This window comes from Podarcis muralis, chromosome 12 (assembly GCF_964188315.1).
Source record: "Podarcis muralis chromosome 12, rPodMur119.hap1.1, whole genome shotgun sequence".
NCBI classification, from domain to species: Eukaryota; Metazoa; Chordata; class Lepidosauria; order Squamata; family Lacertidae; genus Podarcis; species Podarcis muralis.
In genome coordinates this window covers 2,504,208-2,575,186 of record NC_135666.1, presented here as the reverse complement: position 1 = coordinate 2,575,186, position 70,979 = coordinate 2,504,208, and the positions used below count along the sequence as shown (strand labels likewise).

At 47.5% G+C, this 70,979-nt stretch overlaps 3 protein-coding genes and 1 pseudogene across 4 annotated transcripts in view; 2 read left to right on the top strand and 2 right to left on the bottom strand.

The window, feature by feature from the left end:
• LOC114607923 (GTPase IMAP family member 9-like) overlaps positions 1-1,854 on the top strand; it is an 8,017-nt gene extending 6,163 nt beyond the window's left edge. For both annotated transcript variants that reach the window (XM_077916671.1, XM_077916670.1), the window contains one exon: positions 644-1,854. In XM_077916671.1, the coding sequence (XP_077772797.1) occupies positions 644-1,305 (662 nt within the window). In that variant the 3' untranslated portion in view covers positions 1,306-1,854. The remainder of the gene's footprint in view (positions 1-643) is intronic.
• A 30,924-nt stretch (positions 1,855-32,778) lies between these two features.
• Positions 32,779-34,247, top strand: LOC114607348 (GTPase IMAP family member 9 pseudogene; annotated as a pseudogene).
• Positions 34,248-36,331: 2,084 nt separating this feature from the next.
• LOC114607617 (GTPase IMAP family member 8-like) lies at positions 36,332-49,816 on the bottom strand. The gene is made up of 6 exons (XM_028750982.2): positions 48,936-49,816; positions 47,590-47,656; positions 46,870-46,924; positions 45,182-45,786; positions 39,108-39,132; positions 36,332-37,531 (listed from the first exon to the last, which is right to left on the bottom strand). The coding sequence occupies exons 2-6, from the start codon at positions 47,614-47,616 to the stop codon at positions 36,702-36,704; spliced, it is 1,542 nt and encodes a 513-aa protein (XP_028606815.2). The 5' UTR covers positions 47,617-47,656; positions 48,936-49,816; the 3' UTR covers positions 36,332-36,701.
• A 2,711-nt stretch (positions 49,817-52,527) lies between these two features.
• Positions 52,528-56,435, bottom strand: LOC114607685 (GTPase IMAP family member 2-like). Its single transcript, XM_077916669.1, has 3 exons — positions 56,277-56,435; positions 54,657-54,681; positions 52,528-53,391 (listed from the first exon to the last, which is right to left on the bottom strand). Exons 2-3 carry the CDS (start codon positions 54,673-54,675, stop codon positions 52,634-52,636), a joined length of 777 nt encoding a protein of 258 aa, XP_077772795.1. The 5' UTR covers positions 54,676-54,681; positions 56,277-56,435; the 3' UTR covers positions 52,528-52,633.
• Between the last annotated feature and the right edge of the window lie 14,544 nt (positions 56,436-70,979).

The window sequence follows — 70,979 nt, the reverse complement described above, 5'->3', positions numbered from 1 at the left end:
GAGGTTCCACTGTAGCCTCAATAGAATCACAGCACTGCAAAGTTGGAAGGGACCCCAAGGGTAATCTAATAATAATACTACTTTAATATTAATTTATTACTTATACTCTGCCCATTTGGCTGGGGGGCCCCAGCCACTCTGGGTGGCTTCCAACAGAACATGAAAAACATGACGAGTTTGTAATTTTTGTTGTAATTTTGCACTGAAAATAAATAAATTATTAAAAATAAATGAATGATAAAACATCAAACTTTAAAAACTTCCCTAAAGAGGGCTGCCTTCAGATGTCTTCTAAAAGTCAGGTAGTTGTTTATTAATCTAGTCCGATCCCCTGCAATGCAGGAATTGCAATACTGCACCCGTGGCAGTATTTAAAAGCTAGCCAACTTCTGCTTAAAAACCTCCACGGAAGGAAAGTCCACCTTCCAGGGACGTCCATTTCACTGTTGAGCAGCTCTTGGCATCAGAAAGTTCTTCTTGACGTTTAGTCAGAATCGCCTTTCTTGTAAAACAAATTAGGTAACTAATAAGTAGCACACCTATGAAATATTTGTAAGCCTGTGTGTGTGTGTGTGTGTGTGTGTGTGTGTGTGTGTTAGTCTCAGGAACTTTGCTGACATGGTATTTTTTATCTCTTATTTAGCCAGAGCAGACGAAGAATTGAGAATTCTGCTCATTGGCAAAACCGGATCCGGGAAGAGCGCAACAGGAAACACCATCCTGGGGGCTGAGAAATTTAAAAGCGCATATGCACTTGCTTCAACAACTCAGATATGTGAATGTAAAAAAGCCCCTGTAGATGGCAGGACAATTGTTGTTGTTGACACACCTGGGTTCTTTGATACAAAAATTAAGGAACGCTTCACGCAAAATGATCTTAAGAAGTGCATTGATATGGTCTATCCTGGACCTCACGCCATCCTCATCGTGATAAAAGCAGGAAAGATCACAAAGGAGGACCAGGAAATATTTCAGGAAGTGAAAAGCCTCTTCAAGGATGAAGGAAAGAAGTATCTGATACTTTTAGTCACCTATAAAGATGACTTAGATAAGAATCATTTAACTATAAATGACTTCATAGTAGGCGCTGAGGGGCACCTGAAGAATCTGATTGAGATGTCCGAAAGACGATTGATTGCTTTTAACAATGTGGCTGATGGAGAAGAAAAGGAGAGTCAGGTGAAGGAGCTCATTGAGATGATTGATGGTTTGGTGGCACTCAATGGCAGAACACCACTGTACACCGAAGAACAATTCAGAAAGGACATGTCTTGGTGGAGTTGGCTTACGTCTTGCTGGAGATAAGGCTTAAGTTATTGTAAGTTTAAGTTAAGTCTGCTGCAACTGGATTTCATATGGACTGTGCCAATCCTGAATGTATTGGATCTGTGACCATGATGCTCATCTGCCTTCAGCAGCACTAAAGCTCTGCTGGATGAAATATTCATTGTCTCTGGTCTGTTTTGGGGGGAATCCTGCAACATGTTTAAGTTTTTGCTCTCCTAACTATACACTGGAGTTCTGCTGTGGAGAAATACTGAGTAGAATTCCATGACAATAACTTCTATTTGTGTTGATACATTATATGATTTATAAAACTACAAGTGAGGAACTCAAACTATATCCTTGTTCTTGCTGTGTGTGGGAATTATTCTGTCCCTGGTGTTTCTTCCTGTCCTCATAAGATGTTATGTCTTTCTTTCCCTGGTTGTTGCTGTTCTCCATCATATCAGATTGTTGTTTCTGAAATTTCTCCATCGCTCCATCCCGTGCTTCGTTGTTTTGCAACTTTTAACAACAGGTGAAAAATCACTCTGTCCCAATAAATGACCTGTTTTCACCATTGTGCATTTATTTGGAATGCAAATGTTTCATTTCTCCTGTTCCGTTTAATTTTCCCATAAATCTTTTCATTAGGCTTTTCAGTATTGATACACTGAAGCAAAAGCAAAACCAAATGGTGGAAATAGTCAAATAAAAATGACCTTAAAAATACTACCCCAGCCACTTCACTTGTGGTTCCTGGGCTTAATAGATTATTTAGTTTAAAGAAGTGATATTAATCTTATTTCTTTTTCTTTTTAAAAATTCTGACAACATAATACAATGTCTTGCAAACACTGAGCAAACATCCCACTCTAGCCCAGAAGGCACAGTTTAGGAAATGCATAAAAAATAACTCCCAAATAACACAGCTGAGTTCCTACCACAGACAATTGTTCGCACAGAAGGCAAGACTCAATTTATGCTAACCCTTGCTGTTTTAAGTCAATGAAGTCTTGCTTTCATTTTTAGCTGTGCAAATGATAAAGTTGTACAGATCGGTTGCAAAGAGTCTTTATGCTCCAAACCTTCTGCCAATTTTATTTTGTTAGCCCCTCCCCCCACAAGTGTGATTTGTCATACTTCATTGTACCACAAAAGCTCACACCTTTCCTTGAGTTTGTATACTGTGCATACTTAAGGCATTCTCCACAAGTGTCCTGGGAAAACTGGGACATCCTGTTTTTTTCTCTGGTGAGGGAACCGCGGCCATTTTGGTTGTTGTGATCTCACACAATTTCACAGCACAATTCCCCTCCCCCAATAAAGTGCTTTTTTCAGGGCAGTGATCCTGTAGCACCCTGCTTGTGGTTAACGCTTAGCTGGAATGAAATATTCAACGCAGCAATAGAGAAATTAAAATAATAATTTATTTGTCAGACAAATAAATGAGAGGCACAGTGGTATATGGTTACCAAGCTCTGGCCTGGCCTCCTGCCATTATGGCCAGCACTTATATTCCCTCAGCCCAGCTCCCTTGCTCCTCCTTTGGCTGCCTCTGTCCAATCAGCCTGGTTGAAATTCCTATTGGCTGCCTGCTATATCCAATCCTAAAAGATACACCCATATCCTCCTGTCCTTATATGGAACACAAAGAGCTATATATTGTTACATCTATAAATGACAAATAAGTAGTAATATATCTTACATGTGTCTCAACAAGGAATCTTAATTACCAGCTCACCTCTTGCCCTCCTTGCCCTATTGCCTTCTAAAACAAATGGTTAATCTTAAATTTTTATCTTAAACATATGTCAAGGATCTTGAGTTCACATCAACATTGAAAGATCTCCTTCATTTGAAGGTTTCTAAACAAATGCCTGACAACTATATATCAGGAGTGCTCGCTGGCGTCTCCTGTCTGGCAGGGGGGCTAGGCTGGTGGCTGACTTAATTTCAGGATAAATACAACTCTTACAACTATATGAAATAAGAATCTAGCATTTCTTAAATCCTTTGCATAATTACATTTAAGCCAATATATTTAATACATAACATAGGTAGCCTTTTAAAAGGAATAAGGCCTTTGTAAAGTAAAAAAGGAACTCAGTAAAAAACAGCTTCAAAAGAAGCCTCTTCAGTTTACACCCCCCCCCTTCAGCCAGCTGCTTTTCCCATTAGCTCTTCCCAACATTTATTGCCCTTTAACTCTCTCAGTTTAAGAAAGAAACAGCTTTAGAAAAGACTTCCCAAAAATGCTCTCTTTCTGCCAGCTAGATGCTTCTCCATTGCTCTTGGCCTTTTTAACCTTAGGAAGAAGATCTGGCTCATTTTACTGGGAGGCACATTGGTATTATTTTACTATTCACTCATTCCTAATTATGTTTATCTCTGCCTTTTTTATCTTCTGTAACATGTAGGGTCAGTGTCCTCGCTCTTAGCCTGTAATTCCCCCTTTTACGACTTTGAGAATTGTTTTCTGCTATAAATCAAGGGGCCCCTTGTCTAGGAGGAAAACATTGCCAAGGTTCTCTAAGCAGCTGGTCTTCTGCCTGGCATGAAACATTTGAAAATCTTTAAGCTCTCTTTAATATACAAGCCCTGATCAAACATTAATAAAATGCAGGCTTATGATTAGATGCCTCATTCCCCCCTTTCAAGCTCAAGGACCTTCATCCCAAGTGTCCTTGATAGCTTGACCTTCATCATATTCCTGAGGTAAAGCTCTGTATAGGGCCATGATATGAGGTAGAGTTTCATTTGAAACCATCTTGCTAATTGTACTTCTAAAACATGAGATGATACATGGCACCATACATAAAACCATTATTACTACCGTCAAGAAAAACAAGCAAGACAATAGTATCCCTTTGAGTCCCGCAACATTAGGTAACCAATTGGTGAGCCATCCCATATCCCATCCTTCCCATGTTTGTACTGGGACATGTGCTATACTCTCCATCTTTGTGGCCAACACACGGATTGCCTCACCATTATCAGAAATGTTAAAGCAACAGGCATTCCCTGTCAAGTTCAAGACTCCACATAGGCCTCCCTGCCTGGCAAGTACATAATCCATTCCCATTTTCAGCTGCAAAATGGCGGCTCTACTTTCATCCAACTGTTGTGCAATAAGTCTCAAACTCTGGGCCGTTGCATTGGTTACCAGTTCCACTACTGCTTGCAATCGAATTATTCTGTTTAGATTATAAATAGGATCCCGTGCCCCTTGTATGAGCTCACCAGGATTCCAGGAGGCAGGATCATAATAGGCTATAATGCGCTCTGGTGGCCAATCATCAGTATCGCTCCAACTTTGGGTACTTCCTCCTGCTATACGAGAAATATCAGCATTTCTTCGTGTTCGCTTGGCCGAACTAGTGGGCATAATCCACATTGGTGGTAATACCCATCCCAGGAAACAAGTCCCACTCCATTTGGAAGGGAGTTTCTTGTATGCCCATTCTCCACATATCCACCACAACCATCGGGTCTGAGGTTTTTGGTACGTGGAGTGCAGAAGGCGAAATATCAAAAGGGGTAGAGAGTTCACAGTGCAGTATGTTAGATTGCCTTTTTCTGTCACAGTTATGTTCCATACCACTTTCCATGCATGAATAAAAGGAGGTGCACAGGGCAAGGTATTCCGAGTTCGATAGGTAGTACCGTTTGCCCAGGTTTGACTATTCTTAATATAATCCCAAGTATAGTGGCAATGAGAAGAGCCTATCATGGTAGAATCAGCTGCATCTGATGATTTATGTACACAGAATTCCCCTTGTACAGGTATAACTCGTAATGGTTTAGTTGAGTTCCATCCGGGGAAATTCTGTACTTCTGTTTGGGGTGGCATTTCGCTTACCATACCAATGGCATTTAATGGTATCGGTAATAAGGGCATACCTCCCTCTGAATCATCTGGCCCAAGAGAGCAAACAAGGCAATTGGTCCTATTTGCAACATTGGCTACCATTTCAGCTAAACCTACCCACATATTGTGGTCATGGCGGAATCCATATTTAGCAAATTTGGTCAGATTCAAGGACCCTTCCCCTTCCCAAGGGATCAGGATTATAAATCCTCCCACAGGCTTTTGGGCTGCCTCTCGGGCTGCTTTGTCAGCAGCATGATTTCCTCTGGTTATTGGATCCCTTCCACGTCCATGACCTTTGCAGTGCATTACAGCAATCTGTTCTGGAGCCCATACTGCTTCCAACAGGATTTCTACTTCAGGTCCATATTTCAATGCCTTCCCGTGGGCTCCGATTAGACCTCTTTCTTTCCATAGAGCTCCATGTGCATGCAGGGTTAAGAAGGCATATTTAGAATCAGTATAGATGTTTGCCTTACATCCGGCTGCCAATTGCAGAGCTCTAGTTAAACCTATAAGTTCAGCTTTTTGTGCTGAGGTGCCAGCAGGCAAAGCTTCAGCTTCCACAACTTCCTCATTGGTGACCACAGCATATCCTGCTCGTCTGGCACCTTCATGCAGGTAACTGCTACCATCAGTATAATATACAACATCTGGATTTTTCAATGGTTCATCTTTCAGATCAGGTCTACTGGAATAAACTTCATCCATTACTTGAAGACAATCATGTGATTCATCATCATCTACCTCTGGTAGGGGCAGCAAAGTTGCTGGATTGAGCATATTCACTACTCGTAGATGAATCCTGGGATTTTCACACAATAGGCCTTGGTACCTAGCCATCCTTGGGTTCGTTAGCCAATAGCTACCCTTATATTCCATGAGTGTCAGAACAGCATGAGGTACATTCACATACATCGTCTGGCCGAAGGTAAATTTATCAGCTTCTTTGACAAGGCTTGCAGTGGCCGCTACTGCCCTTAGGCATGGAGGCCATCCTTTTGCTACTGAGTCCAATTGTTTTGACAAATAAGCTACTGGACGGTTCCAACTTCCTAATCTCTGGGTCAGGACTGCCGCTGCAATCCCATTCTGTTCATGTACATACAGCTGAAAGGGTTTTTCCGAATTAGGCAGTCCAAGGGCTGGGGCCTCCATAAGTCGTTGTTTGATAACTAAAAAGGCTTGTTGCTGCTCAGGTCCCCATACGAATGGGTCCTTTTCTGCACCTCGAGTGCTTTCATGTAAGGGCTTGGCCAGACTGCTGAAATCAGGTATCCATAGTCTACAAAACCCTGCTGTTCCCAGGAATCCTCTGAGTTGTTTCCTTGTGGTAGGTTCCTTAATAAGGCAAATAGCTTCTTTCCTCTCTGGTCTCAATGCTCGTTGTTGGTGTGAGATGTCAAAGCCCAAATATTTGACCTTTTCTAAACACAACTGTGCCTTTTTCTGGGAAACTCGGTAGCCAGCTTCCCAGAGCAAGTGGAGCAGTTCCTCTGTCCCTTCTTTACAGGTATCAAAATCCTTTGCCGCTAATATAAGGTCATCTACATATTGCAGAACCACCTTTTCTCCAGGTATTGAGGGGTAACTTGTTAGATCCTTCGCCAAGGCAGTGCCAAATAAAGTTGGGGAATTTTTAAATCCCTGGGGCAATCTTGTCCAGGTTAGCTGGCCTTTTGTTCCTGTTAAAGGGTCTTCCCACTGGAAGGCAAATATAGGTTGGCTCTGTGGTGCCAGCCGGCAACAGAAGAATGCATCTTTCAAGTCCAATACAGTAAAAAATGTTGCTTCTGGTGGGATCAAACTCAGCAGGGTATATGGGTTTGGTACATTTGGGTGCAAGGTCTCGATAGCCTGGTTTACGAGCCTCAAGTCCTGTACTGGCCTGTATTCATCTGTCCCAGGTTTCCGAACAGGCAAAAGGGGTGTGTTCCATTCTGATTGGCAGGGCTTAAGCAGACCATATTTTAATAGGCGGTCCAAATGTTTCTGGATGCCCTCTGCTGCTCGCCGGGGTAAAGGATATTGCTTTACAGATACAGGGGTAGCCATAGGTTTTAGGGTTACTACAATTGGAGCTATATTCTTGGCCATTCCTGGTGGGCTATTTTCGGCCCATACTCCTGGTGGCACCTGTAGGGTTCGGAGGAGCTTGTTTAATTCTGTATCCAATGTGGGTTGGACTTGCAAGGCTGACATTAGGCGCCATGATTGTTCCTTAGGTACTGAGAGGGTAATTATTCCTGCTGCCTTTGATGGCAGTTTCATTTCTGGACCTCGAGGAGTGAAGGTGATTTGGGCCTGCAATTTGGACAGCATATCTCTACCTAAGAGAGGTATTGGACACTCAGGTATATACAAAAACTGATGGGTTAAACGATGTCCCCCAATCTGGCATTCCAAAGGTTGGAGGAAAGACCTCTTAGCTGACTGACCAGTGGCACTTTTAATGACTACACTTTTGGATGCCTTTTTCTGCAATAGTTCTGGGAGTACTGAGTATTCAGCCCCAGTATCAATCATAAAGTCTATTAAATGGCTCCCTAATTGAATCGTGACCGTGGGCTCCTGGAAGCCTAACTTTATGGAGTCCGGTCGTTCCTAGTCTTGGGTAAAATCCCCCTCTGCCAGTCCAATGAAATTGTCTCTGTCCTTGTCCAGGTCTCTGATATCTTCCATCTCGGATCATTCCCCGTCCCCGTCCCTGGTTTCTTGGGCCGGAGCCTGGGCCTGGGCCTGGGCCTGGGCCTGGGCCTGGGCGTACTTCTTCCAACCTCAGGGGTTCAGGACACTCCCGCTTCCAATGACCCTCCTTCTTGCAATTCGCACATTGATTCCTTCCCAGTGGTGGATTCCTTCCCCGCCCTCTTCCTCCATTTAAGGGGCGGTAGTCTTGCTTCACTGCTGTGGCCAGCATTACCATCTTTTCCTTCTGCCACTTCTTCTTCTCTTGCTTCTCAGCCTCATCCCTATTCCGATAAACTCGGCGTGCAATGGCCATAATTTGGCTCATCAGCATCCCTTCCCATCCTTCTGATTTCTGAATTTTCTTACGAATGTCAGAAGCGCACTGGGCCACAAAAGTAGCAGTAATCATTCTGCTGTTTTCAGGGGCTTCAGGATCGAAAGGAGTCCATATACGATAGGCTTCCTGCAGCCTCTCTAAAAAGTCTCCCGGACTCTCATTTGGTTTCTGTTCTACTTCTGAGACTTTAGACATATTAGTGGACTTCTGGCACGCCCTGCGGATACCTTGCACAAGCGTCTGGCGGTAGGTGGTAAGCCTGGCCAGGTGAATTGCATTGTTTGGATCCCAATTAGGATCTTCCAAGGGAAAGTTGTCTTGGAGATGACGGTCAATATTAAAAATATTTCCCACTCTGGCCTGCTCACGCAAATATATCTGTGCCTTTTCAATTATGTCTCTTCTTTCCTCAGTGGTGAACAGAGTATTCAGAAGCTGGCGACAATCTGTCCAAGTAGGACTATGAGTATTTACTATTGAAGTCACCAAGTCCATCATAGCCTGAGGTTTTTCTGCGAAAGATGGTGTGTGTGTTTTCCAATTCATCAGATCCGTAGTTGTGAATGGAATGTACTGGAGGGTCGAAGTTCGAGGTGGCCTTGGTCCGGGTTGCCCGTTAACCAGCACAGGCTCCTCAAGTGCATCAAATACTCTTCTGAGAGGGGCTACTACGTGACCTTTCTCTTCGCTTTGCTCTAGGGGCCTCAAATCATAGGGGATGGTATTTGTCCCAAGACGTTCTTTTAGCAGCTTTATACGCCTGGCTGTATTGCTTGCTGACCGATCAAGGTCTCCCTGTAGCTTTTGTAATAGTTCTCTAGGACTAGGGTGTACAGGGGTTTGGGGTGGACAATCAGTTGTTCCACTAAAGGAGACTGTAGATGGAGTTCTACTGGGACTCACAGGTGGAATAACCACTTCTGCTTGGGCTTTATTATAAGACTCCAATGCCTCCTGAAGATATTTATCATAATCTATCAAGGAATCAAGCTCTGTGACTCCACCCCCATTATTCGTTCCACTTTCTTGCCTTGGGGTTACAACTGGTGGAGTGTTTGGATTAGGCTCCCTTCGATGTGGAGCATAGGGTGGAGGTGGAAGCACCTCTTCCTCTGGTCCCTCAAAAATGGGTTTGAGTTTATTTGGCAAGATTCCTTTCCTAGCTTCGGCTTTTACAGCCAATAATTTGCATCGTTTGACTTTGCATTCCCTTATCCATGGAGGATTTTTATTTAATGTGCTCAGCCAAGAATCTATATATGAAAATTGTTCTGGGCACCCTCCAGTTTCTTTGGCGATATTAGACCAAAGTTTGCTTACTAAATTTATATCAAAGGTTCCCTGAGATGGCCATTCAGTATTTTGTTTCGGCCACTCTAATTCACATAACGTTCTCAAGTGCTCTGGCGTCATTTTGACTCCATATGCCCCTGAGAAGGCTTTCTTAAAATTATTTAACATACATTCAAGAGGTGTATTTCCCCCCTTTGAACCCCCAACTCCCATTGTATGGCCCTGTGAAGTATCCACTCAGTCACTCACACACACGCTTCGTGAGATTCCTTGCCCGGTGAAGTCGCCTTACCGGGAACCGAAGTACTACCCACTCCACACTCAGGTCAGCTACAAATTGTACTTTCTCACACATACAATGCGCTAGATACTTCACCACACTCTACCTCCCAATCTTCCCTTTTCCCCCACCAGACCACCATCTGATGTACCCAACCACCTAGCGTACTCAGTTCCCCTTTACTGAGACGCAGAAGTTTGATCAAGACTTCTCTTCCTCCCAATTAATTGGAGGGTCAAAACCCCTTAGTGCACTTACCCTTAGCTGGTTCCCTGTTTATTTCTCTGGTTCCCCCCGGTCCGTCGCCGTCGGTGGGCAGGGTATCAGACAGACGAGACTTCTGCGTTCCCCTGGAAAAAATGTTCCATTGCGCGCTGGGTAAGCAGTGAGTGGTCCTCTCTCTTGTACCCTGCCCAGTAAGGCGAAGGGGCTGCGTTCCAGCAGACCACTTATCCGAGTCACAGGAGCACCATAAAATGTAGCACCCTGCTTGTGGTTAACGCTTAGCTGGAATGAAATATTCAACGCAGCAATAGAGAAATTAAAATAATAATTTATTTGTCAGACAAATAAATGAGAGGCACAGTGGTATATGGTTACCAAGCTCTGGCCTGGCCTCCTGCCATTATGGCCAGCACTTATATTCCCTCAGCCCAGCTCCCTTGCTCCTCCTTTGGCTGCCTCTGTCCAATCAGCCTGGTTGAAATTCCTATTGGCTGCCTGCTATATCCAATCCTAAAAGATACACCCATATCCTCCTGTCCTTATATGGAACACAAAGAGCTATATATTGTTACATCTATAAATGACAAATAAGTAGTAATATATCTTACATGTGTCTCAACAAGGAATCTTAATTACCAGCTCACCTCTTGCCCTCCTTGCCCTATTGCCTTCTAAAACAAATGGTTAATCTTAAATTTTTATCTTAAACATATGTCAAGGATCTTGAGTTCACATCAACATTGAAAGATCTCCTTCATTTGAAGGTTTCTAAACAAATGCCTGACAACTATATATCAGGAGTGCTCGCTGGCGTCTCCTGTCTGGCAGGGGGGCTAGGCTGGTGGCTGACTTAATTTCAGGATAAATACAACTCTTACAACTATATGAAATAAGAATCTAGCATTTCTTAAATCCTTTGCATAATTACATTTAAGCCAATATATTTAATACATAACATAGGTAGCCTTTTAAAAGGAATAAGGCCTTTGTAAAGTAAAAAAGGAACTCAGTAAAAAACAGCTTCAAAAGAAGCCTCTTCAGTTTACACCCCCCCCTTCAGCCAGCTGCTTTTCCCATTAGCTCTTCCCAACATTTATTGCCCTTTAACTCTCTCAGTTTAAGAAAGAAACAGCTTTAGAAAAGACTTCCCAAAAATGCTCTCTTTCTGCCAGCTAGATGCTTCTCCATTGCTCTTGGCCTTTTTAACCTTAGGAAGAAGATCTGGCTCATTTTACTGGGAGGCACATTGGTATTATTTTACTATTTACTCATTCCTAATTATGTTTATCTCTGCTTTTTTTATCTTCTGTAACATGTAGGGTCAATGTCCTCGCTCTTAGCCTGTAATTCCCTTTTTACGACTTTGAGAATTGTTTTCTGCTATAAATCAAGGGGCCCCTTGTCTAGGAGGAAAACATTGCCAAGGTTCTCTAAGCAGCTGGTCTTCTGCCTGGCATGAAACATTTGAAAATCTTTAAGCTCTCTCTTTAATATACAAGCCCTGATCAAACATTAATAAAATGCAGGCTTATGATTAGATGCCTCAATCTTGCCTTAAAATGCACATTTTGGGGTGCCGTGCCCCAAAAAGTGCTTTAATGGGGGGGGGCACAGTGTGAAATCACACGAGATCACAGCGACCAAAATAGCCAACATGCTCTCTCGATAAAAAACAGGAAGATGGCGTCCCAGATTTTGGCTTTGAAGTGTTGGAGGGTATCCGTTAAGATATATATGTAAGAGGCTTGTTGTCTGTAATTATATTTTGGGAATAATTCATATTCTTGTGTAGCTGCATTGTTTTATACTTTCTGGGTGTCCCATGATCATATTACAAATCTAGCACAGCTAGTCGTTGCCCCTTTTCCTTTTTCCAAGTATTTCTTTTCTGATCTCGCGGGGGGGGGGGGGGGGACGGACCCCAAGGGCCTCAAAAGACAGCTCTATCGCTTTACGAAACTGCTGAGAAAGCCTTTACTCTCAGCGCAAGAACACAAGTCGCTATACACGCAGGTTCACAGCACACACAATACAAAGCGCAATAGCTGTTGCAGCAAAAAAGTGTTACTCATTTATACTGCACTTTTCAGACAATACTTTTAAAAGATAAGTGGTTAGGGACTTTTTTAATGTCTGATGCTGTATTGTTTTTAATATTCAGTTGGAAGCCAGCCAGATGGGCGTTGTATAAATAACAACAACTTCTTCTTCTTCTTCTTCTTCTTCTTCTTCTTCTTCTTCTTCTTCTTCTTCTTCGAAGGCCACGCAGACACAGTAAATTAAAGCTATGTCAGCAAATGCTTATGCTTGAATCGCAGGCATGCTAAAGTGAAATGTATCTAAATGAGTTTTTGGATAATAACAGCTAGTTTGCTTCCTTGAATGAGGTAATGAGAAATCTTTCTATGCATATGATTGCAGGAAATTTTAATGCTTTGTGTAAGAAACCTATAGGTAACCACCCTACCCCCCCCCCGGTGTTTGGGGGGTGGGGTTCAGTCTTTGTGGAAGTGATCCCGCTGACCCTACAGCTTGGGAAGTAATAAAATCGTTGGACTCTGATCTCCTCCTGGCTCCTGAGCTTTATTGGCAAGACCCAGGAACTGCAGGCTCTTTGCCTGCAACAATGTGAACAATTTTTTCTTCTGAAAGTCTAGCCCAGAGTAAAAAGTTTCAGAACCACTGCAATCAACCTGCTTCTATCTTCCTGACAGTATGTTTCCGAGCACAATTCAAAGTGTTGGTGCTCACCTTGAAAGCCCTAAACAGCCTCAGCCCAGTAGACGTGAAGGAAAATCTCCACCCCCATCGTTCCCCCGAATATAGAATGAGATAAGCATTATAGGGTTGCCATATGTCCTCCTGTCAGGGGCTCAGGGGCTGAGCCAAAGGGGAAAGAGGAGTTGGAGAGCGAAGGGGAGGAATCTGAGGGGAGCTCAGGAGGGTATGACAGTGACCCGAGAGATTCCATGAGTCTCTCCAGCGAACATAGGCGCCGACTCCATGGGGCCTGAGGGGGCCCGAGCCCCCTCAAAAATTTTATTGGGGGGGCTCTGCCCCCCCAATAATTTAAGAAAATTATTCAGCGGCGCCCGGCAGAGCAGCCCTCTCGGCCACGGCAGCCCGGCTCTCCCAGCCCCCGGGGGCTGCCCTCCTCCCTCGCCTTGGCTCCCGCGGCCGGCGAGGGGAGCCCGGGCCACACGCGGCTGCTGCTGCCGCCGCCGCCTCTCCTGGGGGCGCCGCCTCCCGGGCGGGGCCGCTGCAGAAGGGTGAGTGGCGAGGGCGGGATGGGGCCGCGCGCTCCTTTCCTCGGCTGCCCTCGTCGCGCGCCTTGGCTCCCCGCCGCCACCGCCAGCCTTGCGCCCTAGCGCGCCCCCCACCGCCGCTGCGGCTGCGCTCCGCAGACTGGCCGTTTTATTTGGCTTTGAAAGCCCAGCAGCTGCAAATCAGGCGCTCTCCCCCTACCCGCGCCCAGCGCCTCTCCCCTTTCTCTCCCGCTTCTCCCTTTCCCAAGGAATCTGAGAAGACCTGCGTTTAATGAAACGTGAAGTGTGAAAACTTCCTGAGCTGCAGAGGCGACTCCTTAATGATGTTCCCAGATGTGGCGGGGCTGGAGAATGGGGTGAAGGCGCGCAGAGGCGCCTGCCGGAGAGGGAGAATCTCACCTTGCCGCGGGCACCGCTAGGGCCCGGGTAATGGGGGGAAAAGAGCTCTCCAAGCCGCGCGTAATTACGCACCGCAGAGATTCTGCCCTTGTGATGGGCGGCTTCCACCTCGCTCTGGAAAACAACCAGTCCTTGTTATCTTTTTTTATTAATTATTATTTCTTTTCGCGCTGGGGACTTGTTTCATGGGGCTGATGGGAGGGGAAGAGTCCGATCACTTGTTTAGAAAACGAAAAAGCGGGGGGGGGGGGGAGCGGGCTGCCAGCACCTCCGAGCTATTCCGGTGAAATTCAATTTGCACTGAATTCTAAAGATCCTCTCGCCGATTCTCTTCCAGGCTGTTACGCGCCGCAAAGACAGCTTGGAGGAACAGCCCACAAGGCAAAGCTGAAACTCCTTCCCTACCACAAAAATACTTTGCATTGGACTTTGTGGTTGGAAATAATTTCACTGGGTGCCCACCAGATACCTGAGCGGTTGCAGGGAGAATGGGGCTTTGGTAATCCTGGTCCCTAGTTAATTCTGAGAGGGTGTTTTTCGGTTTCCCATGTGAGGGACAGAAAGGATGAAATTTCCACCCTATCTGACACAGCCTCATAGAATCATAGAGTTGGAAGAGACCACAAGGGCCATCGAGTCCAACCCCCTGCCAAGCAGGAAACACCATCAAGCACTCCTGACATATGGTTGTCAAGCCTCTGCTTAAAGACCTCCAAAGAAGGAGACTCCACCACACTCCTTGGCAGCAAATTCCACTGTCAAACGGCTCTTACTGTCAGGAAGTTCTTCCTAATGTTTAGGTGGAATCTTCTTTCTTGTAGTTTGGATCCATTGCTCCGTGTCCGCTTCTCTGCAGCAGCAGAAAACAACCTTTCTCCCTCCTCTATATGACATCCTTTTATATATTTGAACATGGCTATCATATCACCCCTTAACCTCCTCTTCTCCAGGCTAAACATGCCCAGCTCCCTTAGCTGTTCCCAGTGGCGTAGCGTGGGGGGTGCAGGGGGGCCGGCCACACCAGGCATCTAGGGGGGGGGGGCGCTCGCACTCAAGTGCTAAAATCCACGGGTTAGGGGGCGCAAATTACTTGCCTTGCCCCGGGTGCTGACAACCCACGCTACGCCACTGCTCTGCTGCTATAGCTATTCATCAGTATGAATATTTAACTTCAAATCGCTATTAGCATGCCACGTTTTCCATGCAGTCATTTTAGCCTGCGTTTTGGCAGAACAACACGACTTGCAAAAAAACCCATAAGATTCTGGGCATGTTATGTAGATGGCATTTAGTCCTTAGATGGGCCTTATCAGGGTGAGTTTCGTTTCTAAAACCTGCTTTACGATAAAGCTTATTCTCTCAAATATTTAACCCAAAATCCAGAGGGCAATGAGATCATCACTTCTCCATTCTCACCACCTTCATTGCCATCTAAAGAGCTGCATGTTCCAGGTGTTTTGCGTACATTTAGTAAAGTGTAGCTTGTTTTCCTTTTTAAAAAAGCAAGGTGAAAATAATACCCCATGGCATCCCTCGCGCACCCGCAGCGTTCCCGCCCGGGGAGGCGGCGCCCCCAGGAGAGGTGGCGGCGGCAGCAGCAGCCGCGCGCGGCCCGGGCTCCCCTCGCTGGCCGCGGGAGCCAAGGCCCGCGACGAGGGCAGCCGAGGAAAGGAGCGCGCGGCCCCGTCCCGCCCTCGCCACTTACCCTCCTGCAGCGGCCCTGCCCTGCGGGGAACTTAGAAAACTTCCCGGGGCAGGACCCCGGTATGGGCCCCCCCAATATTTTTTATAAGTCAGCGCCCCTGTCAGCGAATCAGAAGATTCTCAGAAAGAGGCGCCCAGGGTCAGGGCAAGGGGGGCCAGCGGTGAGTCCCCAAGCGGCAGCTGGAGATCAGGGCCAGCTTCCCTGCCAGAGCGTAGCGGGGGGGAAGAAACCCACAGATCAGAACCGGCGTCCACTCTAGCAGGGAGAGAGAGAGAGCCAGAGCTGACCACGCCTCAGTCGGAGAGTGGAGGGGCGGAGCAGAGGTCAGTTCAAGCCAGCCCCTCCGAAGCAGGAAGCAGTGACAGGAGCAGTGTAGCCGTTAGGAGGAAAGTGGCTGGCTGGGCGCATGCGCCAAGTTCAAATGTGCAGGCGCGCAGGTCAGCAGAAAATCCGGATTGGGAGCCAGATCCCAAAGCCCGCCGGAGACAGGGGGAGGAGTCAGAGGAATCTGCCTCCGAAGAGTCCAGGAGGGGTGGAACCCCAGGGGGCAGGAGGACCCAGAGGAAAAAAGAGCAGAGGAAGAGGTGGAGCAAAGCCAGGGTGTTAAACTGGTGTAGGGGAGGGGAAGAGTCAGAGGGAGCTTCGACGGTCTAGAGTCACAGACGTAGGGATGCGCGCCACGGATGTAAAACCAACAATGAACTTCAATAAAGACTTCTGTATATAAAGAGACACTGGCGTGGGTCCTTTGTGAGCTGGGACCTGAGGCACCCCTGACAGTAAGCTCCCTCTCACGAAAAGTTTTTTTTTTTTTGCGAGCTCACAAAGATAGGAGGAGATGAATACGGAGGCGCAGGTGGCAGCACTGCAGGAGGCAGTCAGCAAGCTCTACGCCGAAGTAGCAACCTCCAGGAAGAGAGAGGAGGAAGCAGAGGCGCGCTGCAAAGATCTGCAAGCCAGGTGGGAACATTTGTACAAACAGGGACCCAGATCGGAGGGAGTTGGCCTCGGCGAGAGGGGGGCTTGTATAGTCTCGCACTTCAATGGGGACCTGAAACAGTATCCCAACTTCAGAGCAGACATTGTTTTTGCGCTAAGATTGCTTCAAAAAGACTTTAGAGATGAGGAGGAGAAAGTGGGGTTCATCATAACTCACTTGCATGGGGAAGCTAAATCCTGGCTGCGCAACTTATGGCGCGAGGATGATCCCGCCCTTCGGGATTCGGATGCTTTTATAGAGGCTATGGACGCTTGTTTTCAATCAACCATAGATGTAGACGTGGCCAGAAGGGAAATGCACGGCTTGCGGCAGGGCAAGGCAACGGTGAGACAATACCACTCCCGCTTTTTTGCGTTGGTAAATGCACTGCGCTGGGAAAAGGACTCTGCAGCAGTGAGGGATCTGTTCTGGGAGGGGCTAAATGCTTCTGTGAAAGATGAGCTGGCCAGGGGGGACAGACCTAGGACCACAGCGGAAGTTGTCCAGAGAGCGCTCACGATAGGAGTTCGGCTGGAAGAACGCCCTTGGAGCAGGGATGAGGGTCGCTTGGCACGCACACTGGCCAGAGCACCTCCTTTCATGCCCAGGGAGACCGGACGCGCACACTCCACGCCTCCTTTGGGGGAGGAGGCAGAGCCAATGGAGTTGGGTGGCGTTAAGGCTCAGACAACGACCAGAGCCCTAACACCGGGAGCAGCCAAGACGAAAACTCCTAGAGGGAGCAGGAAGTGCTTCATATGCGACAGTGCACAGCACATGGCCAAAGAGTGTCCCCAGAGGATCCAGAGGATCAAACAAGATGAATTTTAACAGGGAGAAATGTAAAGTATTGCACTTGGGCAAAAAAAATGAGAGGCACAAATACAAGATGGGTGACACCTGGCTTGAGAGCAGTACATGTGAAAAGGATGTAGGAGTCTTGGTTGACCACAAACTTGACATGAGCCAACAGTGTGACGCGGCAGCTAAAAAAGCCAATGCAATTCTGGGCCTCATCAATAGGAGTATAGCATCTAGATCAAGGGAAGTAATAGTGCCACTGTATTCTGCTCTGGTCAGACCTCACCTGGAGTACTGTGTCCAGTTCTGGGCACCACAGTTCAAGAAGGACACTGACAAACTGGAACGTGTCCAGAGGAGGGCAACCAAAATGGTCAAAGGCCTGGAAACGATGCCTTATGAGGAACGGCTAAGGGAGCTGGGCATGTTTAGCCTGGAGAAGAGGAGGTTAAGGGGTGATATGATAGCCATGTTCAAATATATAAAAGGATGTCACATAGAGGAGGGAGAAAGGTTGTTTTCTGCTGCTCCAGAGAAGCGGACACGGAGCAATGGATCCAAACTACGAGAAAGAAGATTCCACCTAAACATTAGGAAGAACTTCCTGACAGTAAGAGCTGTTCGACAGTGGAATTTGCTGCCAAGGAGTGTGGTGGAGTCTCCTCCTTTGGAGGTCTTTAAGCAGAGGCTTGACAACCATATGTCAGGAGTGCTCTGATCGTGTTTCCTGCTTGGCAGGGGGTTGGACTCGATGGCCCTTGTGGTCTCTTCCAACTCTATGATTCTATGATTCTATGATTCTATGAGAAGCACACTGCAGCCTCAGCAACAGTAAGAGGAGCTTTTCAGCAGGAGGATGAGCTGCAGGGAAACGACCAAGCCTGGTTGGAATCAGAGGCACTGGGGCCCAGCCAGGCAGGTTTCTGAAGCAGTCCCCAGAGATTCTGCAGCCCACAGACCCCCTCCCGCCCAAACCAGTGGTGCAACTCACTGCATCACTCCAGTTGCCCAATGGATTCACCCTGGACGTCCCCATTACCATTGACTCTGGTAGCAATGCAGACTTTGTGGGGGTGGACTTCATCAAGCAGCACCGCATAGCGCTTCTACCGGCCACGATGCCCCTGAACGTCGTCACAGTCGATGGCAGGAAGCTGCTAGGGGGGCAAGTGGTACAGCAAACACCGCCTATGGTGATGCAAATTGGGAATCATCGCGAAGTCATCAGTTTTAACGTCACTCACCTATCAGACACGCCCATAGTGTTGGGCATGAGTTGGCTGGATAGGCACAGCCCGGGATTGGCTTGGTACCAGCGCCAATTGACCTTCGGCTCCTCCTACTGCGCGGAACACTGCATCCAGCCCAGCCGGGAGGGGGAAGGACAGGAGGATGAACCACAGCTACACCTCAGCATGGTGCAGGCGGTACCAGACAAGTACAAGGAGTTTTTGGAAGTTTTCTGCGAGAAGGAAGCTGACAAGCTGCCGCCCCATCGGCCCTACGACTGTGCGATTGACCTCCTGCCGGGGGCGACGCTGCCGACGGGGAAGCTGTATTCCATGTCTGAGGACGAAAGGCAAGAACTCAGGGAGTTCATAGAGCTCAACTTGAAGCGGGGATTCATCCAAGAGTCCAAAGCAGTGGGGTTCAGTCCCGTGTTCTTCATGAAGAAAAAAGACACGCCCCAAAAGAGGCTTGTAGTTGATTTCAGAATCATAAACTCGAGGACAAAGCCCACGGCATTCCCCATGCCCAAGATCGACGACCTACTAGCGACGGTGAGGAAGGGGAGAATCTTCACCAAGCTGGATCTGCGAGGCGCATACAACCTGATACGCATGCGGGAGGGCAATGAGTGGAAGACGGCCATGTTTACGCCCTTAGGCACCTATGAATACAAAGTTATGCCTTTCGGACTCCAAAATGGCTCTCACACGTTCCAAGCATTTATGAACCACGTGTTAGCGGGACTCCTCTACAAGAAGTGCGTCTGCTTCCTCGACGACATCCTGATCTTCTCGGAATCGCAGGAGGCTCACGAAGGGGACGTCAAGGAGGTCCTGCAGAGACTACGGGAGCACAAGCTTTACGCCAAGCTGGAAAAGTGCCAGTTCGACGTGAAGGAAGTGGATTTCCTGGGTTACAAGCTGTCAGACAAGGGACTCGCCATGGACAGCGCCAAGGTCCGCTCGGTGCTGGACTGGAAGAGCCCACGCAATAGGAAGGAAGTCCAGAAGTTCGTCGGTTTCGCCAACTTCTACCGCAAGTTCATTAAGGGCTTTGCGAAGGAGACGGCAGCTATGACAGACACCCTCAGCTCCAAGAAAAAGAAGTTCATCTGGACGGACCAGGCGGAGCAGTCTTTTCAGAGACTCAAGCGTCTCTTCGCGTCCAAGGAACAGCTGCTTCACGTCAACCCCGGCAGACCGCTGAGGATCGAGACTGACGCATCAGACAAAGCGGTGGGGGCGGTCCTGTTGCAGCAAGATCCGCAAGGGAACTGGAGGCCCTGCGCATTTTACTCCAGGAAGCTCAGCAAGTCGGAGCAGAACTACACAATCTGGGACAGGGAGTTGCTGGCCATTCATGCAGCCTTCAAAGCGTGGCGGCACTTCCTCATCAGAGCCAGACACACAGTGCAGGTCCGCACGGACCATAAAAACCTGGAGTACTGGCGCACGGCGAGGTTCCTGAACCAAAGACACATCCGTTGGGCGGAGTTCTTTGCGGATTTCGACTTCAGGATAGAATACATCCCGGGAGACAACAACGTCATGGCAGATGCACTTTCCAGGAAACCGCAGTATCTGGAGGAAGCGGCGCCGGCGGCAGCTAAACACATTTTCACACCGGCAGTGTGGAAGTGCTCTGCAGCCACCGTTGACCTGGACGCAGTACGTCGCGCGTTACAGACGGATCCCTTCGCGCAATCCAAGATGGAAGAGGTGCGACGGGGCACAGCGAAGGACGCCGAGTTCCAGATCCGTGACCGACTGCTCATCCGCAAAGGGGCTCTCTACATGCCGGGAGACAACCTCCGAGCGAAAGTCCTGCAGCAGTTACACGACGCACCCAGCGCTGGACATTTCGGCCAGGACAAGACAGTGGAATTAGTAGCCAGAGACTTTTGGTGGCCCAAGATGAGGGGTGAAGTTGAGGATTATGTCGCTCGGTGTGACACATGCCAAAGGGCCAAACCAGTACACAGGGCGCTGGCGGGACTGTTGGAACCGCTTCCGACGCCGTTTGAACCGTGGGAGAGAGTGGCCCTGGACTTTGTCACAGATCTACCCAGCTCGAGAGGCAAAACGGCGGTGCTCGTAGTAGTAGACCTGTTCACCAAGATGGCGCATTTCATTCCTTGCACGAAGGTGGCCACGGCGGAACAAACCGCCAAGCTGTTCATAGACCACGTGTTCAGAGTTCATGGCTTGCTGAGATCTATCCTATCCGACCGGGGGCGCCAGTTCATCTCGAGTTTCTGGCAGAAGCTGCTGGGCATCCTGAACGTCAAAATCAACTTAGCGTCGGCACGACACCCGCAGACCAACGGACAAGCAGAGAGGGTCAACGCCATCATGCAGCAGTACTTGAGATGCTACGCGAATCAACAACCCTCGACATGGGTGGACTACCTACCGCTGGCCGAGTTTGCTTACAACAACACGAAGCACGCGTCTACAGGGGTGACGCCGTTCTTCGCCAACAATGGGCGGCATCCCAGAACCTTCCCGGGTTTGGAGACGAAGGGGGAGGGGGAGCCACAGGGGGCAGAGCACTTGGCAGCAGAGTTGCAGGAGGTCCACGAGCAACTCCGAAGGAACTTAGAGCTAGCAAAACAAGCCTACAAAGTGCAGGCAGACAGGCACAGGAGAGTCGGGGAAGACATCCAGGTGGGGGACTGGGTATGGTTAGCGGCCCAGGCAGTGCCAGCCAGAACGTTAGCTAAGAAGAAGCTTGGACACAAGCAGCTAGGGCCTTACCAAGTCGAGGCACAAATCAACCCAGTAGCTTTCCGGTTGACCCTTCCGGAGGGCTCCAGAATGCACCCGGTCTTTCATAGGTCGGTGCTTACACCCTACAAGGCACCACACAGGTTTCAGGCGCCAGGGACCGCACCAGACCCACGCAGAAAATCACCCACAGGGGGGGAGTCACAAAGGGCGACACCAATCAACGAGGTCACGGAGATTTTGGACTCGAGATGGGGGGAAGAGGGAATTGAATATCTCCTCGCCGAGGAAGGTACCCCGGCAAGCGCCAACAGGTGGGTACCGGACTATGCCCTGGAGGAGCGCTATCTCAAAGACGAGTTTCATGCACTCTTCCCACACAGACCTATGCCGGCAGATTATTTCGACGATTGGCTTTTCACACCCACACTTTCAGCCAGCACGTTCCAGGGGTTCTCATCAGCTGAGGAGACGCCACCGGAATGGAGCACCCCAAGGGGATCTTGTTCGGGGGTCGACACCGACCGTTCCTATTGGTGGGACGATCAACCGGAGGTGGGGTGGAGACGGGAACTGCAAGAGGGGCCCGGACACGCAGCACCACCCGAGGTACCGGAGGGTGAGTTGGACATGGACGTGTTGGGAGAGGGTTTTGGGTTTGAGCATGAATGCAAAGAGATGGAAGCGGAGGAGATCGACGTCGACGAGTCCAGTACGGAATGGGCAGATCCAACTGGAGGACTGCACGACAGGGGCACGGAACAGTATCCAGCACTCGCCCCCAAAGCACGGGAGCGCCCGGAACCCACGCCCGGAGAGGGGGAGGGGGGAAGGGGGGGCTTCGAGGGGGGGATGGATGTCAGGGGCTCAGGGGCTGAGCCAAAGGGGAAAGAGGAGTTGGAGAGCGAAGGGGAGGAATCTGAGGGGAGCTTAGGAGGGTATGACAGTGACCCGAGAGATTCCATGAGTCTCTCCAGCGAATCAGAAGATTCTCAGAAAGAGGCGCCCAGGGTCAGGGCAAGGGGGGCCAGCGGTGAGTCCCCAAGCGGCAGCTGGAGATCAGGGCCAGCTTCCCTGCCAGAGCGTAGCGGGGGGGAAGAAACCCACAGATCAGAACCGGCGTCCACTCTAGCAGGGAGAGAGAGAGAGCCAGAGCTGACCACGCCTCAGTCGGAGAGTGGAGGGGCGGAGCAGAGGTCAGTTCAAGCCAGCCCCTCCGAAGCAGGAAGCAGTGACAGGAGCAGTGTAGCCGTTAGGAGGAAAGTGGCCGGCTGGGCGCGCGCGCCAAGTTCAAATGTGCAGGCGCGCGGGTCAGCAGAAAATCCGGATTGGGAGCCAGGTCCCAAAGCCCGCCGGAGACAGGGGGAGGAGTCAGAGGAATCCGCCTCCGAAGAGTCCAGGAGGGATGGAACCCCAGGGGACAGGAGGACCCAGAGGAAAAAAGAGCAGAGGAAGAGGTGAAGCAAAGCCAGGGTGTTAAACTGGTGTAGGGGAGGGGAAGAGTCAGAGGGAGCTTCGACGGTCTAGAGTCACAGACGTAGGGATGCGCGCCACGGATGTAAAACCAACAATGAACTTCAATAAAGACTTCTGTATATAAAGAGACACTGGCGTGGGTCCTTTGTGAGCTGGGACCTGAGGCACCCCTGACACCACCTTTTCCAGGACATGTCCTCTTTTTCATGGGTAGAGTCATAGCAATCCATAGTTAAAAGTAGAAGTTGGCAAATGAGTATTAGTGCTGTCTTTTAAAGCCCTAAACGGCCTCAGCCCTGTATACCTGAAGGAGCGTCTCCACGCCCATCGTTCAGCCTGGACACTGAGGTCCAGCTCCGAGGGCCTTCTGGCGGTTCCCTCACTGTGAGAAGTGAGGTTACAGGGGACCAGGCAGAGGGCCTTCTCGGTGGTGGCACCCGCCCTGTGGAATGCCCTCCCATCAGATGTCAAGGAAATAAGCAACTATCTGACTTTTAGAAGACTTCTGAAGGCAGCCCTGTTTAGGGAAGTTTTAATATTTGATGTGTTAATGTATTTTTAATCTTTTGTTGGAAGTCGCCCAGAGTGGCTGGGGGATGACGACGACGACAACAGTCCTTGCTTGCTCTGGTCCCCTCACCCAAACCTTTAGCAATCTGGGTCTGTCTCAGCTTGACTTGACCAAAGCCTATTGACCATGGTATGTCTGCCCACAGACTGGCTGTGTTTCATTTTGCTTTGGAAAGTGGAAATTTATTATTTCCACCTTTCAATGGAAGTTGGATCAAACGGCCACCAACCTTTCTGGATCAGGGGTACATTTTGAATTTGGAGAGAGTGTGGTGGGAGGTGGGAGTCATAAAACTGCTGGCAGGGGTGTGTGGCAGAGCACAATGTGGCTGCCATGGGGAGGTAAAGGTAAAGGACCCCTGGACAGTTAAGTCCAAAGGCGACTATGGGGTTGCAGCGCTCATCTGACTTTCAGGCCAAGGGAGCCAGTGTTTGTCCACAGACAGTTTTTCCTGAACATGTGACCAGCAGGACTGAACCACTTCTGGCTCAACGGGACACCATGACAGAAACCAGAGTGCACAGAAACACTGTTTACCTTCCCGCCGCAGAGGTACCTATTTATCTACTTGTACTGGTGTGCTTTCAAACTGCTAGGTTGGCAGGAGCTGGGACAGAGCAATGGGAGCTCACTCCGTCACTGGGATTTGAACCGCAGACCTTCCGATCGGCAAGCCCAAGAGGCTCAGTGATTTAGACCACAGCGCCACCCACATCCCATGCCATGGGGAGGGCATGTCATAACACAAAGTTAGAGAGCAGCGTCTAGTCATTGCTGCTTCAGTCTCTCTCCCTCCCCAACCCCCACCTGACTGTGGACAGACAGATTTCAAAGGCTTAATAACCCCGTTTCCCCAAACACCGATCCTAAACCAAAGCCTAGACTGCCATCCTGCACCCACTTCCTGGGAATGAGCCCCAGGAAACCCAAAGAGGCCTGTTTCTAAGCCAGACACATTTACCGCCCTACAGCCAATTAAATGTGCATTGAATTCCTAATGAGTGCCTGGACACCAGGTGCTGCACAGCGAGAGACATGCTTGAACCTCTTCCCAAAGTTCTGAAATTTTACCATTTGGGAAGGGAATTATTTAACACCGGGGTCCCCAAACTAAGACCCGTGGGCCTGATAAGGCCAGAGGGACTTGTTTATCAGGCCCGCAGCAACCCCCACTGCTGCCGCCTGCTCTTACTGGCACTGTGCTGCACGGCTGCCCAATTCCGAGTCAGAGGAGCACCGGAAATAGCTTGTGCGCATGCGCAAGTTTTATTTCCGGTGCACATCCGGGTCGGAGGGCCCTGTGTACATGCACACAAACTATTTCCAGTGCTCCTCCAACCCGGAAGTGCGCCAGAAATAGCGTGTGTGCACGCATATGGGCACACACTCCCCAGTCCTCCGGCCCGCCATGCGATCAGTGCTGGAGACACTGGCCCAAGGCGCAGTAAGTTTGCTGACCCCTGATTTAACACCCATCTCCAGAAAACAACTCTTTTTATTTGCATATTTGAAAACAGGAACAGAGAGCATATTTAACCCCCTCCCCCGTCCCACTTACAACTTCGTACCAAATACTTTTCACTTTTCAATGGAAGCTGGATCAAATCTGTCCTGCATCCCTCATTCCACTTCCTTGTTCCTCAGACCCTTTAATCGCCCATCTGTCTGGTATTTGTAGGGGCAGCCCCATCTGAAATCCTATTGAACTCAGTGGGACTTACTTCTGAGTAAACATGGTTCAGCTTGCAGTGTGAAGCTGCCTAGTCTTCACCCAGTTACCTGGGAGTAAGCACCCTTGAATACCGTGGGATTTACTTATGAGTAGACAGAGCAATTGATGCTTTTGAATTATGGTGCTGGAGGAGACTCTTGAGAGTCCCATGGACTGTAAGAAGATCAGACCTCTCCATTCTGAAGGAAATCAGCCCTGAGTGCTCACTGGAAGGACAGATCCTGAAGCTGAGGCTCAAGACTTTGGTCTCTTCATGAGAAGAGAAGACTCCCTGGAAAAGACCCTGATGTTGGGAAAGATTGAGGGCACAAGAAAAAGGGGACGACAGAGGACGAGATGGTGGGACAGAGTTCTCGAAGCTACCAGCATGAGTCTGACCAAACTGCGGGAGGCAGTGGAAGACAGGAGGGCCTGGCATGCTCTGGTCCAGGGGGCCACCAAGAGGAGGACACGACTAAACGACTCAACAACAACAACAGACAGCTCAAGGCTCCATTTACAGTTAAGGAATAAACACTCCCAGTGTTTCCTGAGAAAGGGTTGGCCACTGAAGCATTGCAATTACAGAATGGAAAGGGGATTGGTGACCTTTTCCTTCAAAATTATAGGAGGGGCTTTGTGAGCCACCATCACCTTTTCCTCCATTTGGTGCAGGAATTTTATTTTCAGGGTAAACAGGAGTCCATTTTTGCTCCTACACACCACTTTTAATTGTTCTCCGGTACTTCGAGGGGAGGAAAAAGGAAAACCGGGGCATTCCAGGATCAAATCAGAAACTGGGATGGCTTATGCAATTCCTGGGCTGTCCCTGGAAAACAGGGGCTCTTTGAGAACATGCCTTCTCCCACCTCATGGTCGGACTATCCCTGATTGAGATTTCAGAAGGCTCTCCCTGCTCAGGAGGCCAAGGAAGGCAGAGAAAGCTGCAGGGAAACTATGGGAGTAAACAGCAAAAGCAAAAGCAAAAGCTGTGAGCTGTGGACCATTTCTGAGAATTTGCACTGTTAGAAATAGCACCCTGCCTAGTGTGCGAAACCCCGATAGGCAGGAAGAGCATCCTGTTTTTCATATCAGTGGTTTCTATTTCCTGCTCCACCTTGAATGCAAAACAAGATAGCAGTTTCTCTCCTCTTTGCACAACACAGCAGCAGAGATCTCGCCGTTTCACCCCACATGTTATGTTTGGTTTATGCTGCACGCAAACCTTATTTCACATGCATATATCTGGAGTGTGTTACAGGAATTTATGTTGTTACTGAAATTACGGGGGGACGGGACATCTTTATAGTTATTAAATGTTACAAATATTATGCCTGAATGTATCCTTTCGACTTGACAGCTCAGGGAAGATACCTAGTGATACGGAAGGAACAAGGGGGGGGGGGTACCCATCCTTCCCCACCGCTCCCTGAAGGGGTCCGAGGCGATGGCCCCTGCAGTGCCCAGCCGGCCTCGAACCCTCAGCCCCCGCACCATTGCATAGGCACCACACTGTACCCCTGCCTTGTAAATAAAAGGCTCTCTTTCCTGTCTTCATGCGGGCGGAATAAGCCCCATCTTTCCTATGCCTTTCTCTCGCCCTATTCCTAACGTGAGTCGACCGTATCATATTGTATCCCCCATTCATAAAACGCGCTGCGCTTTAGCCAATCACAGCCGTGCATTCGTCCTGCAGGAGCTAGCTCAGGGAGCTCTTGCACGCCTCATTTAACCTCCTGACAAGCTACTGACGGCCCCCCACTGTGAGAACAATGGATCCGAAACCCCGGACCTCGTAAAACTGTCAAATTCTGGATACAATGTGTCCATTTTGTTTCCGCTTTGATCACCAATACGGAATAGGTCAGAAAGCATAGAAAACCTTTGGAAATTGATATAAAATCAACCATAACTCCGATTTCCTAGCTCTTGGTGTCATTCAACTCAGCTCCCTTTGGACTCCATGATGCCACCCCGACCTCCATAATCCCTGAAGCGGCAGGGCACATACACAGGAACTTCCTAATCCTGTCAGATCGTTTCGCCTAACCCTTCCTCCGGGCAATACCAGGTGGCAGACGATGCATATCTCTGGCCCTTTGTCTTGCCACCACCGGTACTTGATAAATGCTTATCTATGTGTATCTCTCACTCTACATATTTCCCCCTCCCTTATCTCAAATGTTAATTAGTGTAACCCCACCTTTCTCTGAGATATTCATGACGTGTGTAATATATTCATGATGTAATCCATGAAACCCAACCTTCCCATAATGTATTCATGACACTGTATTCTGGGACTTGGAGGGAACTTTTAAAAGTTTATGTCGCCCCATTCTCGGGGTTCAATCTTGTCTTGAACCTGTTGCGCAATAAACTTGGATCTCCTGCAGTTTGCTCCTGTCCGGCTGAGCTCATTTTCTTCCGCAGGGACCCGCGGACTTACTTAGTCCGACGAGCTGGGTGACAGAATAGCCCTGCACCCAGATTTTTCCGTAACACTAGCGTTATAAATAATATAAAATCAACCCCTTTGCCAATTTCCTCCATTCCAATGCCATTTTGCCCTTGGAAAAAGGACTCCTTTCCCTCCCACCATAATCCCTCAGACACATACACTCCTCCCTTCCCAGGAAATGCCCAGAGCTTATCGTTAGCCAAGGAAAGCTGAATCCCATCACCAATTTGCCCCAGGATCTAGATACCAAGGGAATTATACTTTGGGTGGTGGGCAATTAAGATGTGTTAGCCGATGTTAATCTTGTTCTTGGGGACTTGCCCCAACATGTCTGTTTATGTTAACTGGGTATAACCCTCCCCTTTCTGGTGTTTTAGTGATGTAGCAATGATGTATTGGTGATGGTGTCTGAACTGTATTCTGGGATATGGTGGGAACTCTTAAAAGTCAATGTCGCCCTTTGTTCAGGCTTCACTTGCTGCTGCTGTTGAACCTGTTGCGCAACAATAAAGGCTCTCAGTCTACTGACTGCTGTTTTGCTCCAAATTGCTTGGCTGGAATTTCCTTCTTTTACTGACCGCAGGGACCCACGGGGGACTGGTACCCCGACGAGCTGGGCTGCTGAGTAGTCTCTCAACCCAGAATTTTCTTTAACAGATGGTGCCCCACGTGGGGCTAGTGGTTCTCCTGTGTGGTTTGGCAGGAAATCTTGAATTTTCCAGCGTGCACCAGGCAAGCTTAGCCTGGGGAAATTGTCCTCATCTCAGGCCATACTGCGCAGGCGTAACCACAGAGGTAAGTCCCAGGAAAGGGTGGGCAATTTGCTCTTGGGTCATTTAACAGAAAGGCGAGTAGAAAGCTGATCCATAGAATCGTGGAGTTGGAAGAGACACCCCAAAGGTCATCTAGCCCAACCCCCTGCAATGCAGGAATCTCAACTCAAGCATCCATGACAGATGGCCCTCCAACCTCTGCTTAAAAAACCTCCAGGGAAGGAGAGACCACCACCTCCCGAGGGAGACCGTTCCATGGTCAAACTGCTCTTACTGTCAGAAGGTTCTTCCTGATGTTTAGTCAGAACCTCCTTTCTCATAACCTGAAGCCATTGGTTTGAGTCCTCCCCTCCAGAGAAGGAGAATACAAGCTTGTTCCCCCTCCCATGGGACAGCCCTTCCGATATTTGAAGATGGCTCTCCTATCTCCTCTCAGTCTCCTCTTTTCCAGGCTAAACATCCCCAACCTCATCAACTGTTCCTCCCAAGGCTTGGTCTCCAGACCCTTGATCCTCTTGGTCACCCTCCTCTGCCCACCTTCCAGCTTGTCAACATCCTTCTTAAATTGTATTGCTCAGAATGGGATACAGGATTCCAGGTGCGGTCTGGCATCTTGAATGGAATAGCATTCCGGTAGCAATTGGCTTTCTTCTGTTGTAAGGAGACGGTCAATCAGTTCCTTCCTTAGCAGACCATAAGCTTCAGATGAGCCCACAGTGTGATGCAGCAGCAAAAAAGGCTAAGTCTATTCCACACTGCTTCCACTGAAGTCTAGTGTCCCAATCAAGGGCAGTAATGAGTCTATGGCACATGGTCTGACTCTGTATAAGGCTGCCTTATACATAGTTCCCATGTTACTCTGGTCTGCTTGGCATTCTGAATACCCCAGCTGCTGAGAATCACAAGTGTGGATGAGGCCATTGTGCTTACGTCTTGCTTGTGAGCTCCCTGTCGGGGCACCTGGTTTCCAGGTCTGTCTTTTGCCTGATCCATCAGCCGGGCTCTTTTGACGCTCTTTTGGCCCCCTTTTACAGATGGCTAACTGGATAAATCAAGTGAGAAGAAAACACTTTCACTTTGCACTGCTGAGCATATGTCAAACTTTTGGCTATTACTGTGCACTCAAAACCTGCGTCAGACTCAGAACTCTGAGAGGGACGGGGAGAGTCAGAGGCTGCCAGAAGTTGCAGAGAGAAACAGCCAGACCAGGAACACCTCCAGGCTGAGAAAACTGCCCAGCAGAAGTCCAGGTAGTGAAAACACCCCTCTATTCTGCTGGAATTAAGCAGAGGTAGGGATCCCTCCTGCAGGAGGAAATTGGGAGGGGGATTGGGGGGGGTATTTTGCAAATGCCACAAGGCGCCTTCTGCACTTGGTTTTGTAGAGGCGGTTGGTGGTTGGAGGCAAAGTCTGCCCTCCTGGGTGATGCTCTAAAAGGGAGGGGGAAAGGGGGGCACAATCCATGCCAAGGATTCATCTTTTTCTGTTTTTATATAATTTTTATTAAATTTTCTGTTTTACAATTGAAAATACTCATTTTACATCCTTAAAATAGCAATGACTTCCCTTCTTCTCTTTCCATGGTTCATTTTACATATCATAAATCCCTGCATATTTTACAAAAACTAAACCATTCAGTAGTCCATTCTTGCATCCATCCAGACTTACTTACACTGCTGAATTTATCTTTATGCCACCAGCATTTTCAGCTGTACACAATTATTTCCCATATATTCAATAAACATTTTCCTATCTTCTCTAAACGTATGTTCTTCTTGTTCTCTTACTCTGTACGTTAAGTTTGCAAGTTGTGCATATTCAGTCAACTTAAGTTGCCAGTCTCCTTTGGTGGGACTTCGCTCGTTTTCTATTTGGGGGCTAACAAAACACAGGCCGCAGTAGTAGCATACATAAATAACCTTTCCTGACACCTGGGAATTTCCATCTGAATTATCCCCAACAGAAAGGACTCATCTTTTGTTTCCCAGTCTAATAACAGATTTATACATTTTAAACAAAAGTTTCTCTTTGTTTTGTAGAAGTTCTTTTTTGAATTGTCAGCTTTGGTCTGAAAAACCATTCTTTCTATCTACTTTAAACATTTCATGTGACAGATGTTATTGCAACCAATCCGTAATATGGCTCCTTACATTTTCCATTGATTTCAGCATTCCTTGTTTTGCTAGAGTGGACATGCAAGGGAATGTTTGGTCCAGCGAGTTGAAACTTCCTGTTGCATGTGACTAGTGGGTGGGCGTGACCTTTCCAGACCTGGCAAAAGGCCAAGTCACCTGCCGCCTTTCTCTTTCCTCCCCTTTTTGTCCTGCCAGCTTCCTGCCTCACCTGCCTGGACTGCTGGCTGCCACAGCAGTTCCCCAGGTCATCTCCCATATGGGGTAAACCTGTTTGTACATGTTTGTAACTTTAAGCCTTAAGCCTGCCTTCAGGGATCACACTGTGCTCGGCCAGATCATAAGTAAAACAACTTTTCATTACTTATGAATAAGACTGTGGTGTCTTTATTCTTTTAGGAGGGATTCAAAAGGGTCTTACAGGGAATATTAGAACATATCTCAATCTAGACAAGCCAGATTGAATTGTGTATTGTCTTAAGAAATTCGCATGAGTTTGCAACCAGCTGCGTCAGAAGCAGACTGCACTCTGCTAAGTGAAGAAACTTGCTAGCACAAGTTAGAAAGGATATTAATAAACAATATATTCTCTCCTGCCACCCTGAACATTCCCACAAGACCATCTAGTCCAACCCCCACAACGCAGGAATCACATCTAAAGAATCCATGACAGATGGCCACCCAACCTGTTTAAAAACCTACAAGGAAGGAGATTGCACCACCTTGTGAGGGAGTCTGTTGCACCATCAAAGAGTTCTTGCCTTCAGAAAGTTCCTCCTAAGGCTTAGTCAGAATCTCCTTTTTTGTAAATCAAATCCACTGGTTTGGGTCCTGCCCTCCGGAGAAATAGCAAACAAGCTTGTTCCCTCTTTGGTGTGGCTAGAAGGGTCGTTCTCAGGTGAAGTCATTCGGTTTAGAGTTTGATTTGTAGCCATGTTTACCCAGAACTGAGCTTATCTGCAAACTTTCTTGCCTTGTACAACAAGTGGGAATGGAAGGACCTCTAAGTTTTGGTTCTTCCAGTTTCTACGGTTCCCTTTTGGACTTAGACCCCTCACAAGGAGTTCAATGTTTTTTCACTGGAGCCAAGGTAGAGGGCCAGCAACCTTTAGCTCATTGAATGTTGCTTCCTTAGCTACCAGTCTTAAGTATCAGAGAGGACCAATTTACGGATTCCCCAAACTTTGTTTTTGACTAAGGACTCCAGTAGCAGGAAAGTCCATGCAGAGAAACTGAGTTTCCAACACTGAGAGTCCCCCAGGAGTTCTGCAAATGACTTTTGGTGTTTTTAATGCAGGATTTCTGGACCGCTGTGAACCTTGATGGCAGCTTGTCTTTCTGCAACAGGCAGCATGGCCAAAGGTGAGTCTTTTCCTGATACTGACCATCCTGAGGTAGCACCACAAATGCTGCATGGTTTGCTTATGACTTCAAGGTGGCCACAAACAGGTCTTCTCCTTGGATCATGCTGAGGGTAGAAACTGTGGTCAGGGTGCCCACTGGAAAGAAACACCACAACACATTTTCTGTGCACCCTCAACTGGCAAGAGAAAAAGGGGTAGGAAATTTCCCTTGTACGGTGGAACCTCGGTTTTCGAACGTAATCCGTTCCAGAAGACCGTTTGAGTCTTGAAATGTTTGAAAACTGAAAACTCAATACAGAAGCCTCAACACAATATGGAAACTCAAAATGGAAGCTGCGCAGCATGTTCAACTTCCGAAAAGTGTTTGAAAACCGAAGCATTTCCTTCCGGGTTTACGGCGTCCGAGTTCTGAAATGCTTGTCAACGGAGACGTTCAAAAACAGAGGTTCCACTGTAGCTTCAATAGAATCACAGCACTGCAAAGTTGGAAGGGACCCCAAGGGTCATCTAATAATAATAATAATAATAATAATAATAATAATAATAATAATAATAATATTACTTATACCCTGCCCATTTGGCCGGGGGCCCCCAGCCGCCTTCTAAAAGTCAGGTAAAGGTAAAGGTACTCCTGACCATTAGGTCCAGTCATGGACGACTCTGGAGTTGCATGTATATCTCACTCTATAGGCTGAGGGAGCCAGCGCTTGTCCGCAGACACGCAGACAGCTTCCAGGTCATGTGGCCAGCATGACTAAGCCACTTCTGGTGAACCAGAGCAGCGCACGGAAACGCCCTTTACCTTCCCGCTGGAGCGGTACCTATTTATCTACTTGCACTTTGACGTGCTTTCGAACTGCTAGGTTGGCAGGAGCAGGGACCGAGTGATGGGAGCTCACCCTGTTGCGGGGATTCGAACCGCCGACTTTCTGATTGGCAAGCTCAAGAGGCTCAGTGGTTTTAGACCACAGCACCACCGGCGTCCCTAAAAGTCAGGTAGTTGTTTATTAATCTAGTCTGATCCCCTGCAATGCAGGAATCGCAACTACCGCACGCATGGCACACGGCTAGCCAACCTCTGCCTAAAAACCTCCACGGAAGGAAAGTCTGATGCTCTTGGCATCAGAAAGTTCTTCTTGACGTTTAGTCAGAATTGCCTTTCTTGTAAAACAAATTAGGTAACTAATAAGTAGCACGCCTATGAAACATTTGTAAGACTTTTGTGTGTGTGTGTGTTAGTCTCAGGAACTTTGCTGACATGGTATTTTTTATCTCTTATTTAGCCAGACCAGACAAAGAATTGAGAATTCTGCTCATTGGCAAAACCGGATCCGGGAAGAGCGCAACAGGAAACACCATCCTGGGGGCTGAGAAATTTAAAAGCACATCCAATCTTGATTCAACAACCAAGACCTGCAAAGGAAGAGAAGCCACTGTAGGTGGCAGGACAATTGTTGTTGTTGACACACCTGGGTTCTTTGATACAGCATATAAGAAACGCTTCACACGAGAAGAGCTGAAGAAGTGCGTTGACATGGTCTATCCTGGAGCTCACGCCATCCTCGTCGTGATAAAAGCGGGAAAGATCACAAAGGAGGACCAGGAAACATTTCAGCTCGTGAAAAGGCTCTTCAAAGATGAAGGAAAGAACTATCTGATTCTTTTATTCACCTATAAAGATGAGTTAGATAAGAATCATTTAACTATAAATGAGTTCATACGAGGCGCTGAGGGGAACCTTAAGGATCTGATTGAGATGTCCGAAAGACGAATGATTGCTTTTAACAATGTGGCTGATGAAGAAGAAAAGGAGAGTCAGGTGAAGGAGCTCATTGAGATGATTGATGGCTTGGTGGCACTCAATGGCAGAACACCACTGTACACCGAAGAACAATTCAAAAAGGACAGCTCAAAATGCTGTAACTTTTTGTAATATCGGCAGTGAGGAGTCGGGAATCAAGGATGGAGATATGTTTGCCCACCACCGTTTTCTTTTCTTTTCTTAATAATAATTTTTATTAGTTTTCAATTACTATCCAATAATAGCCTCATTATAACAATACCAATTTATAATACAATTATAATACCAATCGTTCAAATACTGGGTCATACAATTTAGATAGTGGCCCCCACATGCTAGAATTGATGGCTTGATTATTTTCTTTATTTCTGCATTCCAAAATCTTATTACTTTCCATTACTTTCCCTTATACAACAACTGCAATATTAATAACTGTCAGTTTGCATTTTCTTAGTGCAGAAAGATCTTTCCTATTCTATTTAATTCAAGAAGGTTCTGGAAGCTTCTGTGTGTGAAAGAAACAAGCAGAAGGTTCATGATGTTTGGGTTATTCCTTCAGAGAAGCTGAGTCCAGCTGCATTAAACTGGTTCTGTTTTCTTTTCTTTCTATAAAAGTTGAGGCCAGAAGGAGCCTGGGTTTCTCTTTCTCTTTCTTTTCCTTCTAGTGTGCTGTTCTGTACATAGTACGCTTAGTGTGAAGGTTTAGACTTGTTATAGGTTATTGTAAGTTGAAGTCTGCAAGTGGATTCCTTATTGACTGTGCCCATCCTGAATGTGTTGGATTTGTGACCCTGATGCTCATCTGCCTTCAGTAGCAGTAAAGCTCTGCTGGATGAAATATTCATTGTCTCTGGTCTATTTTGGGGGGAATCCTGCAACGTGTTTGAGTTTTATTGGCAAGACCCAGGAACTACAGTGGTACCTCGGGTTAAGTACTTAATTCATTCCAGAGGTCCATTCTTAACCTGAAACTGTTCTTAACCTGAAGCACCACTTTAGCCAATGGAGTCTGTAACCTGAAGCGTATGTAACCCAAGGTACCACTGTACAGCATGTTTGCCTGCAACGATGTGAACAATTTTTTCTTCTGAAAGTCTAGCCCAGAGTAAACAGTTTGAGAACCACTGCAATATACCTGCTTCTATCATCCTGACAGCCCCTGCCCCCTCTGGTCTCCTCGCCCCCCAACCTGTGGCAATCTGGGTCCGTCTCCGCCTGACTTGACCAAAGCCCATTGATCACGGGATGCCTGCCTGCAGGGACTGGCCCAGAAAAACAAAGAATCATGGAATGGCAGAGTTGGAAGGGACCCCAAGGGCCATCTAGTCCAACCCCCTGCAATGAAGGACTCTTCCCCCCAAAGTGGGGCTTGAAGCCACGTCCCTGAGATCTCTACCAACTGAGCTAGCCTAGTAATCCCTCGCCTGGCTCTGTGCTGGACCCAAACTGGGGGAGCAAGATTTATTTATTTTTAATTTTTTTATTCAAAATTAAAACAAAACATATTATCCAGAAACATATCATCCTTAACCCCCCCCCCCATTTTTCCTCCTTCCCCCTACCCTCCCACACAACCCCCACCCCACCCGGCTTCCCTCAGTTCCAGTCTTTGGTTTCTCTAAGAATGCTGTTTTCTGCATGTTACACACTTGTGTAAATCCTCAAACTATTTAGCTGATGGTTATCAATAAAAAGTTTGTGAATGTTTATTCAAAGCCAGCCAAGGAGTCCAGTTCGCTTTGTTGCGTCTTCAAATACTTTGTAAAGGGTTCCCATTCATCTTCAAATCACAGTTATCCTTGTCCCGTAGCTTATATGTCAGTTTTGCCAGTTCTGCATAGCGAGAACTGGAAGCAAGATTTATTGGGGTGTTCATACTGCAAGCCTCTCCACCCTATGCTCAGGTTGCATTTGTGGCTGGGACCACACAGTGGCGTAGCTGGCTGCTTGGGCGCCCGGAGCAGAGCACGCTGCGTGGAGACTCTGCAGAGTCTGCCTGGCAGACGCAAGCCCCACGCTGCCGTTTCGGGCAGTGTGGAGCCTGCAGGTGCTCACGCCACCACGCCACTCCCAGGAGAGACACGTGGCTCAGGGGCGCTGCCGGCCAGGCCCCGCGGTAAGTGCCCCCCCCGCGGTGTGCCATCACCCCTCTCAGTGATGACACCTGGGGCCGTCTGCACCCACCACACCCCCCTTCCTACGCCACTGGAACCACATATCCTAAGAGCAGCAGAGTCTCCAATCGCCTCTGAATGCCACTGTTTGGGAATCACAGGTGAGGAGCGTGTGGCTGTGACAGGATGCAGGACAAGGTGGGTCCCTGGCCAGATCCAAATATTGGGCTCGTCTTACATAGTGGCTCCTAGGTCCTGTTCATCACTTCTAGGAAATCTGACCCCCCTTTTTCCACAGTCTTGAACTCACACACAAGCACACAGGGGTCTTCCTTCCCCCAAGGCCACATTCTACACTCTTCTAGGCTTCTTTGGTTTGGTAAATAGCTTTGTTGCAGAGTCACGTGAATCCGTATCACTGCAAGAGGGAGAAAAACTGAGCACGGCTTTTAAGCCATGTAGGTTGAGACGAACACAGGAAGTTGCTTTTGGGTGAGGCAGGAAGAAACCAGATGTGATTACACATTGCTTTTGGTGCAAAGCCAGCCGCCTTGGGAAATCAACTGGACATGGCCAGAGCATTTTCAAGAAAGGCAGCCAGAGCCTTTCACACAACCCCCCCACCCCACCCCCATTTCCTGGTCACGTTTTTAAATAGTGGGCACTCTTGGTTCTTATTTCAAGCCATTGAAGGCAATTGCTCTAGAGCAGTGGTGGTGAGCCTATGGCACTCAGAGCACCCAGTGAGCTTCATGGCTGAGTGGCAGGGATTCGAACCCAGCTCTCCCAGCTCTGAGCCTGACATTCGAACCACTACTGCCGCTCACTGAACTCTAACCTTCCAAGTTAAGTTATGTTGCTCGTCTTGCCACACAAGAGTTTATTTCTTTATTAATTACATTTATATCCCACCTTTTCCTCCAAGGAGTTCATAATTCTCTCCCTCCCCATTTTACCCTCACAACAACCCTGTGAGGTAGGCTAAGCTGAGAGTGAGTGACTGGCCCCAGGTCACCCAGTGAGATTCATGGCTGAGAGGTGGGGATCTGAACCCTGAGCAGTCAGGGATTTCCTGGTCTGACACTCTATCCCAGGGTTTCCCAAATGCGGGTCTCCAGCTGTTTTTTGGACTACAATTCCCACCATCCCTGACCACCGGTCCTGCTAGCTAGGGGTGATGGGAGTTGTAGGCCAAAAACAGCTGGAGAGGGTATGGAAGACCAATATGAGCTATTTTAGGAGGCAGATGACCCAACTTGAAAGTAAGAAAACACACGCCAAATAATGTAGCCCAGCAAAGCGCACCCAATTGCAATCCCCGTAGCGACCAACAACCAATCTGCCACGAGACGCGGTACATTCTGCCTCCTGCCAGAAACTTGCTCCGCTCTTTGCCTGGCCCATCTGCTTCCTGTCATGTAACTCCTGAGATCTGCACTGGTTATGTCGGGCTCCAAGTACAGCTCGTTGATGTAATAGCCTCCTCCGTTCTCCTGAACCATGTCTTGGATCATGTCCATTAGCTCGGAGACCTGCTCCTCCCTCTCTTCCCCTTCTGCCCTGTTATTGAAAGCGCAGAAGCGGCGGCCACATTTCTCCATCAGCTCCTTGACAGCCTTGTTCTCTGACCACCCCACATAATCCCGCAAGGAGCCTCCACCTAAATCTTCTTTGCGGGTGAACAAGACCACCATGTGCTTGGTGGCCTCCAAGCCAAAGACATCCTGGACTTGCTTCGCTGCTGCCTCATCTTCTGCTGTGAAACGGCCCACCTGAGTCACGAAAACCAGAGCGTGGGGACCAGGCCTGGACAGCTCAATGCAACGGATGATCTGGGCTGCTAATTCTTCATCACTGAAGGCACCTGAGCTCAAAATATCTGCTGTGTCCACCACCAAGACAGTCCTGCCATTCCAGGTCCCCTGGCCTCTTTGGCAGGTCACAGTTGTTGTTCCTGGCCTGAGCGCCGACACGAATTCTTTCCGGCCAAGGATGGTGTTTCCCGTGGCACTTTTCCCGCAGCCTGTTTTACCGACGAGGATTATCCTCCGTTCTCTGTCTTCTCCTGTGAGCAATGGAGGAGATGTTAGAGAACAGGAGATCAGAAACCAAAGGGTTAGAGTCCTCTCCAGGTGAAGCTCAACCCTTTTCTGATATTCAAGGCAACACCTCACTGCCGTCCAGTAAAGCTGAGGGGTGAAAATGGCAGCAGCTCACCTGTTTGTTGTTGGGGATGGAAATCAGGCAGGAGAATAGGATGGGGATTTGCTTCTGCTGCTTGTCTGATACAGTGGTACCTTGGTTTTCGAACGTAATCCGTTCTGGAAGAATGTTTCCAAAACGTTTGAAAACTGAAAACTCAATACAGAAGCCTCAGTACAATAGGGAAACTCAAAAAGGAAGCCGCGTGGTATGTTCGGCTTCCAAAAATCATTTGAAAACTGGAGCAGTTACTTCCGGGTTTTCGCCATTCAAAACCCGAAATGAGGTGTTCAACAACCGAGGTTCCACTGTATTTCCTTCCCATTAAAATTAGTGGCCTTTGTGTTGAAATGAACGGTGTGGTATTGTGTAATTAATCACAACATCCATTATGATCCGTGCTATTTTTGTAGAAAAAAGAGTGTGCTGGAGCTCACCAAAAACTTCTCCCTTGTTCTGTAACACTAACACACCTGAGAGGTACCACAGCTGAGCTCCAGCTGAAAAAATGCCCTGGTTATTATTATTTGTTAAATTTGTATGTCACCCTTCATCCAAAATGTACAGGGCTTTTCACATCATAAAAATACGAAACGAGAAAACAAAATACATAATGAAACAAGGACAAAAACAAACCAATGACCCTGCTCCCACAAACACATTTAAAAGGCCATAGAAAGTTAATCAGCCCAAGGCCTGGCTGAAGAGAAACTTTTTCTCTTGGTACCTAAAGGATCTGCAATGAAGGCACAAGGCAGGCCTCCCAGGGAGAGCATTCAACAAATGGGGAGCCACTGTAGAAAAGGCCCTGCTCTTGTGTTGCCACCCTCCGGACCTCTTGAAGAGGAGACGCACAAAGAAGGATCTCAAGGGATGATTGCAGGAACCGGGCCGGTTCATATGGGGAAATTTAGCATGTTAAATTTGGCCATGGTGGATAGCAAGACGAATCAGGTAGTTTTTGTTGGAAGCTGGACTGCAGTGGAAGGAAAACTGTGCTGATTGTGCCAAGCGCAGCTTAGACCCAGGTTATCTGAAGGACTGTCCTCTCCCATAAGAATTTGCCAGGCTGCAAACAAAGGTGACAATCTGAATTTTTCAGATGGTTTATTCCTGTAGATCATGACATTCGTACAGTTGGTATCGTTCAAAATCCAAGCCGGTTCATATGAGGGAATACAGTCTTTCAGATAGCTTGGCCTGAAGCTGTAAAGGGCTTTAAAGGTCCTTGAATTTTGCCTGGAAAATGATGGGTAGCCAGAGAAGCTGTTGTAACCAGGGAATCGTCTGCTCCCTGTAACCTTCAGGAAGGGGAGAGCTGGGAATACTGGTGCGGTTTCAACTGGAACTATTAAAAATGAAGGGATAAATAATGTTTGTGGGACAGTAGCTAATGTAGATTTCTCCCCCAAAATGTGATGTTTTGCCTTCTTTCTTACCTTCTCCGACGGAATCTTCATCTGCCTGAAATATTTGTGATAGTTTAAGGTTAGTCCAGAGAAGCCTTCGGTTTGCAGACTTGAACACTAATTTGGTGCTAGTTGAGAAATGCTTTTAAATCTTTTATTTATTTATTTATTATTATTATTATTATTATTATTATTATTATTATTATTAAATCACCCACTACTCTTCTTTAAGAACAACACCCCTGAATCTTCTCAGTGCTCTGAGGCCTCACTTTTTGCAAAGTGCACAGACCCTGAGAAACAGAGATGCCGTATTTTTCCATGTATAACACGCCCCCTTGTATAAGATGACCCCTTTTGGGGGGGACTGCGACAAAAAATGGGGGGGGGGATTGCCACAGCCACCAATTGTCTGCACGCTCACTGCCACAAGCCCTCCTGCACACTACACAAAACCACACACAATTGCACGCAAGCATCGCCACTGCCGCTAATCAATCGCCCAATTGCCGCAGCCAATCGTAAGCAGGCCTTGACGCAGACACCAATCACCCCCCCCAACCGCCAATGCCAGTCTGTGGCCGGCCGCCACCACCAACCACCAGTTTTCTCCTGCTCTGGAGGGCGGGACTCGAACCCATGGCTTCAAGTTATGAGAAAGGAGATTCTGACTAAACATCAGGAAAACCTTTCTGACAGTAAGAGCAGTTCAACAGTTGTGGACTCTCCTTCCTGGAGATTTTAAAGCAGAGGCTGGGTGGCCACCTGTCAGTGATTCTTTAGCTGTGTTTCCTGAATTTCAGGAGGTTGGACTAGATGACCCCTGGGCCCCCTTCCAACTCTACAGTTCCAAGATTCTATGAATTACCTTTCTACTCTCCTTTCTGTTAAATGACCCAAGAGCAAATTGCCCACCCTGTCTTGGGGCTTACCTCTGAGGTTTTCAGCAATGGTTCACGTGACATGTTTTCTCCCGTGGCAATTTTCTTGCTTCAAGGTGACAGCCTTCCAGGATTTGTTCCTGCAAACAATGCAAGTTACTCATTTGTCTGAAAGCCAGCCTGCCCCGTGAGCCGAAGGGAGGGCGCGGGTGCAACCTCTATGGTGATACATCAACCCCAGTGCAGGGCTTGCTAAACTCAACAGAATTGCTGAATTGCAATTCCAAGTGCAACCTTCACCAAGTCTGCTCAGGAGCAAGTCCTACTGAATTCAGTGGGGCTTCTTCCCAGGCAAGTGCGGTTAGGATTGCAGCGTTCACTGTCTTATAAATTTAAGTCTTATTTATTTATTTCTAGAATATTTTTTAATGGATTTTCAATTTTTAACATTTTTATAACATCATATCTCCATTTACAGTATATGTTTTTAGCTACAATTTAATTTATATTTAAAGTAGATAATTAAATGAGCAAATTAAATGAATTCTCATATGCAGAAGATATTAAAAAATAAATTTAAGGACCCGCAGAAATAGGGGGAAGGAAGCCAAACTTTGAAATGCTAAAATGATTGTGAAATTAACGAAATGTATAAATTTCAAAAGGATAAATAAAACTGTTTTTGAAAAAGCTCTTAATATTTTTATAATTGCACAGAAGTTGTTGCAGAAGAAGAAACCCGAGAATCTTGAAGTTGTTGGAAGATTCCTTCCTGTTTTTGCTGCAACAGACTCTGGGTCTTTCTTAGGAGAGAGCCTCCTTGAAAAACGTCTCTGGTTTTGACCCTGTTCTCTTCACCCCTTCCCACCTACCTCTTTGGAGATCACAGGTGTGGCTCCTCCAGATCTTTCCTACTTCTGGACTTTCTTGGACGACATTCTTTTCCTGAAGTGCAGACAGGAGGAGCAGAGGAGGCGGCTGCTGTCGGCTCCAAACTGGAAACGAAGGACAGGCTGCAATAAACTACGTTCTCCTCCAGTGAGAAATGGCCCAAACTCCACCCACAGCCTGCCAGGAAAAGCCGTTGGCTTAAAGAAAAAGTTTTTGCCCGCACAAAAGCAATCATGAGGGTTAATGCTGCTAAGTTCTGCTGCAAAGGAAGTTACAGACATTTCAACATTTTTGTTCGTGTGTCTTTGCAGCTATTTTGGTCCCGGTGTTTCCCTCCACGACCTTGACTCTCACTGTCTTTGTGTCCCTTATTCCTGTCCTGATGTTTTATAGGGGTGCAGGCAGCAGCTGCCCAGCAGAGAGGCAAGGCACTCTGCACAAGTTCAGAGACCATTGTGGCCCCATTATCATGGAATCAGAAGATTTGCCTTCAGAGCCTCTTTCTTTTTCCTGGCATTTTGCAGATTGTGTAGCTGCAAGCTCAAGTTCCCGACCCCTGTGCTAGAATGGTGGAATATAATAAACTGCCCCCAACTGGGGAGAATAACCTTACCGTATTATTCTCTGTATAAGACTATATTTCCCCCAATTTTTAAAAAGTTTAAAATTGGGGATCGTCTTATACATGGAACGTTTAAAATATTTATTGCTTAATTTGGGGCTCAAAAAATAGGGGTCGTCTTATACATGGGGGCGTCTTATAGACGGAAAAATACAGCAATTAAAATTAAAGTCCTTCTACAGATTTTGCACACTTTCCCTGCAATTGCACTGTGCATGCTACACTTGCTATAGGAAAATTCCAGGGCTCACTTGGATTGCCAAACAAAGACACCAGCCAAAAAATGAGGAGCAAAACAGCAGCTGGTCGGCTTGATCTTTTATGCAAAAGACTGCTGCAACAGGACTTCCACATGGCAGAAGCCCCGAACAAAGGGATGCTTCCTCTTTCATAAGTTTTCTTTTTGTGGGAATGTTCAGGGATGCAGGAGAGGATATATTGTCTGATTATAGCCTTTCCAACTTGTGTAAACAAGTTCACAATTTAGCAGAGTAACATTCCCCCTTTTAAACTTGCAGCGGATGCGTTTGCTCAGGCTCGCTAAAGCCTCTAAAATAAGTTCCCTTGGTAATTTCCCCTTTAGTCCCTCATAAAAAGATAAGACACGACACAGTCTTCTATAAAAGTATAAAAAGAGTTTACTCACACATCATTCTGTTCACAATAGAATCCCAGAAGGCAGACTTAGCTTAGAAAAGTAACACACACCTGAAAACTCTCTCATAAGAAGACAGTCCCTTTGTCCTCTCTTGGCTGGAAGCCAAGAGAGCATCTTTGGCTACGCAGATGTTGCTTCTTTGATGCATGTAGTCAAAGAGAGAGAGATGGCTGCCCTGCCCTGTGCTTTTGTCATTACCTGCACAGGTGAGGCCACGCCCACCTCTAGTCACATGCAGAGGAAGTCTGTCCCAGCCCGGAAGGAAACAGGAAGTTTACCTGCTGGCTGGACAAACATTCCTCCCCATGTGTAAACATGTTCACTCTAGGAATGTTGTAGTTGTGCTTCACATCCCCCACTTTCCCCCACAAACACCTTTGGTGAAACATCATGCACACATCTTAGATACATCACACATATGTCACAAATGGGGAGGGGTCTCTGGCAGAAACCTGTCCATCGGGTTCTGCCCCCAACCCTCTCTTGCCCTCCACCTTAGCCCCATCGAGTGATACAAAGGAAGTATTGACAAGTTCCTGGGTTTCCAGGTCAGGTAATGAGACCTCTTTGTCCTGACCCGGGAGCACAATCCATTCTTGGATGGTTGGCTATTGCGCATGAGATGACTACCTGCCTGGCACCCATTTGCCAGGATGCCAGGGAGTATCTCTTGTGCAAGACGCTGCTGAGTACGTGACCCCAGGTTTCAGGGATTATGGTTGCCCACATCCCAGACTCCCCCCTTGATAGCTATTCCTTCCCTGAACAGAACAAAGTTGGAATGGCACAAATCCAGACAGGAGAGATTTTATATGCCTTTCTAAGGTTTTCCCAGTGAGCCAGTATGTAGATATGTTTATCAGTGGATTGTTGCATTTGGTGATGTGCAGTGGAGGCCCTTTGAATAGAGAAAGGGGAAAAACTGTGATGAAGGGTTTTGTGGGGACATTTGCAGGAGTGATTGTGTTGAGTTTGGTAGTTGGTGTGTGTGTGTGTGTGTGTGTGTGTGTGTGTGTGTGTGATGTCTCCTGGAGGGCAAACACCCTGCTCGCCCCCAACCTTTACATAAATTCCTGTAACACACTCCAGATATATGCATGTGAAATAAAGTTTTTGTGCGGCATAAACAAAACATAGCATGTGAAATGAAACTGCAAGATCTCTGCTGCGCTGTTGTGCAAAGAGGAGAGAGACTGCTATCTTGTTTTGCATTTAAGGTGGAGCAGAAGATAGAAACTGATATGAAAAATTCCTGCCTATCGGGGTTTCCCACACTAGGCAGGGTGTTATTTCTAACAGTGCAAATTCTCTGAAATGGTCCACAGCACACAGCTTTTGCTTTTGCTTTTGCTGTTTACTCCCATAGTTTCCCTGCAGCTTTCTCTGCTTTGCTTGGCCTCCTGAGCAGGGAGAGCCTTCTGAAATCTCAATCAGGGATAGTCCGACCATGAGGTGGGAGAAGGCATGTTCTCAAAGAGCCCCTGTTTTCCAGGGACAGCCCAGGAATTGCATAAGCCATCCCAGTTTCTGATTTGATCCTGGAATGTCCAGGTTTTCTTTTTCCTCCCCTTGAAGTATCGGAGAACAATTAAAAGTGGTGTGTGTAGGGGCAAAAATGGACTCCTGCTTATGCTGAAAATAAAATTCCTGCACCAAATGGTGGAAATGGTGATGGTGGCGCACAAAGCCCCTCCTATAATTTTGAAGGAAAAGGTCACCAATCCCCTTTCCATTGCGTAATTGCAATGCTTCAGTGGCCAGCCCTTTCTCAGGAAACACTGGGAGTGTTTATTCCTTAATTGAAAATGGAGCCTTGAACTGTCTACTCATAAGTAAATCCCACAGTATTCAATGGTGCTTACTCCCATGTAACTGGGTAAAGACTAGGCAGCTTCACACTGCAAACCAAACCATGTTTACTCAGAAGTAAGTCCCACTGAGTTCAATAGGATTTCCCATGGGGCTGCCCTACAAATACCAGACAGATTAAAGGGTCTGAGGAACAAGGAAGTGGAATGAAGGATGCAGGACAAATTTGATCCAGCTTCCTTTGAAAGGTGAAAATAGTAAATTTCCACTTTCCAAAGCAAAATGAAACAGCCAATATCTAAAATCCTCCCTTTGTGGAATCTTGCAACGAAGTTCTCTAGCTGAAGTTCACAAGAACGCATATAACTGTGAAAATGATATGCAAAGGTGCATTTTATTAGGAACAGTGTCTTGCAAAAGTATGTACGTAATTTACAAAGGTGTTTGTTAGGAGAAATTGACACAAAAATACGGCTAAACTTTCACAATGGTTCAAAAATAAAAATAACGCATTTCCAGAGAGTTTAAGACAGGAAAAATGAGAAACTGAGAAAAGTGAAGTGGACTGATGTATCCACTCCTATGTGGGGTTTAGGAAACTGCAGACAGTTATGTTATTATTTTCATAAAATTCCTTTACCTCTTGATTGTAGAAAACCTCAAAGTGCTTTGCAAAATGAATAAAACAACAGGATTATGATTAATAACAATGAAAACATCCACAAATTAAAACCAGCGACAAACTACAAACTTATCAGTATTCTAAATATGTGAGTAGCCTTGTCTAAACAAAAATGTTTTTTGCAGGCAGCAAAAAAAAGCAAAGTTGCCTGCCTGATGTCGATATGCAGGGAGTGTGGGTGCTGCCACACCGAAAGAACGATTTCTTATCAATGCAGAACAGATATTATGTGGCACCTGTAACTCTGCCCATTCTGCCAATCGAAGCATCCAGAGACCACATGTGGGGTCAGGTGATCTCAGGGCTAAACTGCTCCCAAACTGTTAAGGACTTTATATCCTGAGAGCAACACCTTGAACTTGGCCTGGCAGCAAATTGGGAGCCAGGGCAGGTCTCTGAGCCCAGGCGTCCTAGGCTGACAAACACCTGTCAACAATGGTGGCATCCTGCACTCATTGCAACTTCCAGATTAGGCAGAAGGGAAGCCCCACATATTTGAGAAAGAAATGAAACACTATGAACTAGAGGATATAAGAGCATCCTTCAATTCTTTCCCCTTCCCCCCTCTTTCCCTTTTTCTGTGCAGGGCCTTGATCCGGCCCCATGAAGGATCTGCCAGAGCTTTTCCATCAGCAGCTTGGAGGCCTCCTCCTTCTCTTCTCCAGCTGCCTTGTTATTCAAAGCGAAGCAGCGATTCCCACATTTCTGAACCAGTTTCAGGAGCGCCTTGTTTTCGGATTTCTTCACATATTCCTCCAAGGAATCACCTTTCAAATCCTCTTTGTGGGTGAACAAGACAAGCATGTGCTTCCTGAACTTCTTCCTAAACCTTTTCTTGACTTTTTTAGCAGTTTTCTTGTCTTCTGGAGTGAAACGGCCCACGGTGATGACAAAGACCAGAACGTAAGGACTGGGCTTGCAGAGCTTTTTGATCTCTCGCTTGTGCTGTTTGAGAGATTTTGAACTAGAGACAGCGGGCGTGTCAATCACAGAAAACCTCTGGCCCTTAAATTCCCCACTCTCCTTCTGGACGTTCTGAGTTGTTGGCTTAGCTGAAAAAGCCGAGTGAAATTTCTCCCGTCCGAGGAGGGTGTTCCCTGTGGCACTTTTTCCCACGCCAGCCTTGCCAAGAAGGATGATACACGGTTCCGATTCTTCCTTGTCCCCTGTGAATTAGAAAGATCACGTCAGAGCAGTGCTTTTCAACTTTTTCGAGCCCACGGCTCCCTTGACCAACCACATTCTTGCAGTGGATCCCCTGGGGGATCTGTTACACATAAGGGGGGGAGTCCCCCCTTCCTACCCGTCCCTTTTCTTTTTAAAAAATAATAATTTCTAAATTAATTTTACATTTATAATTTGACATTCAAACGTAGAATACAATAATGAAATATTGAATTCCCTGAATTCTCCGACCTCCCTCCTCCCCTCCGTGGAGTCCACAAACAACATCTTCTTCTGCATCTCATACCATTCCCTATTTATCTATATAACTTAAATTTTAACCATAGTCTTTTTCACATTGCAAGTGTTATTGTAGTCCTGCTAATGTTTTTAATTGTTTACAGTGTTCTTTCAGGTACTGTGGTACCTCAGGATGAGAACAGAAATTGTACTCCCGCGGCGCGGCAGCGGCAGGAGGCCCCATTAGCTAAAGTGGTGCTTCAGCTTAAGAACAGTTTCAGGTTAAGTACGGACCTCCGGAACGAATTAAGTACTTAACCCAAGGCACCACTGTATATGGAATCAACACACACACAAACATATTTTGAGGAGCAAAAAAGAGGACACATTTGCTGACTTCTACTGGAAAAAGATGGGGGAAAGGTGGTGCTGTGGGTTAAACCACTGAGCCTAGGACTTGCCGATCAGAAGGTCGGTGGTTCGAATCCCCGTGATGGGGTGAGCTCCCGTTGCTCGGTCCCTGCTCCTGCCAACCTGGCAGTTCGAAAGCACGTCAAAGTGCAAGAAGATAAATAGGTACCGCTCTGGCAGGAAGGTAAAGGGCGTTTCCATGTGCTGCTCTGGTTCGCCAGAAGCGGCTTAGTCATGCTGGCCACATGACCCGGAAGCTGTACGCTGGCTTCCTCAACCAATAAAGTGAGATGTGCGCCGCAACCCCAGAGTCGTCCGCGACTCGACCTAATGGTCAGGGGTCCCTTTACTGGAAAAAGAGGACACATGGCAGCCCTCTATGATATTCCCTATCCTGTGCAGCAGGATGTTAAACTCAATGGGGGAACACTTACCAGAATCTTGTGCGTTGTCTTCTTTCCGACGCAATCTGAGCCACCACTTCTGCCGCTGGAATGTTTGTTGCAACATAACAGGTTAGCTACTAGCAGCCTTCGGTCAGCAAACCCAACGCCCCGGGACACGGGTCCTCAAAAGTGCAAACTTGGGAGAGGATTATCGTAAATCTGTGGGGCCTGTGTTCCTTGGGGGAGAGGGTAGGTAAAAGGTGTCAGGAACTGGGGTTATTGCCAGGAGTGGGTGATGGGCTCATGTTTCTACATGCCAAACACTCCTACTTTGTGACATATTTGTGATGTATCTGGAAATGTATTATGGGAAGGGGTGGAAGGTCTTAAAAGTTCACGCAACCCCAAGCTCGGGGTTCCTATTCTCTGTGTGTTTGAACCTTGTTGCAGCAAATAAAGATCAGGTCTACTGGCCGCTGTTTTGCTTCTTTCACTTGGCTGGAGTCTCTTCCTCCTGCTGACCAGAGGGATCCCCGGGGAGTGGCACCCCGACGAGCCAGGCAGCGGAGTAAATCCTCACCCCAGGATTTTTCCTTATCGCTGAAGTGACAATTGACAAAAGCTCCTCCTCCATTAGCATCACGAGGACCAAACTGGGACTGCAAAAGCTACTTCCTCTGTCCTGCAAGAGAGCTGGGAGAAGAGCTGGACTCCTTTAGCCGGCCAGGATCCAGATATCTCCTCAATGGCTCCTTTGTTCCCACTTACCTTGGTGGATCCTGACTGCTTTGCCATATCTCGCTGCCACTGACTCACCCGCCCCGGTCTCTTCTCCCTGCAAATGACAGAGTTACGGCTGTACGAACGATTGCAAGCTACTTTCTGTGGCAGACTTTTATTTTTGCAGTCCATACATTTTTATTTTTATTTTAAATCCCAGTAAAATCCCACTTATTTCTTTATTTCCACTGATGTGCAGATTTACAGAAGGAAAGCCACCAGCATGACACACATGAGGAGGAAATGTTTTACAAATTCAAAAGACCACACACCCATTAAAGGGACACCAGTCCAGACATTTCTACAATTGTGCAGTTGGTGTGCCATGACTCTGTCAGACTTCAGGGATATCATTCTCAGGCAAAAAAGGCTTTTAAATGTGTCAAGAGATGGAATCACTTTTCGTGCTTAGTCAGCTGAGGGTAAAACTCGGTGCCATCAGGAATTAGAGCAAAACTGATCCTACCACAAATTCTTCAAATAATTTTTAAATATTTTGGGCATGAATCCACCCCAAATCTTGGGTTTTGTTTCCTTAGTCTATATGCAATTACCGGTACTTAATTTTTTTTTCTGGGCAGAGTTGTGGCACTCAAAACAGGTTCTGAGGCTAAACCCTGCCTCAAATCAGTTCTCTCAGTTTCTCATTTTGACAAATACAGCTCTCTAAATTTGTGCAGCAATCTGCATTAAAAATAAAACAAGCCTCCGGCAAATTCACCAGCATTTACTGCAAATCTCTCCTAAAAAACATTTTTGTATGTACACATTCTTGCAAGCAATTTCCCCCAACATAATGCATGGATTATTTTATTTTGTTTTTAAAGTAATATATGTATTTTATTCCACACTTCCCCCTGCTTTTTGCATTTTCATATACATTGTTTGGCTGCAGAAGTCCATCAGAAAATTCAGAAAAGTCTGAATCACGAAGGTTGGCTGTGTTTCAGTTTCCATTTTATTTCAGAAAGTGCAAATTATGTAGGCTCAATTTTAACTGTGAACTGAATTCCTCCCCTGTCCCTCTCCTCGCATAAAGTCCCCTCAGCGAGGCATCACCAACCCTCATCTTTTCATGGGCAAACATTTCGTGAGCCAGGTTTCATCCTGTCATCATGCAAACGTCCCCTTGGATGGCTACAGCCAGCAGATTCTGAATGCCTATTTCGATTTCTTCATGCAGAAATGCTTTGCCCTTGAGCTGCAGTCCTAACCATCCCATTGGGCTCAGTTCTGAGCCAACATGTACAGAATTGCACCATGAAAACACTAATCAGTTTGGACTCCTTTGCCTGCCCCCCTCCTCACCTGCAGCTTCCGTCTCTTCCCCCTACCTTTTTGGAGATTACAAGAATTCTCTCTTCATCAGTGGAATTTTCCACTGCTCTGTATGCTCCTTCCTCCGCTCTCCCTGAAATCGTTCAGCTTGTGAGATGAAGGTTCGCTCGGAGCTGAAAATGAAAGTTCACGGGGAGGAATAAATTCAGTTTCCTGAAGCAGAGCAGGGGACGCCCCCTGGCTGCCCGAGACAGCAGCAGGTTGGAGGGGAAAAGGCTTTGCAGGCAACTCCGGGGGGAGAGGGAGACTGCAAGAGGCAGAGAGCCCAATCCTGCACATGCATTCTCGAAAGCCAACCCCACAGAGTCCATGGGGCTCAACTCACGGCACGTGGACAGAGAAATGAGACAGAAAAGTTTCCCTCTCTCATTAGAACTTGTGTCCAGGGCCAGATTGAGGTTTGATGAGGCCCTCAGCTCCTGAAGGTAATGGGGCCCTTTAGGTGTCCAGCTGTCCTTTGTCAACAACAAATTGTCACTGGTTTTTTTGTGTTGAATATATGCTATATGGTCATTTATGGACGTCATAGGTATCTCAAGCCATTTGCACATCACAAAATATGCATTATATCAAAGTAATTGTTTTTTATCTTCTATTTTGGAAATGAGAAGGGACACGGGTGGCGCTGTGGTCTAAACCACAGAGCCTAGGACTTGCCAATCAGAAGGTCGCGGTTTGAATCCCCGCGATGGGGTGAGCACCCGTTGGTCAGTCCCTGCTCCTGCCCACCTAGCAGTTCAAAAGCACGTCAAAGTGCAGTAGATAAATAGGTACCACTCTGGCAGGAAGGTAAACGCCATTTCCATGCGCTGCTCTGGTTTGCCAGAAGTGGCTTAGTCCTGCTGGCCACATGACCCGGAAGCTGTACTCCGGCTCCCTCGGCCAGTAAAGCGAGATGAACCCCAGAGTCGGTCACGACTGACCTAATGGTCAGGGGTCCCTTTACCTTTACCCTAATTTTGGAAATGTACCATTTCCCCCCCGTTACATTTTTTAGGGGACCCCAAGAGAATGGGGCCCTAAGCTATAGCTTCTTCAGCTTCTACGTAAATCCAGCACTGCTTGTGGACATTCCCATTTGCAAAATGCTCTCCAAACTGCAGGAGCTGAGCTACTTTCCAGAGAGTAACTGCTTTGCTGCTTCAGAACTGATAAGCCATTTCTTATCTCAAGTCTGGCAAACAGACTTGCAGGAGAGGCTTGTCTCAGGAGAAAGCTGCTCTTTCTTCTCTGTCACTTTAAAAGCAAGGCAGAATGAAATGCTTTTTGTATTTTAAAGGAATATTTCTGTATTTTATGGCTTAAGGTTAGAATCATAGAATTGATCCTGAGATGATCCCAAGGATCATCTAGTTTAACCCTCTGCAATGCAGGAATCTGCAAGTTGCTGTAAGGGTATTGAATTCGTGACTTTGGCGCTATGAGCACCATGTTGGTTTGTCATCAGGAGAATTTAGAGAGGGGAAATTGTGTGCAGGCAAAGGGTTAAACACCGGCTTCTCTGTCTTCTGAATACCCCCTGTGACGTTACCATGTATGAGAGAGTGCTGGAGGGGAAATAGTTAAATAGGTTGCACAGACAGGACCCAGGGGGGTGGAGTCAGTGGGTCTATAAAGGAGTTCTGGGAGGAGTTCGTTGGGAGTTGTGGGTGGGCAGTTGGTGGGTTTTCGTGGGTAGGCTGGTTGGGAAAGGCAGTTGGTCATAGAGAGACAGTTAGGGCAGTTGGTCCGTGAGTGTGGGGAGGCAGCAGAAATAGAGAGAGGAACATAAGACTAAGAAAGTAAAGAGGAACACTCTTTGGAATGCTGTAATAGTTTTGTTTTAAGTCTGGAATAAAATACACTCTTCTTTATGAATTGAAAAGCTGACTGAGACTGAAGTGATTTTTACCAGAGAGCAGTGGCGTAGCGTGGGTTGTCAGCACCCGGGGCAAGGCAAGTAATTTGTGCCCCCTAACCCATGGATTTGTGCCTCCTAACCCGTGGATTTGCGCCCCCTAACCTGTGGATTTGCCCTAACCCCAGATGTTGCGCCCGGTGCGGCCGGCACCCCCTGCACCCCCCACGCTACGCCACTGCCAGAGAGGACCTGGTTGGTGGCAGCGGATTAGTGGTGTACGGGTCAATAGTCCGTGAGACGACCGGGGGCTCCGTACGAACGCCACACCCCCCTCCCCAAACCATTTTTCTTCCTCTTTTCAAAATTTCTTTATGGACACTCATTCCTGCTTGTTTTGGACTTAACTCAGTCAGTGGTCAGCATCACACATTGAAAGAACAGTAAGAGCACATGACTTCCTTCAAGGAATCCTGGGAACTGTAGTTCACCTCTCAGAGAGCAACAATCCCAGACAGCCTTCACAGACTCCAGTTCCCAGAATTCTCTGTGGGGAATCATGCAACTTAAATATACTGTATGCAGTCAGCCCCAGTCACCTATTTGTTAAGTGGGAATAATTATGGTTTGCCACCCAGATCAGAATCCTTCCCATTAACAAGTGGGGATTTTGAGCTGTACTTGCTAGGGCAAGGCAATATCTGGTTTTCATCACTGCAATGCATCACCAGCTAAACAGTGCAATATATTTATTTATCACAATGTCTGAAATAAGGATGGAGCTATAGATGTGAACACATATCTGGTTTTCAACACGGCCATATATCACCAGCTAAACACCATGATATATCGATATATCACAATGTCTAATGTATGGATGGAGCTGTGTAGAGGCACTGACTGGCTTCACGGTTTTCCCCACATTGTGATTTCTGCATAGCACACACACATCATGATTGGCGATATATTGCCTGCCCTAATATTATGAAACCGATATCAAGACACGGACTTCAAACCAGTTTCAGACAATATATCACCCAGCCCTAGTACTGGCTTTGGTAAGGGTCATACATGTGAGGTCGTTTTCCTTGTCTGCGTGTGTGGAACAGTTTCATATGTGCTTCTATTGTTATGTTTGTCCTGTTCAGTTGGTTTGACATGTAATTCAGAAATGGAATGAACTGATGCAATCCATCATCAATCAATCAAATCTTTATTACGGCCATAGACTAGAATAAGTAGGGTGGGGTGCAATCATTTAGAATCTGTAAAACGTTTTGGAAAGCTAAAAAGTATTAAAACAGAAGGGATATCTAAAAGACTATAGGAATCTAAAAGAAACTAAAAGAGGGGTTAGATGTGGAGGAGCATTAAAGGTTAGTATATAAAAGACTGCAACTATCAGTTTAGAGAGCAATATGATGTGAGTGTTCATGAAATCTAGTTTGTGGTGCAGGTCATCATCCGATGGATCTTGAGCGCTGCTGTGCAGAACCTGGCAACGTCGTATGTTGCAGCAGGGTTGGGATCTGACAGCAGCAGGGAGGCATAAAATTGTCCTGTGCACCTTGGGGTACTTATGGTGTAATGGGGAGAGGAGGCTGATACTAATGTCTCTGTAATATAGGAGGTGGAGAAGCACATGCTCTCTTGTTGCTGTTTGTCCAGAGTCACAGGGGCATTGCAACTGATACAGTGGCAAATAAAATACTAAGCAGGTGATTCTTAGGACATTGCACCCAGACAATCCGGTTTGTTCATTAGTTTATTAGGAAATTTGTTTGTTTTTCTCCTGACACCTCATAAGCAGCTGGTGGGCTGGCTTTAAAAATCCCCAGCTTTGCTAAAGGGGAGATATTAAGAGGAACGATTATAAAGAAAAAAGTAAAGCCCTGCACCACACACACATATGACGAGAAATATTTTTATGTAGCTGACACCCTTGCGAGCTTTCCCTTTCCCCTCTCCCTTGGCCCTTTTCCTGCAGATGTAAGATCCAAGCGCTGCCTCCATGATGGGCGTCTCCAGGTATGGCTCTTCATTCCCCTGGACCATCTCCAGGACCATCTCCATCAGCTCAGAGACCTGGTTCTCCCGTTCTCCTAATGCCGCCCTGTTATTAAAGGCGCAGAAGCGCCCCCCGCATTCTTGGACCAGCTTCCGGACAGCCTTGTTATCTGACTGCATCACGTAATCCCGCAAGGAGTTGCCTTCTAAGGCTTCTTTGCGGGTGAACAAGAGGATGGTGTGCTTCATGGCCTCCCTCCCAAACATCTCCCGGACTCGCTGGGCTGCCTCCTCGTCCTCCGCGGTGAAGCGGCCCACCTGGGTGACAAACACGAGCGCATGAGGGCCAGGCTGTGAGAGGTCAAGGCAGCGCTTGGTCTCCTGGTCCAGCCTTTCATCGCAATCTCCGGTCCCCAAAATATCCGCTGTGTCAATCACGGACACAGGATGGCCTCTCCAAGTGCAGGACGCCCTCTGGCAGGACAAGGTGGTTGTCCTGGCCTGAAGTTTCGAATCAAAGAGCTTCTGGCCAAGGATGCTGTTTCCTGTGGCGCTTTTGCCGCCTCCAGTCTTGCCCACAAGGACGATCCTCAGTTCTCCCCTATTTCCTGCGGGTTTTGAAAGACAGCGAAGAGCTGGTCAGCAGAAATATCAGAGCAACCACTTCTGGTGGGATCCCTCTTAATATGTGATTGTTGAGAATTATATTGTTTTCTGATCCTCAGAGAGACTGAATGCATATGTAAAGCGTAAGGTAAAGGTAAAGGGACCCCTGACCATTAGGTCCAGTCGTGGACGACTCTGGGGTTGCAGCGCTCAGGTAAAAAGGTAAAGGTACCCCTGCCCATACGGGCCAGTCTTGACAGACTCTAGGGTTGTGCACCCATCTCACTCTATAGGCCGGGGGCCAGTGCTGTCCGCAGACACTTCCGGGTCACGTGGCCAGCGTGACAAGCTGCATCTGGCGAGCCAGAGCTGCACACGGAAACACCGTTTACCTTCCCGCCAGTAAGCGGTCCCTATTTATCTACTTGCACCCAGGGGTGCTTTCGAACTGCTAGGTTGGCAGTCCTAGGCGCTGAGGCTTTAACCCACAGCGCCACCCACGTCCCAGTTGCCGCGCTCATCTTGCTTTATTGGCCGAGGGAGCCAGCATGACAAAGCCGCTTCTGGCGAACCAGAGCAGCGCACAGAAACGCCGTTTACCTTCCCGCCGGAGCGGTACCTATTTATCTACTTGCACTTTGACATGCTTTCGAACTGCTAGGTTGGCAGGAGCAGGGACCAAGCAACAGGAGCTCACCCCGTCGTGGGGATTCGAACCGCCGATCTTCTGATCAGCAAGTCCTAGGCTCTGTGGTTTAACCCACAGCGCCACCCGCGTCCCTTATGTAAAGTGTACACATGTATAAATAAAAGCAGAAGAAGAACAGATTGGGAAACATTTGTGTACACCTGATAAATTCAACAGTGTAAATAAGTTTTGATGGATGCAATAATGGAATACTGAATGGTTTAGTTTTTTGTAAAATATGCAGGGATTTATGATGTGCATCTTGAATTTGAACAAGCGCTAGTTCCTTTTCCCAGCTCTGGTCAGTGCAGGCAAGAATGAGCCGGGCGAACCAGTGTCCTGATGCAGCCGAGGGCATCTTCCTAGGTTCCTGCAGATGTGCGTCAGGATGGCATTCCACCCAGGCACCTCCCACCTCCCACATCCCAAAATATTACACATTGGTATAACAATATTTTTTCTGCAAATAAATAAAATAAATGTCATTGGGGGTGCCGTGAAAAACTCCTGCGAAATAGATCTGGAATAATCCACCCCAAGCAGTCCATCTGCCTCTGAGTCACTGGAACCCTTCCTTACCTCCTCTGGTCCCGTCCATCTTCCCCTGAAAAAAATGGCAAGATATCAAGATGATCTTCTCAGGCAGCCTTCCATCTGCAAACCCAGCACCCCACCCCTAGTTCAGACATGTGGTACCTCAAATGAGAAACAGCACATCGCAGACATAAAAATGATCAGAATATTTTGCAAGCAATGAGAAAGGAAATGCCCACTGAACTGGGCCCAAACGCTGTGGCTCTTTCCTCAGGTGGCACTTCAACAGAATTCAACTTAAAACGTTATTATTATTAATTTCAAATATTATGTTCATGTATTGCAAGCAGAAGAACACCCCCCTCACCCTGAAGAGAGCGCCTGGCAAACATCAGTCTAAGCATATAAGGCTTTATATGACATTGGATGTTTTATTATGTGTTTAGATCTGTTGGAAGCCGCCCAGAGCAGCTGGGGCAACCCAGTCAGGCGTGTGGGGTGCAAATAATGAAATTTATATTCTGGTGGAGTGTTTGCTTAATTTATTCATTTCATAAAAATATGCACCCCTTGATTGTAAAAAAAGGGGGGAAAGAATCTCAAAGCATTTTGCCAAAAGATAAAATCACCCTTAAGAAGAATTAACAATGACTTTAAAGCTGAGTTAAAAAGTTAAAATGACAAGACCTAAGAACAGATTAAAAGTCTCGCCAGCTTTCTAAGCATCTGAATAGGCTTCTCTAAACAAGATTAACAGGCCTTCCAAGTGTCCCTATGTTCCAGGGACAGTCCCAGATTTACACAAGCCCCTCCGGTTTCAGATGTGATCCCAGAATGTCCCGCTTTTCCTTAGAATCATAGAAATGTAGAGTTGGAAGGGACCCCGAGAGTCATCTAGTCCAGCCCCCTGCAATGCAGGAATATCCAGCTGCCCCATACGGGGATCAAACCTGCAACCTTGGCTCTAACCAACAGAGACATCCAGGCTTAGGATGTCCCTATGATCCTCGGAGAAATGTTGGAGGACCTGGAGTTACGGAACCCAAGAGCCAAGGAGATAAGTAACTAGACAACCTTTAGAGGACATCTGGATGGGGAAGCTGTTTAATGTTTGGTTATGCTTTTATATATACACGTTGGAAGCCTCCCAGAGTGTCTGGGGCCACCTAGTCAGATGGGTACAAATAATAAAATTATTAATATTATTATGGAACAGGAGGTCCCTATTTTCATCGGGAAAACGTTGGGGAGGGTAAGGAATAATTTCAGCAAGCGCCAGAAGGAGGACAGTGTCCCTGACAAACACAACCCTGCAACTCCCCTGCTCCTGTTTGTGGTGGAAGAGAAGCTCCAGTTTGGCGCACTCTTAAGCCACACTCGGTCGATCAGCCTTTAAGGATCCTCCACAGGGATCCTTCCTTGCCTTTTTTTGCAACAGGCTAAACCCAGCTGCTGCCTCCCTCGGAAGCTTGCGGGCAGGGGCCCAGCCTGGTATGTCTGGGCATATTGAAGGTGCGCCCAGGAGCGCGGAGAGGCTGCCCAGGGCTGCCAGCCAGACAAGGGGCGTCTCCCGGGTCCTCTTGCAACAGGGGCTCCCTTTGCAAGGAGATCCTTCTCTCCCCCCTTCTCTCCACCACTCGGCCCTTCCCAGATGGCAGACCTCACCTCCTCAGCTGCTTCGGCAGGTCCTTCCTCGTCCCGCGTCGTCTTCCACGCCGGTCTGAGTTTTCCTGCAGTGAACGGGAGCGAGAGACGAGCTGCTTCTCCAAAGGGAAAATGAAAGTAGCAGCTGAATTAAGTCCCCTTCGGCTTGGAAGGAGCAGGACAAGAATTCCCCCCAGTGGCTGCCTGGAGAACCAGCAGCTGGTTTGGGCGGTGGGTGGCCGCGTGGGGCGCTTTTCAGCTTAGAGAAAAGGCGAGCGCACGAGAGGCTCGCAGAATCAGAGAATTCTAGAGTTGGAAGGGACCCGAGGGTCATCCAGTCCAACCCCCCTGCAATGCAGATATATGCAGCTGCCCCATCGAACTTGCAGCCTTGACATCATCAGCACCGTACTATACTAAGAAGTGCACAGAATGATGCCTGGCAGGGGCCAAGGCATAATTTTCTGAGGGGGACGAGTCTCCTAATATTCAGGGTGTTCTCACAAAGTGCAATGCTGGTGGTCAACAAAAGAGGTTTAAAGACTGTCTCAAGGCAAATCTTTAAAAATGTAGTATAAACACCGACAACTGGGAAACAATGGCCTGCGAGCGCTCCAGTTGGAGAACAGCCTTGACCAAAGGTGTCCTGGGCTTTGAAGACACTCGAACTCAGGACAAAAGGGAGAAACTCACTAAGAGGAAGGCACGCTTGGCAAATCCACACCGTGATCAACTCCAACCCGGAAACCAATGTCCCCACTGTGGAAGGACATGTGGATCCAGAACTGGCCTCCTCAGTCACTGTTAAAACCGTGTTTATGGAAGACAATCTTACTCGGCTACGAGGGATCGCCAAAGAAGACAGAAGATCATAGGCGCCGACTCCATGGGGCTTGAGGGGGCCCGAGCCCCCTCAAAAATTCGTTTGGGGGGGCTCCGCCCCCCCAATAATCTCCGGCGCCCCTCCAGCAGAGCGCCATCGCCGCCCCTCTCCCAGCCCAAAATGCACAGGGAGGGGCGGGCTGCATGCCTCCTGCCCTCCCTCCCGAGCAAAAGCTCCACCCAATTTCCTTTGGAGCTGATTAATAGGCGCAGCACGCTCTCCCCTATTCGCTCACGAGGAGGCGGCGCCACTTTATTTGCATATTCATGAGCTTATTTATTATTCATGAGCTTTCCCGGGCCCCCCCAATATTTTTTATAAGTCCGCGTCCCTGCAGAAGATTCAAGGTGTTGAGCAATGTCGCATGCATGATGTCATGCAGCATCACACAGCATCACACGCATGACGTCATGATGTTGCTCGGCATCGCCCACAGGGCCCCCTCGATCCCCTTAAGGAGATGTTTATGATGCTTACGCGTTTTTAGGATTGTATTTGACTCTTGTAAATGGCTTTGGAGCTTTTCCTAAACCCCATAAGCTAAGTCATGCTGACGCCTCTCCCCCTCCCCACTTTTTAAAAGATGATGAGGATGACAATCTGCAGAGAGAATCGGGGGTGGACTGGGGGCATTGGGGGCTGGACCCTAGGAAAGGAAAGGTCAGTGGGGCCCAAGTCCACACGTCCATCTTTGTCATGGTTCCAATGGCCTGCTGGCGAAAGGTGCCCATTGGGAAAGCCACCGGCTGAAGGTTGAGGTCCTCTCCTCCTTTGCCCGGGAGACGGTCCATGGCTCTGTGCTCCCTTGGGCCAGATGCATCCCTTCCTCACCCTGCTGCCCTCAGCTGCAGCCACCATCTCCCATCCTCAGAGGCAGGAGCGGCCCAAGACATTTTGCTGCCTGGGGCGAAGGAGAAGATGGTGCAATTCCCATTCTCTGCATCAAACCTGACTAGATTGGGAGTTGACTCTCAGGCCAACGCTGGTGATGTTCTGGCACATCGCATGGCACTCATTTATTTTTTATTTTTTAGTCTTCTATTTATATTTTTCAAATTTATACATTTCATTAGCTTTACAAACAATTTAACATTTCCATATTTTGACTTCCTTCCCCCTCTTTCTGCGATTCCTTAAATTATTTTTTTTCAAAAATATATTCTGCATATCCAAATGCATTTAACTTGCTCATTTATTTATCTACTGTAAATATATACTCTTATAAAACTGCAGGTTTTTACAGTAATCATTACAGTAATCCTGCTAATGTTTTTATCTGTAAAAATTCAGTAATCCATTTCCATTCTTTTATAAAAAGTTTGTTCTCCTGATTTCTTATTCTTCCGGTAAGTTTCGCCATTTCTACATATTCCGTGTGTTTTTGCATCCCGTCCTCCTTTGCTGGGACTTCTGCTTCTTTCCATTCTGCATCCTCCACCCCGAGCCCATTAAGGAGGATTCCCTTGGCTCACATCTGGAGACATCTCCCCCAGGGGGCTTCAACCAGCAGCTGCACAAGCCTGCCTAGCTACAGAGCTACAATATTTTGTAAATCCTCTTAAAAGTCCGTAAGAATTTGGTATATGCAGTGGTGTTTTCTTGCAGAAAATACTTTCCAGTTAATCTGTCACCCTTAAATTGCAACCCTAAACCTATTTGCAAGTGAGCTAGCTCTGAATTGTTTCAGATTCCCCCACCCCCTTCACAATCCCAGGCCCACACGCCACCTCTTTGGCAATCACAGCTGCCCTCTCTGCCCTCACTTGGATACAGACCTGGACGGCCTTATGCGCAGCTTCTCTTGTCTGTTTTCCTGAACTTATTAGGAGTCAAGCATTTGATCTGAGTAGAAAGCGAAAGTAATTCTGCCACGGATTGGGTTTCCTCTGGCATGGGCAGACACACCGGCTGCCAATGTCTGTCAGTGCTGGTAAACAAGCTGGTTTACAGGAAAAGCATTGGGAAGAAATTGGGGGGGGGGAGGGGAGAGCAGAGATCTTGTCAATCTTGGGAACCAGGGTGCTTTAGGTGCTTCATTTCAATTCTTCCAGTCATAGGTCAATGGAAGCATTGTTAGAAGAATCATCATCATCATCATCATCAACTACTATTATTATTATATATATTATAATAATAATTACCCTGCCCATCTGGCTGGGTTTCCCCAGCCACTCTGGGAAGCTCTGAACAGAATATTATTATTATTATTAATAATAAAGCGATAAAAGATCAAACATTAAAAACTTCCCTAAACAGGGCTACCTTCAGATGTCTTCTAAAAGTTTATTTCCTTGACATCTGATGGGAGGGCAGGCACCACCACCATTTCTGCAGCACCAGCAAACCTCCTGTCTCTCTTCCCACCCCAAGGCTTTTCCCGTAAACCAGGTGCTGTTATAGTCAGTGGCAGAATGCCTTGGTCCAGCTATTTCTGTGCTGGCAGAAACCTGCTTTCGTTTTCAAGGCAGATCAAATGCTGGTCTCCTAATCCCAGTGCTGGCCTCCTGATCTAAAGCAATCCAGAAATAGCCAAATAACTGAGGAGGAGAAGTCACCGTCAGGTGCTGCTCAGGAAGCTGTTCCAAGTTGCACTCCGTTCCAAGCAGCACTCCGTTCAGATACAGGCCAGGCTCAACTTCCATATTATTTGTGGGTTATGGTATATTTTAAAAAGAGGAACCAGACATTGCTGGTACATAATGTTTAAGCTCTATACTTTTTAATTTATTGTACTTTTTTGTTTGGTTTGTTACTAAACTTTTCACACCACTTCTGGTCTTAGTGACCTATACATTTCCATAAACAAAATAATAGATACTGGGACATTTTTTCAGTGAGAACTCACTGGGACTCAGTTCCAGCACTTCTCAGGTGAGCACCTTTGCTATTCTAAGAGAATGAGGGAGGTATTTATGGGGAGAACTTCTGGCCCCTCTTTTTCTAGAAAAAGAGGACTGACATAAACACATCACACATGGAAGTGCATGAGGCCGATTCTCCTTCAGCCGAAATGGTCAGGAATCCACATGTCCAATTTGGCAGGCACAAGGGCAAGAGGATTCAGAAACAGGAAATTGCTGAAAGAAGTATAATGATATTATAAAGTTGGATGTTCAAAGATATGCAAATCCACTTTTGCCATTTCCTTTCCAAGTGACAAAATGTACATCTCACTTTTTATTTTTCATACCCACCTCTTTGAAATAGTTCAAAATAAGAAAACTGAAAAAATATATTCCGTTAATCTGTTTCTCAAGGTATCACCTTGTGGGACCAGGAGACTCTGCAAAGTCTGAGTCTTTTGAAGACAAAAGCAAATACATCAACTTGGAAACATCACTTAAAGCCAGTTTCATGGGGGGGGGGGAGCTTGTTGAAGTGGGTGGATCTGGCAGCTTCTTGAATGATACCAAGAAATCCATGAATCATGCTCAGCTTACTCTCCAGTAATACTACTACTATAAAATAGTAGTAGTAGTAGTAATAAAATAATTTATTTATACCCCACCCATCTGGCTGGGTTTCCCCAGCCACTCTGGGCGGCTTCCAACAAAAGATTAAAAATACATTAAAATGTCAGACATTAAAATCTTCCCTAAACAGGTACTCAACCACAACTGAGTTTAAGCGTTTGACCATGAAACACCTTGGGAGAAAAAGCATCTCCTATCCAGAAGTATTTGCGCAAGGAACTGCCACTCACGCGGTCACTGCTGTGCTTTATGGGGCCCAGGCTTCCTTTGTCTTTGTGAGGTTTCTGAATCTGAGAGTGTGCAGGGCATACAGAGGCATCTGAAGGGGATTATTAAGAAGGTGTCAAATGTTTCAGTAGAGGCAGAAGGGTCTCTGAAACTGAATAACACTGAGAAAAAAATTGAGGAAAAGCTCAGCTGCATTTTCCATGGTGATTTCTTTCTAGATCAGAATCCAACAACCTTTCAAGATGCGATGAGAATCCATGCCAGCCTCCCCCTGCTACTGGGGGAGAATAGGGAGAAAGCTGTGCCCGTAAAGGTATGGCTCTACCCTCTCACCAAGCTGGACTCAAAAGCAGCTCAGCTGGTGCATGAGAGTAGCTGACCACTGCTCCTTTGCATGGAAGATACTTTGGAGAAGTTGACCGAAATGGATGCAAGGTGCAATGATCTGATTAAGAGTCCCGCAGCCACCAGCTTCCCACAGATGAAGAAGGAAATCAAGACACTCCAATGTCTTTGTCAGCAACAGAGACAGGTTTTCCAGAAACAACTAGTACAAATCTTGCCTTCTTTCCATGGTGGGGATAAGGAAGAAGGGGCCTTGGAGAATTTGCAAAAATGCTTAGACCAGTCGCCTTTTACCATATTTTTCGCTCTTTAAGACACACCAGACCACAAGACACACCTAGTTTTTTGGAGGAGGAAAACAAGAAAAAAAATATTCTGAATCTCAGAAGCCAGAACAGCAAGAGGGATCGCTGCACAGTGAAAGCAGCAATCCCTCTTGCTGCTCTGGCTTCTGCGATAGCTGCACAGCCTGCATTCTCTCCATAAGACGCACACACATTTCCCCCTGCTTTTGTGAAGGGAAGCATTGGGAAGAAAAGGGGGGGGAGCAGAAATCTTGTCCATCTTGGGAACCAGAGTGCTTTAGGTGCTTTATTGCAATTCTTCCAGTCATAGGTCAACAGAAGCAATGCTAGAAGAATCATCATAATCACCAACTATTATTATTTTTGTTTTATTATTTACTACTACTATTATTATATATATTTAATAATAATAGTAATAATTACCCTACCCAACAGAATATTATTATTATTATTAATAAAGTGATAAAACATCAGACATTAAAACTTCCCTAAACAAGGCTGCCTTCAGATGTCTTCTAAAAATCATATAGTTGTTTATTTCCTTGACATCTGATGGGAGGGTGCTACCACCGAGAAGGCCCTCTGCCTGGTTCTCCGTAGCTTCACTTCTCGCAATGAGGGAACCGCCAGAAGGCCCTCGGAGCTGGACCTCAGTGTCCGGGCTGAACGATGGGGGTGGAGACGCTCCTTCAGGAATACTGGCAGCAAACAACCATGCCCAAGCCCCCAAAGAAGGAATTATCAAAATTAAATTAAATTGCTATGTATTTATTTTAAATACTTTTATCATTCACTTTCTCTTGCTCAGTTCAAGGGGTGATAGAATCATGGAAATGTACGGCTGGAAGAAATCTAGTCCACCCCCTAAGGCATCCCAGACAGACGGCGATCAAATCTCTCTTGAAAAACATCCTATTTTTTTAAAAAAATAATCTATATATAACAACAACACTCTTATTGTTTGTACCCCGCCCACCTGCCTGGGCTGCCCCAGCCACTCTGGCTTTCATTTCTGAATACCAGCAGGACAGAAGCCGAAAGCAGGACAGAGCACAATTCCGCCTTCAAAATTTGTTCTTCAGTTATTCTATCTGCTATAGCAGTTCCTATGGCTCCACCAATTAAGCTATGTCACATTCCACAGAGAAAATTAAAAAAATCCCAGAGCTAACCGAATGTCACCGGAACAAGAGCTCCCTGACTTCAAGGGAAGAAACTTGTTTTGCCCCCAAATGAAGTACAACATATCATGGTGCTTCTCAAAGGAAGCTATTTTGATCAGACCATTACTGGTTTTTGTTTAAGATTTGGTCCAGCTCTATTGAACCCCTGCATGTCTGCAGATATGCAAGATGAAGGGGACTCTGCCCTCTGTTCACTCCATGTTAAAACATCAACCCTGCAATGAATTAGGGGCCACCACCTGCCGAAGGAGGGATGCGGGTGGCGCTGTGGGATAAACCACAGAACCTAGGACTTGCCAATCAGAAGGTCGGTGGTTCAAATCCCCGCAATGACGGGGTGAGCTCCCGTTGCTCGGTCCCTGCTCCTGCCAACCTAGCAGTTCGAAAGCATGTCCAAGTGCAAGTAGATAAATAGGTACTGCTCTGGAGGGAAGGTAAACGGCGTTTGCGTGCGCTGCTCTGGTTCGCCAGAAGCGGCTTAGTCCTGCTGGCCACATGACCCGGAAGCTGTACGCCGGCTCCCTCCGCCAATAAAGCGAGATGAGCGCCGCAACCCCAGAGCTGGTCACGACTGGACCTAATGGTCAGGGGTCCCTTTACCTTTTTACCTTTTACCTGCTGAAGGAGTCCAGGAGAGAACTAATGAAACTCACAAAGTAATCAGGGTTGGCACCATCCTGGGCCCTGCCTGGTCTGCGCTCTCTCTCTCTCTTTCTTTCTTTCTTTCTTTCTTTCTTTCTTTCTTTCTTTCTTTCTTTCTTTCTTTCCAGTGGCAAACATCCAGTAGTTTATTGCTTTTATGGGTTTGTAACCTAAAACACAAAATAAATGGTATATGGCTTCAACAGATAATAATAATAATAGCAACAATAATAATATTTTTGGAGAAATAAGGTAAATATGGTCAGATATGAAGTGAGGTGAGTTGAGGGGGCTGGGGCATGGGAGAGGGACCTTGGGGTGCTGATTGGCTGAGGGTGGGGTGTGGCAACCCGAAAGGCCTCAATTCTCTTCTGTCATTGGAGGGTAGAAATTGTGAGCCTTGGCACTATTTCTGCAGCACCAGCAAACCTCCTTTCCCTCTGCCCACCCCAAGGCTTTTCCCGTAAACCAGGTGCTGTTATAGTCAGTGGCAGAATGCCTTGGTCCAGCTATTTCTGTGCTGGCAGAAACCTGCTTTCGTTTTCAAGGCAGATCAAATGCTGGTCTTCTAATCCCAATGCTGGCCTCCTGATCTAAAGCAACCCAGAAATAGGCAAATATCTGAGGAGGTGAAGTCACCGTCAGGTGCTGCTCAGGAAGCTGTTCCAAGTTGTTTCAAGCAACACTCCGTTCAGAAACAGGCCAGGCTCAACTTCCCTATTATTTGTGGGTTCTGGTATATTTTAAAAAGAGGAGCCAGACATAAATTCTATACTTTTTAAATTATTGTAATTTTTGTTTGGTTTGTTACTAAACTTTTCACACCACTTCTGGTCTTAGTGACCTATACATTTCCATAAACAAAATAATAGAAACTGGGACATTTTTTGAGTGAGAACTCACTGGGACTCAGTTCCGGCACCTCTCAGGTGAGCACCTTTGCTATTCTAAGAGAATGAGGGAGGTGTTTTTGGGGAGAACTTCTGGCCCCTCTTTTTCTAGAAAAAGAGGACTGATATAAACACATCACACATGGAAGTGCATGAGGCCGATTCCTTGGAGAAGGTGGAGGCAGCCCAGAAGCTGCACCTGAGAGCCCCTGCGCCACCTGAAGGCAGTCAAGCGCTCCACAGCTGAGTTGCCCAATCCTGCTCCTACTTCCAATGAAGGAGAGTGAAAAGGGCATTTGTTTGTCACCAACAGGAAAAGGGTTCCTGGATTTATTACTTCTCCCTAATACAGAATGAGATGGGCATTGCAGGGTTGCCATATGTCCTCCTTTTCCAGGACACGTCCTCTTTTTCATGGGTAGAGAGCGATCCAGAGTTAAAACTGGAAGTTGGCAGATGTGTCCTCTATTTTGCTCTAGAAAGGTTCTTTTTGGATGGCTAACGGTGCCCTATATCTGGGATGGGGAACCTCAGGCCCAGGAGCTGAAGGAAGATGCCTCAGGACTCTCCCTTGGCCACAACCCTTTGCCTCCTGGGCTCCATTCCTCACTGGCTCAGCTCTGCAGCCTCCTCACATACTTCTCGCAGTGTGGAATGTGCTCGTGGGGTGCAATAATGCTGAGAGAGAAACGGGGGTGGGGGTTGGATGTCCCCCTTTTGGAGCATGAAGGATAATAATACATGAACGACTAATGTTGTGGTTCTTGTTTCAGGTGGGAACTATGAGGAAGATGCTGTGGACCAGGGGTCACCCAACGGTTTGGACCAGTGGGAACACTTCGAATTCTGAGAAGGTGCTGTGGGTGCTGGTCACCAGAGACGCCAGCTTGTGAAAGCGACTGGAGGGGCCAACGTCATGTGTGCGATGGCACGACGTCAGGAGGAGCTGGGGGCAGAGCAGAATGCAGCAGCTGTGTGGCTTCAGTGGCCAGTGGCTCTGCCTCTCCTCCTCCCAGGGCCATTACTGACAGGAGGTGCTTTGAAACTCCTTCCTTTCCACAGCAGGAAAAGGAGGAGCCAGAGCTGGGCCACCCTTGGCTCCACACTCCGCCTCCCTGCTTTTTTAACATTGGCAGGGTGTCCATACCACCCAAAATATGGGGCAGGGGGACAAAAGGTCTCAGCCCCCAGGAGCTGGTGCCTGTGCTGGTCCCGGGGGGAGGTTACCGTGGGGCGAGGTCCAGGACCTGAGTTGAGGGTCGGCAGACAGACCTCCACGGGCGAAGCGGGGTCCACAGCGAGGAGCCGGGCAAGGACAGGAACACTGGAGGGACAGGACTGGATGCTGGCCGAAACATCTCTTCAATGACGATGTTGCTTTCGCAACCTGGGACCAGGCTGACTGCCCTTTATCTCCTCTGAGGCCAGGGGCGGTCCCGGCCCCCAGGAGCACCGCCTCTCCTGGCCTTAAGGCGAGCACTCCTCCTGGGAGAAACCAGTTCCCTTCGCCTCTCTGCCCTGAGCCTCTGCAGTTCAGGAGAGGCTGAAGGGTTACTGGGCCCAGGGGGAGACTCACCTGTAGGCACTGAGTCCTCAACCACCTCTGGGGCCAGAATGGATTCACCTGGTGCCTGCTCCTGAGGATCCGGCACAGGTGCAGGCGCCTCAGAATCAAGGCCCTGCCCCAGTTCAGCCGGCCCTGGAGGCGGGGACTCCTGTGCAGGCTGGGATTCCTCCGGTTCAGCCTCTGAATCGGATTCCCAGGCCATCACAGTGCCCCTGCCAGTCACAAAATGGCTGCCTCGGGTATATGGAGCAGCACAAAATCCTAGCCTATTAAAAGGTGGACACCAAATCTGGTTGGACACATCCCACGTTGACATCCAACACACTCCCTGCTGTTAAAGACAAAAAGAGGACAATGGGAGCTAAGATGATCCCCAAATGTTTTCCATAACCCAGGAAGGTGATAAATTTGGGGACACATTGATCTCTGTCCTTGTTTGGATGATGATCATCTGGGCATTTTGTGCAACGTTCTGCATCTGAGGAAGCGGGAAAGAGCGGCTTCCGCATCACTTACATCCAGAACCACCTGAGCTCAATTACATCATGAGAATATATGATGCTGTGGGGGGAGGGGAGGAAATAAGTATTTGTCAATAGGTAGAGAGAGGCAAAAAAAATTTAGTTCATAATTATTATTTTTTAAAGTTTACCCTTGTTACTGACTTTCCCTCAAGGAGACAGAGGTGGCGCACAAGGTTTTTCTCATTTTGATCAGCAAAGCAACATTGTGCTCTATGATTGAGAGGCAATGACCTCTGCAAATCAGCTGCGTTGAAGGATTCCTGCCTAATCCTGAAGACATACCCCTTTACCTTTGCTTTGCTAATGCAAACAGTTTCCTATTGCTTCCATACAATGCTCCTAGTAGTTGTATTGCAAACATTTCCATATAAGGTATTGTTAGCGCTGTGCTTTTACTATGTTAAAAATTTGCCACTTTTCATCATTTGCCAGTTATTCTTCATAATTTTCCAAATCATTGCCTTTTTCATGTGGCTTGGTATAAAATAGCAAAAAGGAACGCGTTGTGAGCAGTGCATGCTGAGTCCTCTCTCTCCTGATTTTGAACTCCAGAGATGGCTTCCTTGTGGTCATCTCTTTCAACTCACTTCCTGGAATTGAGGTGAATAAAAATACAGAAGCCAAGAAGGATCCCAATTCAACAATTTATTCTGAATTCTCACAAAAAAGTATGAGTGAATTTCCACTATGAATTTGGGACGATAAATTCCCCCAAGGAACACCCTCTCCCTTTCAGTTTCTCACCTTCCTGTGCCGAGAAGGTCCCTTCCACACACAGAGAACAAGCAGAGCAGCAAACAGGCTTTGATCCACAATGCTTAGTATTCATTTCATTGTCTTATTGCATTTATAGAGGTAAAGGGACCCCTGACCATTATGTCCAGTCGTGGCCGACTCTGAGGTTGCGGTGCTCATCTCACTTTATTGGCCGAGGGAGCCGGTGTACAGCTTCCGGGTCATGTGGCCAGCAGAACTAAGCCACTTCTGGCGAACCAGAGCAGCACATGAAAACGGCGTTTACCTTCCCGCCGGAGTGGTACCTATTGATCTACTTGCACTTTGACGTGCTTTCGAACTGCTAGGTTGGCAGGAGCAGGGACTGAGCAACGGGAGCTCACCCTGTCGTGGGGATTCGAACTGCCGACCTTCTGATCGGCAAGCCCTAGGGCTCTGTGGTTTAACCCACAGCGCCACCCGCGTCCCTTATTGCATTTATATCCAAACCCTATTCTATTCTATCCATTACACAACAAAGACAGGGAGATTCATGCTTCATTTCAGGAGCACACAGTCTTGACAGAATAAAACTGACTAAAAATGGATCACCCACCTCCCAAGTTTGTAAAATACTGTTAAGTTTTGCTGCAGTGGTTTTGACTGCTTCAAACAGGGGCTGTATAAAGCCCCCACTTGTTCTTCAGAAGGAAAAATGGGGGTCAAGGAGGGGTTTTTTGTTTTTGTTTTTAACCAAGGATGACCACTGGGTAGAAAACTGGTAGCTAAACAGGTAGTTAAACAGCCATTTGAGTCCAGGTGGGGAAGCACCAAACACCTCAATATATCTTCACTTACAAATGAGGCCTGGTGGGTTGAAGGGGTGTGTATGTGTCTGTGTGTGTGTGTGTGTGTGAGAGAGAGAGAGAGAGAGAGAGAGAGAGAGAGAGATGAATTGTGCAAACAGAGTAATAATAAATAAAATCCCTGAACCTTGGAAGTGGCCAGAGTTTCATGCCATCCTCCCTTCCCTCCTACAAGTGGGATGAGTCAGAGCATCCTTTGGACCCCTGAACAGATTCCTTTGCATTATTGTGTCACCACCTTCAAAAAACAACACAGAAGGAGGAATAAGAAAATATCCTACTAAGGGAGACCCAGGAAATGAGGAAACAGAAGAGGCAGGTAGGGAATCTTTTGTTGGAGAGCGCTCTGGGCTATCTGCAGCCCCCGGATCTCCAAGCGTCCTCTGGTGAGCATTGCTCTGGAAAAGGGATCCCCTTCTTCTCCAGGGCGCTCCAGCAACATAAACCAACATGATTGATGCACACTAATCTTCTGGCATTGCACAACAAGAAGAATGAACCATCCGTAGATCTAAACTCCCAAATATGGGAGCGGAGCAACCTCTATGGGTTTCCTCGGGAGCAGCGTCCCGGAATCCTACCCCCGAAGTTTTGGAGCCCAAAAAAGAAACGAAGGAGAAAGTGAGCGACACGCAGTTCCTTTCGGGGCCGTGGGAGGCAGACGCAAACGTGGGCGCAACAGCGAGGGCACTTTCGGTTTCATTTCCATTCACCCAGGCGGAGTTTTTGCGCACCAGCTGGGCGGACGGGGGGGGGGGGGGCGCAGGGGAGCTCGGCAGCGGCTCTCCAGGCCCGACCATCCCCGCTTTGTCTCTCGGTCCTCGTGCATCAGCTACTGCTACTGCATAAACTAACTAAAGACTAATCGGAGACGCTGGACTGCATGAGTGTTACAGCTGCTTGAGCAGTCACCTTATCTATATACAGATAACACTCAGACTCCCACAGGCTGGAGAGGAAGAAGCAATGAGCAAAATCTGCCCCCCTTCTTTCTGAAACATTGTCAGCAGATTCTTGCAATGGGATGGGTGAAACATCCTCACTCTCAGCTGCTCCCCCTCCACCTGTGATGGCCTGGGACTCAGGCTCGGACTAGGAGCCAGAGGGGTCTCAGTCACCACCGGATCCTTTGCCTCAGGCATCATCTGAACCAAGTCTGGGGCCTGATCCTGAAGAGTCCCAGTCTGCACGGGTTCCCCTGCAACGGGTTCCCTCTGCCAGCTGGGCAGAGTCAGGGGCCTGAGCCTGCCCTGGCTCCAGATGTGGGGATGACCTCGTTGCCTTCAGGTGGGCCATCACTTACAGCTGCTCCACTACCGGTTAGGTCAGGGGAGGCTGAGGCGGCCCCTGGGTCTAGTAACCCACCGACATCTCCCGAGCTGCAGAGACTAAGGTCTGAGAGAAGGAGAGACCTGAGTACTCGCAGAAGGAGTGCTCGACTTTGGGCGAGACAGGGAGGTGAGTCACCGGGGGATCAGGACCTACCCTGACAAAGATAAAAGGCTGTCAGACCCCGCCCCAGGTTGCGGGAGCAACATTGCTGTATGCGAGATCCTGCCTGAGATCCTGCACTTGTCCTTGCCTGGTTTCCTGCCTCTTGTCCTGCCTTGGCCCTGTCGGACTGACTGCTAGAGGAACCTTCGGATTCTGGACCGGTCCTGGACCGTGTTTCATGGGTTACTCCTGGGGCCAGCACACTACCTTTCGGCTCTGGGTTTTGGGGGGAAAGCAGGAGAATGGCTCTTCTGCCGGACTTCTCGACACCTCACAGACCTTTGTGAGGCTTTTTGTGGCTGTGTATAGTCCTGGCACTCTCCTCTCTTCCTCCTGCCAGCTTCGGAGCGATCGCTTTGATCAGAGTGATTCGTTCCGCACTGCCATATTCTGAGCGGCAGAAGACCGGAAGCCCGAAAATAGCAGAATATATTAAGAAACATGTTTGAGAGGATGAAATTTGATAAGATGGGACCTTAAAACACAATTGTATATCATATGGGTTATAAACATCGATGTTGGGTAAGTGGAGAGTCATTATTGTTGCTAAATTGAAATATGATTGTTGAGTAACAAATGTAGCTTTCTATATGGAACAAACACACACACTTTTTTGAGGTGCAAAAATGAGGACACATTTGCTGACTTCTACTGGAAAAAGGGACGCGGGTGGCGCTGTGGGTAAAACCTCAGCGCCTAGGACTTGCCGATCGTATGGTGGGCGGTTCGAATCCCCGCGGCGGGGTGCGCTCCCGTCTTTTGGTCCCAGCTCCTGCCCACCTAGCAGTTTGAAAGCACCCCTAAGTGCAAGTAGATAAATAGGTTCCGCTTTATAGCGGGAAGGTAAACAGCATTTCCATGCGCTGCGCTGGTGCAGGCTCGCCAGAGCAGCTTCATCATGCTGGTCACGTGACCCGGAAGTGTCTGTGGACAGCGCTGGCCCCCGGCCTCTTAAGTGAGATGAGCGCACAACCCTAGAGTCGGACACGCCTGGCCCGTACGGGCAGGGTACATTTTTACTGGAAAAAGAGGACACATGGCAGCCCTCTATGATATTCCCTATCCAATGCAGCAGGGTGTCAAACTCAGTGGGGGAACACATACCAGAATCTGGTCTCAGAGCAGGTCCACCACTACAGAATCCAGAATATGCAATAAGTACTACTGTCATGGAGAAGCAATAAAACACCCAACTTGATTGAACAGAGGAGCCTTAAGAAAAGCCTGCTGGATGAGACCAATGGTCCCTCAGGTCTAGCATCTTCTTCTCACAGTGACTAAGCAGATGCCCCAATGGGAAACCGTAAGTAAGGTGTACAAAAATGCATATACTAAGGTATATGTTGAAATGTGGTGACGTCAAAGTGCAATGAGTTTTGGTGGGGACTGGGGATAATGGGGGCTAAGCCACAGCAAAGGAAAGGTGGATGGGACCCAAGCCACAGGCACCATCTTTCCCTAGCTTCAGGTGGATGGTGTCCATTTGGAAAGCCTGTTCCCTCTCAGTGCAGAAATGTCATAAGAGGTGGGGATAACTGGCAGCCAGGTTGGCTTCAAGATAGGATGAGATGAACTCCTGGAGGACAATGGCTACTTCCAAGCCCTCCAA

Excerpts from the sequence above, each read along its gene's own strand:
- LOC114607617 (XM_028750982.2), bottom strand. The coding sequence starts at position 47,616 with ATGGCAAAGCAGTCAGGATCCACCAAG. Across the intron at positions 46,925-47,589 it reads AGCAGTCAGGATCCACCAAG|CGGCAGAAGTGGTGGCTCAG; the intron begins GTAAGTGGGAAC and ends CAAACATTCCAG. Across the intron at positions 39,133-45,181 it reads CAGAAAAAGGGAAAGAGGGG|GCAGATGAAGATTCCGTCGG; the intron begins GGAAGGGGAAAG and ends CAAATATTTCAG.